Source organism: Cibotium barometz, chromosome 21 (genome assembly GCF_041138505.1).
Source record: "Cibotium barometz isolate CiBa-2024 chromosome 21, ASM4113850v1, whole genome shotgun sequence".
Classification (NCBI taxonomy): Eukaryota; Viridiplantae; Streptophyta; class Polypodiopsida; order Cyatheales; family Cibotiaceae; genus Cibotium; species Cibotium barometz.
Window position 1 is genome coordinate 21,859,738 of NC_141066.1, and position 72,089 is coordinate 21,931,826.

Genomic DNA, 72,089 nt, shown 5'->3' on the forward strand with positions numbered 1-72,089 from the left:
CAATACGACCTCGCCGGCCTTCTCGTTGGCTACTTTCACCATGTCCTCTATCATTCTCCTCAGCCTGATGGGCGTGCAATCTCTGAGCGCCCTCTGAGACTATAACGTTGAATTTTTCCTGCGCTTGTAGGAGCGGATCTACCAACGTACGCCTTTCGCCATGTCATCGGATGTCTCTCTCCCTTCCTCAGTCATGCCTTCTCCTTCACGCCCTCAACCATGTCGTTGGACTTCTCCTTCACGCCCTCAACCATGTTGTTGGACTTCTCCTTCATGCCCTCCACCATGTCGTTGGACTTCTCTCTCCTTTCCTTAGTCATGCCTGAGGAGCTCTCCCGCACACCTTCCGTTCGTTCTTCTTTGACAATGTGCGCCTTCGCAAATGGTCTGTGCCCCCTCTCGAGCCTCCTCCGCTGCCTCCTTTGTGGCTTCTTTGGCATGGGCCATGTGAACTTGAAGTTTCAACGCCCCTCTCCAACATACACGTGCGCGAGGCAAGTCGTGGTCAACTTACTAAAAAAAATCAGTTCAATCCGCCGTAAATGGATTTGAATTTTTTTTTTCTGAAAATAAAATAGGCCTTTTAAACCTTTCATTTTCCCGAGGTTAAACAAAACAAGGTTTTAGAACACCAGAATTATTTATTTCAAAAAAACATTTTGGGTGCATATTAGTACAACTAGGTTTAGTCAACGGTTGGGTTGAAAACTTAACCTTAGAAATGTGATTAAATAAATCACAGCCGCCCACAAATTGGACCATCTTGGGCGCCCGCCTTGGCTGCAAACCACAGCAGCAGTGTGGAGCTTTGGAGGGTTTTCGTGTGAACACCAGGGTCGAAAGCGATTTTTGCCGCCTCCCAGCCATGCAGTCCAAGCTATTCCGTGTACATTTTAGGCACAGAAAGCCCTCGTGTTCATCTGTTGTTTGAAGGGCTGCAAGGGAAACCCTGTTGTTTGTACCTCGCCTTCTCTGCTCTCTTCAGCACACTTTGGAAAAAGAAAAGGTCTTATCACAGGTTAGTGATCCTTTCACCATGATTTAGCTTCTTCCATAATCCAGCTTAATGGTCAGTTTAAGATAATGTGCATAAAGTTTTGAGTTACTACTCTGATTAGCTTGCCATCTCAGGTGAAATGACCTTTCACGATGATTCTGCTTAATATTTGCATCATTATATTCATCGTTTAAGCTTAATTTGATTCATCATGCACAGCTTGAGGTCATGGATGACGTAAAGATTACGTTAAATGATCTGTTAAACTCAGGTTAATGGAAGTCATAGATAATGTAAACTGCTCAGATTAATTGATTCTTAATACTCTATTGGCTCACTTTAACAGTTAAGATCAAGTTAATGATTCTTTAAGCTGGCTCGCACATATATTAGGATAAATAATCTGGTAACTTAAGTCAATTACCTGTGTTGTCCTCAATACTCCATCAGAAAATGTAATATTCACTGTCAAGTTACCATTCACGACCAAGTTAACTGATCCTTTAACCTTAATCACTTAGAGATTAGGTTAAATGATCTGGTAACTTAATCTGTAAACCTAGGTCATTTGATCATGCAAAATCAATAGTTATGCTCGGGTTGATTGATCCATCAGTAAATTTCTTATTTACGTTTGAGTAAATTGATTATATAAAGCTTTCAGTCATGGATATCACACAAAGATCTTTTCAAATGGTCATATAGACCTTGATTAGTTGATCACTAAACCTAGGCTTATTGATTATGCATTTCAGTTTAAATTAATTGATCCTTAATATTGTGATCAAGTCAATTGATCAAAAAAGTTCGGTTAAGTGGTCATAGATGACATTATAATAATTTGGCTTGTTGATGATGAAAACCAAGGTTATTTGCTCATGTAAATTATTTGATTATGTGAAGTGATCATATAAACCAAGGTTAATTGATCCTCAACCTAAATTTATCATTTAAGCTCAACTTCAATTATTACACAAAGTTTAAAGTAATAGATCACATGAACATTAGGCTTGGATCATGTGATGCTTGGGTTGTTCCAATTCAACCTCAAGTTATACATATACATATGTGTATATATAATATGCATATAGATATACATGTCAGAATATGCAATGGAGATGATGACCAAATCTGAGAACACAAGAGCAAGCACAGTGCAGAAAATAGGCAGCAATGGAGAAGGAGAGAGAGAGAGGTGTGTAACTCTGCTCTATATACACAAGAAAATCCCGAATAAAATGATACAACGGCATGGGGCAATGGGGCCATTTTATATGGCCCCAAGCATGTAGTCGGCCTGTAGAAAAGGCAGCCGACTGACCAGCCAAATCCACCAGTTGGCCAGCTGTACACAGTCGGCCAGCATACATGAGAGGTTAGGGACCAGAGGGAGCAGTTGGCCTGCATCCAGGACACCCTGAAGATGAACACATGCAGTCGGCCAGCTACTGGGTCCTCCTGCCATCGCAGGGCAACCACCCAAGCCATGGAAAAATAGGGAAAAATGGAGAAAAAATATGGAGAGTGGGGAAAAACGAGAAAACACCTAATAAGGGTGGGCACACCCACAACAGAGGCCCTGGTGTATATGTATAGACAGGAGATGACTTCTAACACCCCCTCTCAGATCCTGGCTGTGAAACCAACCCTAGGGAGCTGGAGTGCCGCCGGAGCAAAGCCTGAGATAGCGACTTCGTGAAGAGGTCCACCACACTGACCTCCGTTGAACAGAACTCTAGCAAGATGTCATCAGCAACGATCTTTTCATGAACAAAGTGCCTCTGGATGACCGTGGGTTCCACTAGTGGAAACCCAATCCTGCCAAGTAACCTCTGCAACCTCACCACCTCACAAGCAGCACCACAAGCAGCCCGGTACGCTGCCTCTTACCGCTCCATAATACTGCTCCTGAGCCTGAAGTAGATCTCCTCGTGTCTGGATCTCCTCCCCAATCTGAGTCACTCCAACCGTGGAGTCAGACTCCATCCATCAATCCCCCTCCTGTGTAAAAGAGTCCAAGATCCTTCACATGCTGCAGAAACCACAAGATACGCAATCCTGCCTCCCAAAGAGTCCTCTGCAAACATGAGCTCAATAGCCTCATCAAGAAGCTGCCGTCCAATCTGGTATCCTTCAACCAAATCAATGAACCATTCTGCTTCCGAGCAAAAGAGGCATCATATTGCTCACAAGGATCAACACTTGTTACGGTGGGATGCCAAGTCCTGGAAACCTGCTGAAGACCACTCAAGGCCTTCTGAAACCTGTAAACCACCCCCTCTGAATCCGGAACCACAAAGCCTTGAGAACGTGCAACATCCACCTCCTTCTTCAAGTAATTAACTACCACCTGCCTGGCTTTCCAAGAGGTCCCCGTGGAAAGAACTTCCTCAACGATAGGAATTTCTTTGTCCCGAATGCTATGAGACATCAGAGCATAGGTTACCTGTAAAGTTTCCTCTGACTGACGAACACAACAACGATGAAATCAGCAAGGTCATATGACTCCAGAACAGATTCCATCATAACCTTCCATATGCCGTAGTTGTTCCCGTCCAACTGACAGTCCACCGGGAACGTGGGGAGTGTAGGGATCTTCACATGCTTCTCAGCCATCTCTAGTAAATCTGCCATTGCGGGGATGTAACTGAAAAGGGTGGGTTGGTGGGAAAAAGAAGAACTTACACCTGCAAGTGGCTGTCCAGCAAATCAGCCCGCCTTCCTCTTGCTTCTCCTCTTCCCCGAACAGTCCAGAACAGTCCACCAATCAGCAACACAACAATCCCCCTCTTTCTCACACAATTCCCAAGATCTATCAAGAGCCTAGAGCTCTGATACCATGTCAGAATATGCAACGGAGATGATGACCAAATTTGAGAACACAAGAGCAAGCAGAGTGCAGAAAATAGACAGCAATGGAGAAGGAGAGAGAGAGGCGTGTAACTCTGCTCTATATACACAAGAAGATCCCGAATAAAATGATACAATGGCATGGGGCAATAGGGCCATTTTATATGGCCCCAAGCATGCAGTCGGCCTGTAGAAAAGGCAGCCGACTGGACCTGAATCTCCACGACCACCCAAATCCACCAGTCGACTAGCATACATGAGAGGTCAGGGACCAGAGGGAGCAGTCGGCCTGCATCCCAGGACACTGTGAAGATGAACACATGTAGTCAGCTAGCTACTGGGTCCTCCTGCCATCACAGGAGGGCAACCACCCAAGCCATGGAAAAATAGTGAAAAATGGAGAGTGGGGAAAAATGAGAAAACACCTAATAAGGCGGGCACATCACAACAGAGGCCCTGGTGTATATGTATAGACAGGAGATGACTTCTAACAACACACACACACACACACACACACACACACACACACACACATATGTACATATGTATACATGTGTATATATGTATACATACATACATACATACATATGTATGTATGTATGTACATACACACATATGCATACATACATACACATACACACACATACATACATACACATCATACCTACACACACACACACACACACACACACACACACACACACATATATATGCATATGCATATACATATATATGTATATATGTATATATATACGGTTATAAATTTCCCTTTGGCCATCTGTCTGTGGGTGAAATGCACTAGAAAAGTTTAATTTAGTACCAAAATTTTGGCCTGGCCGTCTGTCTGTGGGTCACTCCAATGTGCACTTGGCATTGTCTGAATCTAGCACAATGCTTGATGGTTGGTACGAACCTCAAATTCTCGGCCATAAAGGAAATGCTTCCAATGTTTCAGGGCTTGAATCACTGCAAGGAGTTCCCAATCATAGATCGAGTAATTCTTTTCTGTGGGTAGTAACTTACTAGTTACTGGATGGCCATTCTGTTGTAAAACATCTCCAATCGCGATGTTACCCACATCGGTGATTAGTTGGAACGACTCATCCCACAAGGCTAGCGCTACACAAGGAGCCTTTGAAAAAGCCAGCTTGAGGTCCTTGAATGCCTCCAAAGCTCATGGAGTCATTCCGATCCGCTGCCTTCTAGTCTTGACACCCTTAAGAAGATTTGTAAGATTCGCCGAGAGGTCCTAGAACTTGTCAATGTGGGTGGAATATGCCTGGCATATGCCCACAAATGACCAAATATCATAAGCTATCTGCGGTATCTCCCAATTGACTAGCTTAGCCACTTTGGCCGGGTCAAGTCAAATGCCCTTGGCACTAATTATGTATCCAGGGAGTGAACCTTGAATAGATAAAACTCCAACTTTTTCTCATTGACATAGAGCTCGTTGCTTTCGTGCAACTTCAAAACCTTCTCTACATCAATGTCATGTTGCTCTTCCATAGTTGAAAATACAAGTATGTCATCCAAAAATATGAACATACACTTGCCAATTAAGTCTCGGAATGTCCGCATCATCATGCGGTTGAATGTGGCTGGGGCATTTGTCAAGCCAAAAGGCATGACCACAAATTCATAGTGGGCACGTTCCGTACGAAAGGCTATCTTGGGGATGTTCCCCTCAACAATCCGCATCGGGTGGCACACCCACTCTTCAAATCTAGTCTCGAGAACACCTTGGTCCCATTTAGCCTCTCTAAACTGTAATCTATCCGAGGCATCGGGAACTTACTTTTTATGGTGGTCAGCTTATTGAGTGCACGACAATCAACATACAATCTGGAAGAACCATCCTTTTTTCTGACAAATACAATTGGTGCTTCAAAAGGCGACACACTAGCGCATATGAAGCTAGCCTACAGTAGCTCTTGGAGTTGGCGGTCCAACTCCGATTTCATTGCCTTGGACAGGCAGTATGGAAACTTGCTTGGGGGATCCGATCCTGGGAGGTCTATCTCGTGGTTCTCCAGTCTAGACGGAGGGAGCTGGGGAGAGAGATTGTATTGAAGAAAAATCTTCTAGAACTTGTCATGGAGAGCCTGGTACTTCTCGCAAGCATTGGGCACCGTCTGGTGAGCCTGGATATAAATCACTGCACATCGTGTGCCTTTCCGTATTTCTCGTTTAGCTTGCATGTGGCTTATGAGAGGAAAGTTCGGGATCCCTAGCTCACATTTAATGATTATTGGGACTTTGGACACATTCTGGGTAATCCGAAAAGTGTGCCTATCCCAATCAATGTATGGCTGGAACTTGTGAAACCATTGAATTTCCAAAATAATGTCTGCTCCTACAAGAGGGACAACCATAAAATCTTGCACAAACACTATGCCCTGAATCACTAGTTTAGCACCTTGAGCTTTAAAGTTGATGCTCGTCGTCATGCCTGTTCTAAATCCCTCTACCTTCTTGTTTACCGAAGTCGACAAAAACCGGGCTTGCCGAGCGGGGTGTTTCGTGACAACCACATCCTTCGTGTTGCTGCTGTCAAACAAGACGACGACTCTGTGGTGGCCACCTATGTAGCCAAACATCTTGAGTAGTTCATTGCACTCATACTCTTGGTCTTGGTCACCCTTTTGCTTATCTTCGAGCTCTCGGCCGATGATTACACCAATCAGAGAGCTGTGGTCTGAAGGACTAGAGGCGACCGCTGGGGTCTGTGAGAGCGGGGCTCACCATGGAAGCCGTGGAGATCGGGGTGGGAGTCTGGGGAGTGGTAGTCTTCTTTGGACAATCCTTAGAAGTGTATTCTTTTGTATGACAAAAGAAACACCTACCCTCCTCCTTGTACTGAGTTGTTTCTTCTGGGCTTAGCCATCCATTGGTCTTGTTTGCTTGAGCTTTTTGGTTTTGGAGTAAGCTTGGGCACATTAGTCGAGTTCTTGGAGCTAGAGGCTCCCGTGCTCTATCCTGGAGAGGCCCCGTCTAGTTTTGGCCTTTTTTCCCTGAGGCGGGTGCCTTGGGAGTGGAAGGTTGGAAAGTCTTGGGCTTTCCTCTATTGTACTTCATCTCAGCACTCTACGCAAGCGAGAGTGCATCCTTGAAGGTGGCTGGTTGAAACATACGCTTTTTCCACTGGATTTGTGTGTCAAGGCCACAGATGAACTTTCCTTTCTTGTCCTTATTAGAAATGCCTAATTGCAAACATAAGTTTGAAATTTTGTTGGTAAACTACAAGACTGGTTACGTGTTTTGATGCGAACCCCTGAACTTGTCTTCGAGTCGCTCAAGGTAATGGGGCGGTAGAAACAGCCGCTTAAGATCTAAGATGAATTCGTCCCAGATATAATCTGTCACACCAAAGTTGGTGTGGGCATGAGTCCACTGAGTCCACCATGGAATGGCCTCACCCTCTAAATACCAACTAGCCAAGATCACTCTGTTAGTATCATTTTTTTTAAGAGCAGCAAAATAAGCTTCAAATTGATGCAACCAGGATTAAAGGGTTGTGGGGTCGAGTTTACCATTATACTTACTGAACTTCATCCTCTCAGGAGGATGACTCAAGGAAGAAGCTAGTGTTGCTCGTGTCTAAAGGCGCAAGAAATGTTTCATGCTTCACTCGTCGCCTGGCGTCTTCTTGGGTGGTAGCACGAGATGCTGCCACACCGTGCACGGTCTTCCATCAATCGAATCTCCAATGCTCGCATCTGCAACTCTTGTAGTGAACTCGGCTACGGTAGTAACCCTTCAAGAGGGTTACCCGGATGAGGATCTGCTATCAAATTTTGGGAAACAGAGGGAGAAAGAGAAGGAGACGGAGAAAAAGGGACTGGAGTATGGGTTCTTTCTTCTAGGGCCAAGATTTGCACCTTCTGCTCTTCCAACTTGGTGTTCTGGTTTGTGAGTGCTCGCATCATCGTCTGGAACATCTCATACTCATGTCTACCATCCTCGAAGGATTGCCTGGTGCTTCTTGTTCCAGAGTTCTTTGTTCTTTCTCGTCGTCGAATTTCGCCATAGTGGGAATATGCACTTCCTTTTTGGAATGCAACAAAACCATCCACTATGCGTGTGGGAGACTTTCCGGAGTCTAAAAACCAACTGTCCTTCAAGGGACAGGAGTCACACTGAAAGGGGAGGTCCTCTAGAGTCTGTCACGTGCGTCCCACACTTGGATGCCACGTAGACATATCTGAACAAGAAGGTGCGATACTTGGAGTGTAAACTGGTCCCATGTGAACCCAGTCTGGGACGAGTCAACGAGGGTTCCACTCTATGCGTCCGAGGTCAGGTGTGCATTGTCTTGCACATGAAGCAGTGCCAGTCCGTAACGTGAGTCTCCCTTTGGAATGATGTCAGATGATTTGTGTACTTGGTTTGCAATTGGGTGCCGGACATCTGCAAATCCATGTAGGTTTGCATGCAGAATAGGGGCCAGCCCATAGGGCTACCCCAGAGCTGAGCCTAAGGCTCATGTAGTGGGCATGGGGAGGTTTAGAACTACCCCATGGGGCCAGGAGGGCCCCATGCTGTGCCCACCAGCCCTAGCTTGGGCTGGGCAGGCTGTCGGCCAGCCCTAGGGGCCCTGGCCTGGCAGCCAACAGGGCCATGAGCCCTGCCCAGCCAGTCGGCTGCATGTGGGGCAGCCCCACACTTCATGTGCGTGGCTGCCCAGCAGCCCAGACAAATGCGCATAATGGCCAGCCTTTCATAGGTGTGAAAATGATGGTTTTTTTAGCATTAAATGCTATTTGCTGCTGGTCGTGAGCTTTTTCAGCAAACCGACTCCAGTAGAACTGGCCGATCAGCAACCTGAGGGGTATATAAAGCCCAGCCATAATTCAGGTCAAGCATCTCATTATTCACGAAGGGTTGACGTGTTCCAAGGGCCAGGACAGCCAAGGAGAGTGCTCCAACCAAGTTGAACATTGCAAGTCAAAATTCAGTCTTTATTTTCTGATTTACATCATTCTAATAAAGCAAATACACCATTCATGGTGGGGGCCCTACAGAGGGTATTTGGGACCCAATACTGTGTCCTCTTCTCCCTCTCTCTCTCTCTCTCTCTATCTATCTATCTATATATATATATATATATATATATTCTGCACATCTACTTCAGCATTGTGCATTATTTTCGTCGTGAATGATTGCCGAATTCTGATCATTGAAGTTACCAATTCGACCACGAAGCTTTCGCATGTTACAGTCTAGAAACCAACCAAACAAGTGAAAAAAAATTGCTTTTTTTTTTTTTCTGGTTCTGGCTGAATCTTCACACTTGAAGAAGGCTCTGATACCAATGTAGCACGCGGAAGCTTGATGAATAGAATTCAGCAATCTTTTGAAGATAATGCACAAGATAGAGAGAAATGTGTAGAAATATAAAGAGAGAGAGAGAGAGAGAAAGAAAGAAAGAAAGTTGTATTAACGTCTTCAAAAGGCCAAAATGACCTATGAGACCAAAAGGCTACATCATATCCATGAGGTACATCATCTTGGGTACAAAATAGTAATAAAGAAAAATAACAAAAATCTAGAACTATAAAATTTGATCTAGGTACATAAGGAGAGACCTCTCATATCACCCTAATACATCCCTCATGGGCCACTGTGACATGGTGCTCAAGGTGGTAAAACTGAGCTGGCGTGAGGTCTTGCGATGATGGGAGATGATGGCTTGGATCCTCTTGTGGTGGCGTGGGTGCAGGCGAGGGCCATGGGGTCTGGGGCATCCAGCTCTGCATAACTCAGTGGCTCTATCGAGTGTCACATCTCTCGGCCGAGCTCTTGCACTAGCCTGTGGTTTGGGTATGATGGGTGGATCGGCCCTCGGAGTGCTGGTATGGAAGAAGTCGGTGAGAGCTCTCTGTGTTGGTCCTCGAGCAAGTACAACTGACGTGGATCTCACTAAGGACTCCCTGTGTCTACGCAGCTCTAGAAGAAAAAGTCCCAGGCATCTCTGATCTGGGAAGTCCATAATCTTTGAAAGTGGTCCGAACCCAGCTCGGAAGAGGCAGTGGAACCTGACCCGAATCTCATAGTATACAGGACATCGACATATGTAATGATCTTCTTTCTCGGGCTCTATGTGATAGAGTTGGCATATCCTGTCCTCTGGTGCGGCCGCCCTGGGCCCATATCTGGCAGTCTCCACTCTCAGCTGGTGGGATGAGGTACGGATCTGGCCAATCGCACATCTCACCCCAAAGGATAGGTGTGTGTCCATGTAGCGTGGGGCGGATGATGAAACCATCCTCTATCAAGCATAGGAGGTGATCTTTGTAGAAGGCCATCTTCGTCCCTAGTGGACGACTAGGTGAACTCCATGTCCTCTGATTATCCAATCTGACAATGTCCTTCCTAATAACCCTGTTCTACTCTGTGTGGCTAAGAGCAAATGACGGGGCCTCTATGCTGTACTGGAACAGGGGGAGTGCCTCCATCTGCATACCGTGCATGCCAAACCAAGTGCCTACTTGTGCATACCAGCACTCTGTATGTCAACTGTCTCGAGGACTCTAGGGCTAGCTGGGGGTATCTATCTAGTGGAAGCTCCAATAGCCTGTGCCAGTATGTCATTGTTTGGAATAGAGCCTCTTGTCACTATTGGCGCACATTCTCATGTGGCACTGATCATGCGTGAGATCATCACCACTAGGGACCTCTCCATCGGCTTCCACCCATCATATACCTCCTCTGTATCTGTCGGCTGGCTCTCTCCTTTGTCTCCTCTTGTGGTATAAGTTGGGACCCCAGATGGGGGTACCATACAGTAGTGCAGGTGTAACTAGAGTATCAAATAGCCAAAGCTTTGTCCTCGGCTCTTGAAACTGTATTTGTGAGCATTGCCTCTCTAGGGAGCCAAGGGCTGCATATCCCCTCATCAAACAAGCTCTCCACTGTATGTGAACTGTATTGCATATCTACTTATCCACTGTGAGGAGGTGTTAAAGATCATGACCTTGGTCTTTCCAAGGTTCACAGTGAGGTCTCGGTCCTCGCAAAAGGCCCGTAATGCATCCAAATGCCTATGCAGCCCCTGTGGTGAATCAGAAATAAGAACAATATCATCTGCATACAAGAGGATCGGTATCAAGACTCCTGCTAAATGTGCTCCTGGGACGGTATCAAAAGCTTTGCGGAAATCTACAAAGCAGCAATATATCCGATGCCCGTGAGCTTTCCCCTCCTCTATGATCCCCCGTAGTGTAAAGATATGATCTAGTGTGGAGTGCCCTCTCTTGAAGCCTGCCTGCCGCGGTGCTCTGAGTCTCTGCTCCTCGGACCATCTACTAAGCTCATGCTCCAAAATCGAACGATAAATCTTGGCCAAGGTGCGACCAATCATGAAGCCCTCACATAGAGCCTTGTTAAACATGTGAACCAGTAAAGGGGCTAGCATGTCCCTAGCATGAGAGAAATGCTCGGTGAGGAGTCCATCATGATCCTGTACTCTCCCAGTCTGCATCCTGTCAATAGCCTCTCTCACCATGCTGAGGTGAAAGACGGAAGAGTGTGGGGGACGAGGTTCGGGTGGATGGGGGAGAGGTGGCTGCTCGGGGGCATGGTAGAGAGAGGTGGCACAGGTGTGCCAGGTGCCGGGTGAAGTAATAGGAGTTGGCAGGCAATGATCCTGGAAGACCCTCTAGGCCTCCTTACAGTCCCTCCCAAGAAATAGCTGGTACAGCTCCTGCTCAAGCCTGGCTAGGTAGGCTCTCTTCTTTCTCTGTGTGAGACGAGATCACTCGGGCCTGCTGGTGAGTGGTGGATCCTAGCGCCACCTCCCGTTGTAGATGGCATTGGGTATCACGACATTCCTCGTCGTACCAGCTATTCTGTGGGATAGTCCCTCTTGGTGATTTAGGGGTGGCCCTAGAGTGCGGGAAGGCTATTGCAGTGGATGTATGGAGGGTGGCTGAGAGGTGTGTGATAAACTCATCAAGTGGGATGTTGGGGTTGAGGTCGGAGAGGATGCGGTAGACGTGATCAGAATAGATGGAAGAGGTCTCTCTAGTGAAGTGGTATCTCGGGCGGTGATGGGACAAAGCAGGTGGTTGGGTGGTGTGTCGGCATGTGAGGGAGAAGGCCAGGTATGCATGGTCGGCTGCAACACCGATGGGGCGAGGCGAGATGGTAAACTCCGGAATGAGTGGGATCATAGAGAGGGATCCCATTAGATAGTCCACTGTACTGGCTCCATGTCTGAAGGGGTAGGAGGTGAAGGAGTTGGATCCAGGCCATCTGGCTAGGCCATTATAAATGGCTAGCCTATGAGCCCTGCCGAGGGCTAAGAGATACTCTCCATAGTTTGTGCGGGCTGTTGTATCCTGTGATGTCCGCTCCAGATCCATACCCACTGTGTTAATCTCCTGGTACATAGGATCATCTGTCTCAAAGAAGGGTACCTGTGTACATGCGGTGCGGGCATTGAAGTCTCCAGCTAGGAGGATGTCTCATAGACTGGAAAACTTCATAATGTCATCATAAAGGGGCAGGTACGATAAAGGGGCAGGTACGAGGACTCTCCCTGGGTGGCATATTTAGAAGTGGAGGGTGCAAAGTAGCACACTGCAAGGTAGATGTCTCGGGCCCTCTCTGTCTGGATCCTCACTCACAAAAACTGTGCAGCCTCATCCCGCTTGACCACCTGTATCACATGCTGAAGCTCCTCCCTGTATAGTAAAGCCACCCCTCCCAACCTGTGGGCGGTGAACAGACTCCCATCTGTACCCTCTCACCTCTGGAAGCCGACTCCCCTGACATTGATGTGTCTCTGTGTATAAGACCAAGTCTCTCCCTCTAAATGTCTCCTCGAACAGACCTGCATCTGTCCTCAAGGCGCCATTGCAGTTCCAAACCGTAATCTCTAGCTTGGTCTCATAGGTCTCGCACCATCATTGGGCACGCCGCTCGGTGATGATCACCCTCCCATCTCTGTACACTGCCCATTTCCCTGCTTTCCGTGCATCCAAGATGCGTGGCATGGACTCCCTCCGGTGTACCACCTGTGCTAGTGTGAGATTGTCTTCTAGGTAAGTCTTTTCTCCTTTTAGTGCCCGCCTTTTGGTAAGGAATGCTTGCCTTGCCTCCAACCCCGCAAACTTGAGGATGAGTGCGCGTTCCTTGGTGGTGTCTTTGCCCACCCTACATGCCTCGACGAAGGGGGTATCAAGCATTTCCAGCTTTCTGCATAGTGCTATGGCATCCTCTTTCGGCGAGGCTCCTTCCTTCCATCCCACCACTCTCACATTCAATGCCCTAATCTTCCTTCTTTTCTAATCTGATGGCCTGGCTGTCCTACTCCGTCTCATAGCCCATAGCAGGCCCTAACGAAGTCGACCAAGCAGCGGCACCCCACGTATACATACCCTCTGGAGAGAGGGGGGCCAGAATGCGCAGCATCTGCAGCCAAATCTGCTGCGCTTGAGGACAGTCCCATAGGCAATGTCTCTGTGTCTCCATAGGGTGGCCGCATCGGACGCAGGCCGCCGGAAGACCGCTATAGACAAGCGAGGTGCCAACTGCAGAGCCCCTGTGGGCGACAAGCCACTGGAAAGTCGAGATCCTGCGTGCCTGTCGACTAGCCCAGAGCCTGGTCCAAAAATCCTCCAGGAACTCCTGTGAGAGTCCCTGTAGCTGCCAATGCTCCGATGCAGCTGGAGAGACCATCCTCCTCGCTGTCAAAATATGTCGCCCCAACCGAACAGTATACTGGAAGGGGATGCATAAGGATCATGCCACTCGTACTCGCCAGGGTCCCCACTGGAGCCGGGCCAAGGGGCACGCTGCATATGCCCATATGCGCCAATCAGAGTCCATATCTGCAGGGTCTGGGTCAATATGCCACTTTCGAGAAGCGGCGGCCACTACGCGTATCCTCTGAAAAATGCACTCTGCAACCAAAGGCGACTCCACCTCCACTCTCTGAAGTCTGCCCTCATCCTGGATCTAATAGTAGAGGCATCTACCATCCTCAGTGCAAGCTCTGACAGCAATCAGGATCTCCAACTGTGTAAAGGCTCCCATCCACCGTGGGGCCACTGGCTCGAGAGGCATGAACCACTCCTCTGTGAGTGCCTCTTGAATGTCATCCCTCATAATCAGCCCCCCTCTGAAGTTACTCAGCCTCTCCACCTGGATCTCCTCTGGGAGGCTGCAGAAGGCCTGCCAGTCTCCAAAACTACGTGCTGGGCCTGCCGCCAATGGTCCCCAGGCTAGACTAGGCCGAGAACCCAGCATATGACCCTGCTCTGTGCGAACCGCTGGGCTCCAAATGAGCGGCTGTCTGGCCCGCTCCTCATCACAAGAAGGACGTCTCTGAGAGAGTCCCGGTCTCAGCAACTCCCAAGCTCGCAGGATGCTCAAGGCAAATCTGTCCTCCCATCCTCTACTGAGGCTTGTCCTCCTCATCTCTATGAAGATCCATCGTATCTCTGGTGCCCAAGTTGTTGGGGGAGCCCGAGCCTGCAGCCGTTGCAAAAGAAGCTCTTTCCAAGGCTCAACGCCCGGAAGCAGCCCCCGAACAATAAGCTTCCCCAATAAGGCTCTACTCTGATCAACTGGATCTATAATGCCCAAGCCCCCCTGGGCCAGCGGAAGTGTAATAACTGCCCAAGCGACCTTAGCCCGACTGGTTGACCATCCCGCCCAGACCAAAGAAAGTTCCTAATCAGCCTCTGTACCTGGCTGATGCAAGAGCTCGAGAAGATCCAGCAAGACGTGATGTACCACATGGTCGCTAAAAGCACCTGATTTGCCACCACCACCCTCCCAGCCAAGGATAGCCGAGCTGCACTCCAATACAAAAGCTTCTTCCGAATGCTCAGAAGAGCCATGCAGCCAAGGTCTGAAGAATGCCCGAGCGCCCCTGATGTCAAGGGGACTCATGGCTAGGACCTTGGCCACACTCTGGGCTGTCTCGAACTCGATCTGGTAGTGTCCACGGCCCAGTAGCTGAACGTCCAGGATCTTGCCCACATCTGCAAGAAGGCGGGCCTGGAGAAGATCCCGGATCTCCCCTCTGCTAGGGCGAGTGCCGACTATACGGCAGATGGTGGAATGTGCCTGGAGGCGTTCCACACCTCTGCGGCGAGGCTCGCTTCCTCTTCTGGCGAAAGAGAAAGCTTGATGGGGGTATCCTCAGCAGGGGCGGGCAAGGGGGCTGCGAGAGAGTCCCTCTCTGAGGTGGGGCGGGAGGAGCCTCCATCAGAGTCTGAAGCTGGAGCGAATGCGGAGAGTCCTGCAAGAACCGAGCTGCACACAAAGGGCGGAGGGGGAAGGCGGAAGGCAAAAAAAAACCCAGGGGGACGGAAAAAACAGAAAGAAGGGGAGGGGGGGATAAGGCGGCGAAGACAAAAAAAAAAAGACCCCGCGGGGGGGGGGGGGGGGGGGGATAAGGCGGCGAAGACAAAAAAAAAAAGACCCCGCGGGGGGGGGGGGGGGGGGGGGGGGGGGGGGGCGGAAGCAACGTGAAAAAGGGGGGGGGGAGGGGGGGAAAGAGAGGGCGACGGCTGGCGGAGGGGGGGCGGGGCGCTGAAGAAGGGAGGGGGGGCGCGAAGGAGAGGAGAGGGGGGGGGGGCGGCGGGCGCTACAGCGCTGGGGCGTGCAAGCAAACCAGGCGGGGGAGGGGGAACATACGCGAGGGCAGCGGGGGGGGGGGGGGGGGGGGGGGGGGGGGAGCAGACGCGTGGGCGGGAAGGGGGGGAGGGCGTGCAGGCAGCAGCGCGAGCAGGAGGGGGGAGCGTGAGCTTCAGCGAGCCTGTGCTCTTGTGCGAGAAGTTTAACAGAATGCTTTTTTTTTTGGATTGTGGATCTCTGGCTTTGAGGATGGGGGTGATGGTATTGGTGGACCAAGAGGGTGGAAATCCTTCACAAAGGGCTCTATTGAACATGTAGGCTAGTAGGGGCGCTAGGGTATCATTGGCATGCGAGATGTACTCGGCAGTGAGTCCCTCATGACCCTGGGCTCGCCCATTGCGTAGTCTACGAATGGCCTTGAGGACCATGCCCTTTGTGAAGAAGGTGGAGGTGGTGGGACGGGGATCTGGTGGTGGAGGTAGGGGTGGCTGATGGGGGATATGATAGAGGGAGCGTGCATAGGAGTGCCATGTGTCCGGGCAGGTGTTAGGTGTGGGAGGGCGATGTTCTCGGAGTTTCCTCCAGGCCTCTTTGCAGTTCGGCCCTAAGAAAGTCGGTATAATTCATCCTCTTTCCGAGCATAGAACTCCCATTTCTTGTGTTGGGTGAGCCATTGAGAGAGAGAGAGAGAGAGAGAGAGAGAGAGAGAGAGAGAGATAGAGATTTCTTGTGTGTGTGTGTGGGTTGGGGGGTGGGTGGGTGTGTGGAGTCCTTTGATAAATTTTAGAAGCCAAACGTAGTTTTGATAAAGTTTTTTTGATTCAGAGATGATGTGGTGATACAGTTTGACAGCCAAAACTTTGCCCAGTTGAGGTTGAAGCATGAATCAGTCACAGATGCAGGAACTTGGGAATTTGAGTGATTACTTAATATGTATAACAGCATGCTTAGTTGGGCAGCTGGTTGAAGTTCAGGTGAAAAATGGGTCTGTCTACTCAGGCATCTTCCACACAGCAAGCGCTGCAAAAGACTACGGTTGGTTTTTAACCCCATGGGCTACATAGTGAAGCATGTGTCACTCAGTGAAATATTGCATGTCATGAGTGTGCAGAGTCTAAATTGCGAGCTTCATTTCTGTTTACTTGAACTTTTGATGAGCACTTCAGATTTTTCTGCATTATTAGCACTTTGATTCACTTGTCATCTGCTGTTACATGTGATGCTTGCTTTGTTTGAACCTAATGGAGTAATTGTAGTGGTGGCTTTTGAAATAGGAGTTGTACTAAAAATGGCCCAGGATACTACTCATAGCTATTCAACTAGTGAAGTAATCCGACATGTAAGAAGACAACCTGTAAAAGCACTTATGATTCATGCCAAAGATCTTGTGCAGATTATTGCCAAGGTAGGTAGACATTCTAATGGCTGCTATCAAGGTTCTGCTCTTTTTTGTACCGTAAATGCGTGCATATTTATATCTTTTGAAGGTTAAATATCTCTCTTGCCTCTGCAGGATGTTCCTCTGAACAGAGATGTGCTGCAAAAGGACTCTGCTAGTAAAAGCCATTCAGAGCTTGTTACAGACTCATACTTATCACAGGGCCAGCATGGAGAGCTGGATCATGAACTCAAATCTTGGTCTTCAAACAAGGATAATCTAACAGCAGTGGACTTGGAAGCTGGCACCTCTAACAGGCGAGTGCTTCTACATTGGAGGGCAAGTGGAAAAAATGCATGATACTCGCAGTTAACTCGCAGTCAAATCAAGAAACACAAGTTTGCATAGGTCTTTTGGGAAAGATACATGACAGCCTCTCATTGCCATCATAGATTTAAGGACTTTGCAAGGTCTCAGTGAACCATGCAAATGAGGCATCACACGTGGGCATTGTCTTTATTCTTCAATGTGATGCAGTAAGGACTGTATTTTACAGTTTTATGATATGTCTCAGGAATTGGGACGAATTTGATGTAACCGATGAGAAAATCTATACCACAAAATTGGATACGGGCCCTGAAATGACAGAATGTGAGAGGGAAGCTTTGAGGATTGCTCACAAAATTGAACACCAGGAAGTAAAGCATTTTTATTGGGCTGAGAGTCCAATTTTTCTTTAAACTCATGAAGGACACACAGTTCTCTTTTCCCCTAAGGAATTTTAAGAGTTGGATAATCTAGTGTTATGAACTTGGGAGACGAAAAATGAGTGCAGTGCACTTCCAGGTGCTGTAAGCATCTTTAAAGGAAGGGGATTTTTTTTTCTCCCAAATTTTCAGGAAACTGGTGATGATTTGCACGAACCTTTGGAATTAATGGATAAAGAGAGCAGATCCTCTTCGGTACTGGTGCAGAGAGTGGATACTGACAAACACAGTGATGAAACTTCTGAAGAAATGTACTATGGGTTTCAACACTCAAATGAGGACACAAATATGGATGAACACAGTGAAGCAAGTCATGAAGAATCTTTGAATGATGTTGATGCCAATCTGGTGGATGAAACTCATATTGATTTGAATGAGGTAGTGTATCTTTTTTTTTTTCCGTGAAATGGTGTTTTATATTATATGTAAAAATGTACATCAGCCACATGGCTCACACAGAACCTATGGCCCCAAAAAAACCCCCACAAAAGATCCTCTAAAGGATCATGACCATGCAAACCTGTACACTAATAAGAAAGCCTCCTAGCCAAATAAGCATCCCAGATAAAAGCATCAAAGATGAGCCAGCCGAGCCGCCGTAGACCATAACGAAATAACATCTGCATCCAAATGTGAGATGAGCGAATACGAACAGGATGAGCCGTATTCACAATGTCCCACCATGAAGCCTGCACACGTGTCCGTCCATGTGACAATCCCTCCAACTCAATCAAGTCACGAGCCATGAATACCCAAGGCTGCTCCTGCAAACACATATCCTGAAAAAGCGCCCACCTACGCGCCACCATATGCAAGCGGACATCCAGTAAAGCAGCCCCACCCATTCTTTTGGGCGTCGTAATGTGATTCCAAGCTATCCATGTTTGACCCATAATATTTCCTTGCCTCTTCCACAGCATAAACCGAATGGGAGCAACCAAACAGAGAAGAAATTTGTGCGTCCAAGGTAGCAAAGGCAAAAAATAGGAAATCATGCTAAGCATAATAACCTGAGCTACCTTAACCCTCACGTGCATAGGCCACCCTTGAGCTTTCCAATACACAAATTTATCCGAGATCCGAGCAAAAATCCAAGCAAGAAGCGCTTGGGGGTCCGCATCCACACCCACCGGATACCCAAGATGACGAACAATGTCTCCTGTATGCACCACACGGCCTTGCCACCCTAATGCCTCAAGATCAAATTCCGTGCATACAATGAGGGCTGATTTTGTTGAATTTATTTTCAGCCCAGAAGCCAATGCAAAATTATTCCAAGCTTCCATTGCTCGATCTATATTGGCTTTTTCGGCCCTGAGAAACATAAAAGTGTCATCCGCAAGGGCTTGAGCAACCAATTGCTTGCCATGAGGGAGATGCAAACCAACCACTTCACCATGCGATGCCATAGCATCTAGGCGAGATAACATAGGATGAGTGGCAATGGCAAAGAAAAGAGGGCTAAGAGGATAGCCCTGCCGGAGAGAACGGGTGAGAGAAATACCATCCGAAAGTCCTCCATTGAGCATAATCCGCGTGATAGAGCCAGAGCCAAGTAAATGCACCAAATTAGCCAATTTGGGAACCAAAGCCCATGGCTGTCATTAACTGAGAAAGGAAAGACCAGCTGACATGATCAAAAGCTTTTTCAAGATCTAGTTGCACCATCACAATCTCTTGCTTCTTTGCCTTGGCATAATCCACTCCAATTTGAACATTAAGAATATTATGCAAAATATTCCTGCCATGCACAAATCCATATTGATATGGATGAATAAGAGTAGGAAGCACCTTCTGCAAGCGATTGGCAAAAATCTTTGTAAAGATTTTATACATAATACCCATAAGTGAGATCGGGCGCCATTGAGCCAAAGAAGTAGGCGAAGGGACTTTGGGCAACAAACGAAGTATGCCTAACTTCCAATCGGCAGGCATATATCCCTCATCCCAAATCCTTTGACAAATAAGCGTCAAAGGCTCTGCAAGCTGATCAACAAATTTTCGAAAAAACTCATTTGTCAAACCATCCCAACCAGGGCTCTTTCCCATGGGAAGTTTGGAGAGAACAGCTTCCACTTTCCCTTGAGTAATAGGAGCATCAAGCTGAACCGCCACATCAGGGTCAACTTGATATCGTACTTCAGCAAACAATGACTCCCTTTTGCAGCCAGGACAGCCGGCGAGACATCCTCTCGAGGGGCAAGCAAATCTTCATAAAACCTGATGCAATGTTGAATAACCTCAGAAGGTTGAGTAACAAGGTTGCCTTGGGCATCCATCAGCCTAACAATATTCTCACGCATATGTTTTTGATGCAACTTATCATAGAAGCGATGAGATTGACAGTTAGCATCCCGCAAAGCATCAAGACGTGCAAGTAGTTTAAAGCGAACATATTGTGCTTCCTGCACCCTAGATAGCTCCTTTTTCAGCCATTCTATGGCATCCATAACTTCAGCATCCATAGAGTCAGTAAACATGAACGCCTGCAAGCCCTTTAAAAGCGACTCAAGAAGAGCCACATGCTGTTTTTGTATAGAGGCATTAGCAAGACCATAATGCCGCGCTAATTTCCGAGTGTTGGTAAGGAACACTGGCCAAGCACGATAATCAGCCATGGACACTCTTGTGGAGAAATGTCGTATCAACTGACGCATATAAACATCAAAAACTTCATGCTCCAAAAAAGTGTGATTTAAGCGCAAAGGCAAGTGTCCCAACAAGCCTTTATATGCATCCACAGGATGATAGACCATTTCAAACACAAGTGGCCGATGATCCGACAAAACCTGTTGCTGATCAACCATCATAGTAAGAACCTCTGGCAAAAAGAGATCTTGATGTAAAATATACATCCTATCCAATCTAGCATAAGTGCCCCGAAACTGTTGTGAGGCATAAGTGTAACCCCTTTCATTTGGATGCAACCAAGACCACATGTCTTGTTTTAGCGACCTTGCTGCAAAAGCTTCCCATGCCATTCTCTCCGGGACATCCATTACAGAATGAGGCGACGTGGCTTGCTCCCTGGAGACACATATTAAAGTCTCCCATCACAAAGCCAGGATGAGAGATTGAAAGAGCACACAAGTCATTCCACAGCAAACGACGTGCACGAGCATTATTTGGAGCATACACCCCTAACAACCATAAAGGCGTATCATCCCAAACCATCGTATCACTAGAAATCTTCCATGAACATCTTGAATCACAAGAGAAGGCTGAAACTGCGAACGAACAGCAAACATAACACATGATTGCGAAGCAGGATGTCCGCTGTAGAAAACATGAAACCCCTTATATACATAGGCTTTGCTAGCCAACTTAGACTTAATCTCCTCCTGCATAGCATGCTCCCACTTGTTTCGGAGTTCACAAGACTTAGCCTCTTTGAAAGTAAGAGGCTCACCCTCATCTGTAAGCAAAACATGTTGCAAAGAGGGATCAAAACGCTGAGGTTCCCTCCGAAAGCGAGTAGACCTCCGTACCCAATGATCATTGGCTGGTTGGGGGTCAATATCGGGAGGAATCATAATTTCAGCATCAAAAGGCTGTGGGTTTTCACGAACAGTCTGATTTTCAGCATATAGGGGTTGCTGCCCTACACCTCCAGGAGCATGAAGCGGCTGTCCAACCTCTTCTGGCTCAAATATCACGGACTCATTATCTTCAGCCCTTTGTGAAGCATCCTGGGGCTCATTTTCAGCATCAATGGGTGGCTGCCCTTGCTGAAATTTGACCTTTTTCTGATCACCATGAGAGGCACAAACATTACGGAGCAGCTTTGCCTCATAAAATACAACATCCCGGCTGCGAACCACTTTGTTGGTTGATGGCAACCACACACGGTAGCCCATCTCACCTTCATCACCGTAGCCAACGAAGGTGCCCTTCTCGGACTTAGCATCAAGCTTGTTCCGGTCTTCCTTGCGGATATGCACATATGCATCACAACCAAAGATGCGTAAGTGGGCATATGAGGACGGTTTGCCAGACCAAACCTCCTCAGGGATTCCACCTTTCAAAGCTGTGTGTGGAGATCGATTGCAAACATGAACTGCAGTTTTCAAGGCTTCTCCCCAAAAATCCTGAGAGAGATTAGCTGTGGACAGCATGCATCGAATTCTTTCACACAGTGTACGATTATACCTTTCAGCCACACCATTTGAAGAGGGACTATAGGGGGGTGTAAGTTCCCTCTTAATGCCATTATCATCACAAAACTTCTGAAATTTAGTACTAACAAACTCACCCCCATTGTCAGTGCGTAAGCATTTAATCTTCACTCCTGTTTGAGTATGAACAAATGCATAAAACTTTTGAAATGCAGCAAAAGCATCATCCTTAGATTTCAACAAAGTGATCCATACTTTTCGTGAGTGATCATCCACAAAAGACACAAAGTACTTTGAACCACCTTTAGATTTAATGGGCATGCTGCATATGTCAGAGTGGACCAAGTCCAACTTTTCAGCCTTGCGAGAGGCACGAGAGGAGTAAGAACTCCTATTCTGTTTCCCATACAAGCAATCATTACAAAAATCAAGCTTGCTTCCTTTTGCATCAAATTTGTTCAAAGAGGACAAAATGGAGAGACCCTTTTGGCTCATGTGGCCAAGTCTCTTATGCCAAAGCTCCATGTGGGAGCGTACCTCTGCAAAAGCAATAAACTTACCAGACAAAGCCTGACCATGAAGGCTATATAATGTTCCTTTCTTGCATCCTTTTGAAATCAGCCTTGTGCCTTTGGTCAATTTCCATGTGCCATTTCCAAATATGGCCGTGTATCCCAAGGCATCAAGCTGGCCCACAGACAAGAGACTGGTTTTCAAACCAGGAACATACCTCACATTTGGCAGCACAAACTCACTACCATCCTGCAAAGTCAAATTCACGGTGCCCATACCTTCAATATTGCAAGCATGATCATTCCCCAAGAACACCTTTCCTCGGGAGCCTGCAGTGAAAGTTGCAAAACACTCCTTGATAGGAGTTACATGAAAAGAGGCACCCGTGTCAATAATCCAAGTCTGTGAAAGCACATCAGATTCATACATCAAGGCATGAATAACATCTGGTTCTGTGACATGCAAGTTATGAACATCAAGTGCATTAGCAGAAAAAACACATAGCACATCATCTGAGTCAGACAGTTCCTCTATGACAACACCAGAGGCCACATTGGCCTTGCTCTTGTCCTTTTCAAACTCTTCTGCTTTGCTGGAATTACTCTCTTTTTCCTTCTTTTTGTCATTTGAATGACTGGATTTCTTCTTCCGGTCTTGCTCCATCTTGTAAAATTTGCAATCTGGCTTCTTGTGGCCTTTACGACCACACTGGTAGCATGTAACATCAGACTGCTGGCCCTTGCTCTTGCTTCTACCCTTTGAATTGGTAGTAGTATTTCCCCGCTTGGTCGTCCTTCCTCGTGAGACATTTGCTGAACCGCTAGTCTCTGAGGTCTTCCTCCGGATATCTTCATTGAGAATAGCACCCCTGACTCCATCAAAAGTTAGGTTGGGATTTGTCCCAAGTGACACCACAAGTGTTTCCCAAGAGTCAGGCAAAGTAGTGAGCAAAAAGATAGCTTTCAACTTATCATCAAAAGCAGGCAATCCAGAATCCTGCATCTGATTAAGCACCCCTGTGAAAGTAGTAATATGCTCTACTGCATTCTTAGAATCATCAAGTTGCATATTCATGAGTTTCCTGATGAGATGTACCTGGTTCACTGGCGTGGTGATCTCATAGGTGCTTCTCAGCTTCTCCCAAACGGCATAGGCTGTTGTCAGCCCTTTGAGGTCTACAAGAACCTCATCAGCAACAGCCATCTGGAGATAGGCAACGGCCTTTCTGTTCAGGATTCCCCATTCATCATCTGTCATAGCAGCGGGTTTGAACTGCTCAAGTGCAGTATCACATTCCCGCAGATAGAGGATATTCTGAATCCTCACCTTCCAAAGATCAAACCCAGTGCCTGCAAACTTCTTAATCTCTAGTAGACCCTTAAGATCACTTGTAGACGCCATGACTTATCAAACTGACACTTCAGAAAGTAAGTAATAGCAAGATGTTATGTACCAGATATGGGTTGACTTGTAGGATGCTCGTAGATTGATGAAACAACTTCAAGTGAAGGTGACGTCGGAAGAGAATCACCAGATGTCGATGTAAACTCGCCGAGGGGCAGAAAGTTGCTGTCTTTGGTGTTGCTCGAAGATCCCGTCTGCTGGAGGGCCGTGAGGCAAAGACGGCTGCTGCTAGTGGCCGTGGGACTGCTGGCTGCAGCCCGGACTGCTGCTGGTGGTCGTGGGGCTGCTGGCTGCAGCCCTAGCTGCTGCTGGTAGTCGTGGGGCTGCTGGCAGCAGCGTTGGCTGCTGCTGGTAGTCGTGGGGCTGCTGGCTGCAGCCCTAGCTGCTGCTGATGGCAGCCGTACAGCAGGCAGAGAACAAGACCACAGAAAACGCTGCTGTTTACAGCAGCGCAGCACCAAAAAACGCAGCACAGAAACGCAGCAATGGAGTGTAAAAAAAAAACGCAGCACAAGGGGCAGCAAGGGATAGAAGAAACGCAGCACAAGGGGGCAGCAGAGGGAGAGAAAAAACGCAGCACAAGGGGGCAGCAGAGGGAGAGAAAAAACGCAGCACAAGGGGGCAGCAGAGGGAGAGAATAAAAAACGCACCATCTTGATGATAAAAAGGGAGGTGTTTGACGATCCCGTAGTCAAGTGGTGGAAGACACCTCTAACTCCATAGCTTCTGCATACAGCTTCCCTCCATAGCTCTGATACCAGTTGTTGGAGGAGAATGACTCAAACACAAGAGCCTTAGCCAAGGAAGTGCAGAGGAGATAGAGAAGAGTGAGAGTGAGAGAGAGAGAGAGAACTCACACAATGCTCAAGAATATCTTGAATGTCTTATTGAGGCTCAAGGGAGACCTCGTATTTATAGTAATACAAGGGTATGGGCGGGCGCCCAACTTATGGGGCGCCCGGCGGACCAAATACAAAGAATGCCTTTACAAGGCCCAAATGAGGGCCAAATGTACAAGTAAATATATGGCCGCGAAGCTCTCGACAAGAGCTACGCGATGATCAAGGTCTGGAGGCGAAACTGGGACTTTATACCCAACAATGAAACCCCTTATATACATAGGCTTTGCTAGCCAACTTATGCTGCTTATGTTCAACTACACACAAAACATCCCAACCATGACAAAAAGTTGTATGCCAAAGCCTGAACTGCTTTTGGCGCGAAGAAATACCCTTTACATTCCATTGTACAATTTTCATAAGCCTTCCCAGAAAAGGAATCAACAAGGCCGTGTACTAGGCCCAAGACAATCTGCCAAATCACGAACCTTTTGAAGCATTGCATTTTTAGACATGGTATTTGTGATCTCAGACTGCCCTTGGAGTTCCCGAGCACGTGCCGAAGGGTAATGACCATCCCATGGCGAGATGACCTCACCCTTCGAACCAAACACAAGAGGGCTTCCGAAGTGCGAAAAAGTATTTCATAAAAGCCTCTCAGACCATCATAAATCTCCTCAAGTGCCTCAGGCGACACCAAGCGGCCCAACCATGCTCTAAGACGAGGCAACAACGGAATACGTCCAGTAAAGAAGAAGATAGCAGCACGATCATGAAAATCTGCTAGCTGTTGTAGCAACAAAGGAGTCTCCATGCATACATCAGCCACACCACCATTATCTACTGCAGCCATTTGCACGCTATTTGCCTTCACATATTCTTGCAGTAGCTCACCAGTGATCTGCAGCAAACGTGCAAACTCCGGAGAAGGTACTTGAGAACTTTCCTCTGCATTCTCTCCAACATTCACCGGAGTGTAGCTTGCATCAACATCAAGCCTTTGACGTTTTTGTTGCTCCGAGGCATCTGAAGCATAACCCACATCCTTCTCGATCATCTCCTCAATAAGATCCATGTTAAGGCTATTGGCAGCCATGCCACCAACAGCAGCAGCCGGGTCATCCAAATCCATGTACAAAAGCAAAGAAAACCCGTTCTCTCAAACCCTAATTCAGCACTTGAAAACCCTAATTCAGCACCTGCAAACCCTTGAATAGTTGCTTGAACCCTTGCTGCACCCTTGAGAAAACCTGCAAACCTGAATTTTTTTTAAAAAATCTTTAATCTTCTTCCACTGCTGCCTGAAACCCTAGAGCCGGAAACCCTCCCAAAGCGTGTCAATTAGAGAGCTTATGATTAGAAAAGCACGAGAATCCGCTGCAGTAGGGATCGCCTTCAAGCCGAGGAATGGCTGTACAAGAAATTTGGCGCCGAGATGAGCTGGCTCTCTCTCTCTCTCTCTCTCTCTCTCTCTCTCTCTCTCTCTCTCTCTCGATGACCTGTGCGCTCGCCTGTTGAGAATCGAGATGACCTGTGCGCCGGCTTAATCACGCTCTCTCTCTCTCTCTCTCTCGGTAGTGTATCTTTGTTTGGCTTGTAAAATTTCTCTCATTTATGCCAATATCAATTTTACATTCATCTTTTGAATGCTGTACTTGGTATGTAACTATTTTTGTTTTTCCAGATTTTGGTCATGTAGAATACAGCTTAGGATTTGAAGCAAAGAAGCAAAGAAATATGAGAGAGAGAGAGAGAGAGAGAGAGAGAGAGAGAGATTTTATTATCATCTACTAAAGATCCAATTGGTCTATGAGGCCAAAAGTGTTACATATGTTGCGTGTGTAAACTGATCATACATATACACACACACACACACACACACACACATATTATATATATATATATATATACAAGAGATTGTTTTTAAAACGGAATCTGACGTACAAAATGATATGAAAGCGTTGGTCGACCTACTATGAACCCTATTAAAAGGGGTTTTAGTTCTCATTCAAGCATCTCTTAGGTGTTGGCAAGAACCCCCACATAGAGGCAGCTCTAGGCAAGAACGCAAGCATGTGGAGAGCATGACCAAGCTGTGGATTCAGCAAGACATCTTTTGTATGCACAGTAGGTTAGCATGCATGAACTGGATCTAAATCTAAATCCAAGAACCATTGTAATATGAGCGTGTTTTGGCAATAAACAGTAGATTAGGGTTTACTCTCTTGTCTTATGTATTTTTTCTAGAAGAATATGATTAGCGCTCATTTAATTTGCTTAGATTGGTTCATGTGTTGATGTAGAAGAAACTGGAGATGTAGCCCACCAGTGTCGATGAAGTGCTTCACCAACCGAGAATGCTGTATGATAATAGTCAGCTACCTAGGTGTTGTTATTATGAGAGTTGGCTTTTGTTGGCGAGGGTGTAGTTGTCAAGTGCAATGCATGTGTATGGGAAAAAACAATAAAAGTGTTCCTAATGGAACAAAATGCTGTGAAAGAAAAGCATATAACAAGGTTATCCAGGTGATTCGTACCTTGGGTCATACCTTGGGCCAACGTTGCCACCGCCAAAGGCGGTTAATCAAGGTCACGCTTCCACAACGCATGTAACATTAGGCGCATGGCGCATGATGGTTTGTAGGCGTGTTAAGGGCTAGCAAGGATGAGGTCTAGATTGGCCTAGAGTCAATAAATATCTAACGAGAGGCTAATTATGGCTAAGGGCTTAATAATAAAAGTAGTGGGACAAATATGTGCTAACCCAATGTTAGAGTTAGGACTTAGTTGGGCGTAGGGGTTGATAGGACCCACCCACGGCTAAGGGCTAGCAAGAGTGAGGTCTAGATTGGCCTAGAGTCAATAAAAAGCTAACTAGAGTCAATAAAAAGCTAACTAGAGGCTAATTATGGCTAAGGGCTTAGTAATAAAAGTAGTGGGCCAAATATAGCACTTACGATTATTATGACGTATCTATGTAGAGAGGGAGGTCTCCAGAGTAGCTATAGGTACATGCAGGCGTATGGGATTCTAGGGTGCGCTGTTGGGCCTTTACTAACTCATGGCAATGTGACCTCAGGCTAGGAGGAGTGTAGAACACTTGCGCCTATGTGCTAGGGTTTTCCAGAGATAGGAAGAAGCGTGTAGTCACTAGTGAAATCACACATACAACACACAAAAGTCCTAAACTACTGCTTTGTATTATGTACAAGAAGAGGTAATACAACTGAAATTCAAGTACAAGATGTGGTTGAGAATGAAGACGCCAATTCACAGTGCCGTAACCTACTATTCACTCTTGGCTAGCACTTTGTCTATAGAGAAACACTCTGTGAAGTACGGCACAGGAAAGCAGATGAATATGATGATTTGGTGACCCACGTATATATATGCACCAATGCTCCTAGTCGGCTAGTAGTAGCTGTTGGAGTCGGCCAGTTGTACCCGACTACCACATCATCATTGCCACATGGCAATGCCACGTGTCACTTCCGTGGTCCGGCCCTTTATGTCGACTGCCATCTAATGTCTAGCTCTGCCTTGCATACTCGTAGGTGTCGCATTCTGCCCTACTTGCATTGTAGTTGTCCTCGGTTGCACGGTGTCCAAAGTGCCCTTCCATAAAATTCCTGAACACCTCCGTCGACCGTCTGCTCTGCTACTGCTGACACCAGTCTGATTGTTTCGATTGAACTAGACCCAGCTTACAGAAACAGACTAAAACTAACTCGAAAATCCTCCTTAGACCGCTGACACCTTCTAACCCCTAAACACTTCAAATCTCTCCAAGATTTAGCTCCTTACACTCATAGTTGACAGTAGCTGATCGTCTTGTGACTCTGGAATTCCTTTTCCCTCAACTCTACTACTTGACTGTTGATAATTGACTGTCAGACCTAAACCCAGAAGTTTCCCCTTCAACACAAGAGACCAAAACCACTTGTGAACCCCCATGTCTGACTCCTTTTGGGCCTCAGCTAATCCAGGCTGACTCCCTTCTGACCTGACATAGTCCTTAGCTAACACCTCGACCACTAAAAAGATCCAAGCAAAGCTCATCCAAGAGACCTAAGATCTCGAACTCTACGAGACCACTTTACGTCCACTATGAAGGCTCACATTCCGTCCTCGCCGCGTTAGCATGAAGACCTACATAGAAACCTGTAGATGACCAACTTCCACCTGACCAAGCACTCTGCGTTTGTGTCTGTCCAACCGTCCATGAAAAAACGTTGCAAACCTCTGAGTATCCTCCGGCAGCCCACGAGAGGAACACTCTAGAGAATGGTCGAGCACTAATGCATCGGCTTAGATGGAGCACAAGAACTGCTTGCACCATCTCCAATGCACCCTGAAGAAGGAAGAAAGCAGAACTAAGAACCTCAAAAATGTTGCACTAAATCCTATCCATCAGTATTTCTCGGCACTTTTATGTCTAAACCACCCATGTCCTATAGAACATACTCCAAGTAATACGTCCATTGATACACCGAATTCAAAACCCCGGTTTGTTGATACAATCTCTAAGAAATTTGTGTACTGTGGAGATACACCAACTGACCTATCCTCCCATGATGTAGACAAATCTGATGACATGTCCTCCTGTGGTGCCTCCATGACATCAAACATTGAAGATACTCAGTCCTTCTAAATGACCCCAAAAACTGAAGCGATCTCACCATTGAAGCCAAAGATTCTCCACTGAGTGCAAACGGCAATTGTGAAGACTTCTAAGAGATTTGGCTGAAAACTTTCTCTGTTCGTACCTATGGCCTGATGCAATGAAGCACCTTGGGTGTGTGCTCAACCCGAGAAATGAAAAAAACTGAGACACACACATGCATCTCCTTCACGGAATACTAGGTGCTCCATCTCTTGTCTTTTAAGGTGCAACAAACTGCCAAAATTCAAGTGACCAAAGCGGGCATGCCATAGCTTCGCGTCCCCCGGTAGTAATGAACAAGAATTATGTGCCAATCTCTCATACTTGTCCCCGACATGCAAAGCCTCATTCATGAATCAGGCCACTCATGCCTCGTTACGCAATTGGTAGGCGCAACAAGTGCATCCAAAGCATGCTTTGCAGTTTTACATGAGAGAATATGAGGAATGATGCTCCTTTTCACTAAAAGTGCCACTAATGCATGTGCACATGCATCCCTGCCATCCCGCCTGGCTTGTTCTGTTGTGGAAGGTGCGAAGGTGGCGGATGCCACAGTTACATCATAACTCATATCACCATCCAAAGTATTTGTACTATGTTGTTGTGTTGGCAAGACAAGGCGTGCCTCAACGCCAATAACAACATTCCAAAGCCCTTTGGCAACCAATACATGGCGCATTATATAGGACCACAATGGGTAGTTGGTCCCGTCAAGCTTATCCTCAGCAAAAAGCATCCCAAATACATCACTGCCTGCTATTTCAACTTGCAAATAACTAGTCTTTGACACAGAATGTAAATGTCCCAACTACATGTAGGTACTGTCAATGTCCATTGAATGCAACTGAGATGGCTGCTAGTAGATCATTGATGACGAAGGAAACTTGCAAACTCTGAAAAATTACAGTGTAGAGTGTGGAAATGATACTTAGCAGGAATGTAGAAAACAATAATAATGTTGACGATGCTATTGAAGATGAGCCCGAAGATGTGATGTCAAAGATAACGATGGCCCTGTCTGCACACCAAATACTGTTGGTGCTATGTAGAAAACCCAAAATCGAAGAAAAGCGGTTTGAATTGACACTCGTGTCTGCGATCACCTTACAACGTGTGAAAGTGCCCCGAAATGCTCTGAAATGCACCAAATTTTTGTAAACATAGTTAATACTACACTATATATGGTATACCTTCTCCACTTAATAGGATCTCAATTTGAGACAAAAGAGCAACTCCAGGAGAAGATGACAAGGGGGTGAGGGCCAAGAGAACTTGCTTTGATACCAATCATTGGAGTGGAGATCAAAGTAGCAACACACACATAGATGTAGCAAGCAAGGAGAGAGAGATAGAAGCACAACACTCAAAGTAGATTGATGAGAATGACTGAAGTTAAGTGAAGCACCATGATAAGGTCACACACACTCATAAGAGTGCGTACATACACTTGGGGGAAAGAAACCTCGTAAAGAAATGAAATGAAATGAAATGTTATATTAACGTCTTCAAAAGGCCAAAGTGACCTATGAGACCAAAGGTACAACCATGTGACATCTGATACACTGTCTGGAAAAGAAAAGAAAGAACTGAAGGTAAGTATCTAGTCCTACAATACATCAGTAGTAGGGAGCATCCGGAAGCAGCAACTGGCTACACTCCTTAGGGGGAAAGCTATAGGTTGCCAACCAACGGCCAAAAAGCACAGGATTAACCGCAAAAGCAGCAAAATAGGATGGAAAAGGGCACATGGAAGCAACAAAAACGCCAGAAAAAGAGGACATGCCCGAGAAAGAAAAAGGGGGAGGTGGGGGCGCTTTTGTAGTGGGAACTCCAGGCATGGGCAGGAAAACTGCATGTAAATTTCAAATTTAACTTTTCACAGTCAAGAGTGTTGTGAAAGGACGGAATATCACCACCACCCAACTTGAGCTCATGAGAGATTTTTCCTTAGGTTAAAAATAGAGAGCTGTCGCCACCTCCTACTTGATATCTACCTTGTTAAATCACTTTTAGGGTCATTTGTGATTTAGGTTTGGTGCTGCTGGGCTCTGGGCTCTGGGCTGACTGCTAGATAACGGTGCCTCATTCAGGGTTTTCAGATTAGGGGATAGCCTGTTAGGTAACATTGCCTCAATCAGGGTTCTTCTGGCCATAGATTTAAGTAAAGGTTTATGTCTGCAGGTCACCTTGCCCTTTGGTAGAAACTCTTTCCAGTTCCTGCATTGTTCACAACACAGGTCCTTTTCAACATTTTTTATCATACCGCTGATGGGTCAGAAGCTGTGATAGGTGCCACCTCTGGCTCAGTGCAGCATCTGCAGATAGGATTGTAGCAACAGTCGGTTTGTACGCATGCAGAGAGCTTGTGGCCTGTTTTAGCTGGTGAGCAAAGCAAACATGTTATCAAGGTAGCTAAGCTTTATAGAACAATTGCTGCCAAAGCACTTGCTTTTTCTGTGATCTTGCCATTGCCATCAAGTAGTTCTTCCCCATTCTGTTTCTAATACTTCATTAATTAGGGCTCAATAGGCTGGTGGCCTAACATCAACTTCAGTCAGAGATCTGACAGGAAGGTCTTGTAGCCTTGTAGAGTTGTTTTGTTTGCAGTAAATTTGTTTGTTATGCCTCAAAATATACGTTGGGTAACTGATTTTTATTTGCAGGGGGTGGATCCATTGACTGAACACACCGAAACTCCCATCCCTCTCTCAAATTCCACTGAATTAACGCGCCCATTGTCTAACGTTGAGGGTTCTTTCGATTCAACTGGCTTGGTAGGAAATTATCTTGCTTTTCTGGTATACTTCAACAGGCTGTATCCTTTATTTATCCGATGCTAGGTGTCTATTTTTAAAGACTCTGCTGTTGGACTGTTTCAGGAACTTACATTATATCCAAATCCAATACCTTATCCTCAGAGCTCTGTGCAGCTACCTGCTGCACCCAGATACACAGAATATAACTTTATGAACATGGTAGCTGGCCCACTTGCATCTCCATTCTTGCAATCACCAGGAGCACATGTGCCCGGACCTGTGATGCCACTTGCATGGGTGGGGCAAATACCACGTCAGATGCAACTGCCAGTAAGCTTTATGGACTTAACTACTCTCTTGACATCGGGATTTATGTCTAGTAGCATATCACAGCGATATGATATCTTGAATCAGATGTGGTTTCCGCTTTGACAGGCAGGGTATCCTGACCGTTCACAAGAAGCAATGTTTTACCGTGTGCAACCGACTTACAACAACTATTCCAGTGGCCAGTGGGTATGTGTGGTTATTGCTGTACACTTCCAGTTCAGCTTTGAAAAGGGTGCCCCTCCTTGATAGGAGATGTGTATTTTGCTTTGACAGGCAGGGTATACTGACAGTTCACAAGAAGCAATGTTTTCAACTGTGCAGCCAGCACCAACATACTATAATTTCAGTGGACAGGGGGTATGAGTGGTTATTGCTGTACTCTTCCAGTTCAGCTTTGAAAAGGGTGCGCCTCCTTGATAGGAGAGGTGTATTTTGCTTTGACAGGCAGGGTATCCCTATGTGCAGCCAGCACCAACTAACAACTATTATTCCAGTGATTATTCCAGTGGCCAGTGGGTATGAGTGGTTATTGCTGTACACTTCCAGTTCAGCTTTGAAAAGGGTTCCCTTCCTTGATAGAAGATGTGTATTTTGCTTTGACAGGCAGGGTATCCCGACGATTTACAAGAAGCAATGTTGTCAGATGTGCAGCCAGCACCAGCATACTATAATTCCAGTGGCCAGTGGGTATGAGTGGTTATTGCTGTACTTCTTCCAGTCCAGCTTTGAAAAGGGTGCCCCCTTGATAGGGGATTCTTCATTACCCCGTGATGGTTTCAGTTGTGCTTGTATACGTCTAGATAGGCAGGTAGACACTTACATATGCTGCATATGCAGTAGAGCTTGTTATGTGTACTGAGTGAAACGTGCTTTCTTGTACTGGCAGTATCCTGATCAAACGATGTATGCTCAGCTTGGTCCCTACATGCATGGCATTCTGCCTTATGAGCAGGTGAGTAATTTCTGTTAATATACTGGCATTAGACAAAAAATAATTGTTGTGTGTACTGAGCGAAACGTGCTTTCTTGTACTGGCAGTATCCTGAGCAAACAATGTATGCTCAGCTTGGTCCCTATATGCATGGCAGTCCGCCTTATGAGCAGGTGAGTAATTTCTGTTAATATATTGGCACCAGACAAAAAATACTGAGCCCACACTGGAGAGTATCAGTTTCACTGGCAATGAGATGCTTGTTAGGGTCTGTACATATTTTTTATATTGCGAACTGTTCAGGTGCTTCAATTGCCACTACCACAGCCTGCCGAGGCAGCGTCTCAGCTACAGCAGCCAGGACATCACGGTGTGCCTTTATTGTGCCTTTATAGTGAAATGTGTATGCTTTGATTGAGAATTTGGCTATGGAATATGTTTATGTTTAAGAATTTTCCCTTTTTTTTTTGGTTAGTGTAAGCATGTAAGCACAGTACACATGCTTTACCTACCAGCAGTATTAATCTGAGGCCATTCAAGACTCCTGATTATATGTCGAGATTTACCCCTGGTTTATGGTGCAGGTGTCAGGGTCCAGGGTGGTTTAATATCTCCTTTTATTGAAGGGCAGCAGGAATTCCATCCACAAGAACAGGCACCTTACACTTTTCAGCCAATAGAAAATGTGCATCAACCTCCTCAAGGAACCTTTCCAGCAGCGCAGGGTAGTGGGACTGGGCGTGGACAGCTGCCTGATGCTTTTCAGCCAACAGAAAATGTGCATCGACATGCAAGCACTTCAGGGCATCAACCTCCTCAAGAAACCTTTCCAACAGCGCAGAGTAGTGGGACAGGGCGTGGACAGCTGCCTTATGCTTTTCAGCCAACAGAAAATGTGCATCCACATCCACATGCAAGCACTTCAGGGCATCAACCTCTTCAAGAAACCTTTCCAATAGCGCAGAGTAGTGGGACAGGGCGTGGACAGCTGCCTTATGCTTTTCAGCCAACAGAAAATGTGCATCCACATGCAAACACTTCAGGGCATCAACCTCCTCAAGAAACCTTTCCAACAGCGCAGAGTAGTGGGACAGGGCGTGGACAGCTGCCTTATGCTTCTCAGCCAACAGAAAATGTGCATCCACCTGCAAGCACTTCAGGGCATCAACCTCCTCAAGAAACAGCGCAGAGTAGTGGGACAAGATGGCATGGAAGATGGCGTGGAAGATGGCGTGGTAGATGGCGTGGTAGATGGCATAGAAGAAACACCAGTTGAAGGAGTTGACAAGCACTAAATGTGAAAATCATGCTAGTAGGATGAGCTGGGAGTTGTATCTGTATATTGCAAATAATTTTTGTCAAGTAGGGGAAGGCTTACAAAATGTTGTCTGTGCTTGTGCACTCTTAAACACTACATTGATACTCTTTGGTATTTTTTTGGTGGCAATGTTGTTTTATTACTGTTGTGTTTTCCTGTAATGTCATGAGAAACACGTTGAATATTGTACCGGAGTTTGGTGTATTGAATGACTTTGTTAAACCAAGGCAGTGGCCTCCGCTCCCAAATCCACTACTGTAACATCCGGTACAGGAGTTTGGTGTATTGAATGACTTTGATAAACCAAGGCAGTGGCCTCCTTTCCCAAACCCACCACTGTAACATCCTCGTGATGTATTCATGAGAGCAACATGCATCGGGAGCACTCACACATGCATACACAGCTCACACAAGGAAATCAGTATGCGGCCCTCATCTCCTAATGGTAGGCTTGCTACTCCGAACTGGGTGTCATTTTATCCATACACATTGGATGATTATGAAACTTATGTGACACTCGGCCCAAAAAGCATCAACCCAAGCCCGTGTCCATGCCAATAATGTAACATACGTAAATCTTCATTCTTGCCATCGATGGATAGATTGCTGGGGATTTATCTGGGAAGCCCATCAGTCGAGAAATCCTAAAACACAACATTCCATGATTGGTTGCATAAACATCCCTTGCTTGTGTTTACCTCAGTCAATCTGTTCCCAATATAAGATTGAGCTTTGAACTTGTCTTGATTAAATTTCTTGTTTACATTCTCATCGACTCCTTTGCGAGCTTCTTTTCGCCGTACACTGCCGAGCTGCTCCTCTCCCAACCATCGGCACCTTCTCGACGCTCCGAATCTCATGGTGTGTGCCATGGCCAGTCGGCACTAGCAGTCAAAAGTCGTGTAGGCAAGCTAGATAAGAGCTACGTCAAGGCAACACTATATAGGCATTTTCTTTAATCAATTTGTGCCACTTTACCCAAGTGGACCCATGTTCATGTCGACTATTTAGTTCTTGCCTAAGCAACAAGGATAGTTTTCTCGAAAGGATCATTAGTTTCAAGGATCCATTTCTCACTAGAGAATTCTACAGCTGGCTTTTCCATAATGATTCTCAGCTGCCTCCAAAACCCTATGGTTCCATTCACTTCACATAAGGTTATTCATCAATGTCACATGGTATAGAACTTCATCGGAGTAAATATCATTCCTAAATCAATTTCTCAAGAACCATGTCCATCATGGTTTCCAAACATGTTGTTACCTCAAAACTTAATCTTAGAAATCTCCTTTATTTGATCGGTTTTTTGATTAGCTAATGAGGACAATAAGGTCAGTAAATTATCCTAGTTTCTTTGATGACTTTTTTAAGTATCACCAAAAGTTAATATTGTTGGCTTCCCCCACTAGATTTCTTCCCTTGTGGAGAGTATGTATGGTTATAAATGCTATAACTAGTCTCAAGCTTTGATTACCAATGGAAGGTAACTTTTTTATGTAGCAAGGAAACCCGTGCATTAACCCATGAGTAACACTAAATTCGCATATATTGAGATATCGAGTTCAACTAGTGTTGTGGACATTGATGATCCACCTAGGTGATAGCCTCTGCACTTACACCATTGGATGGGTTGGTGAAACTATAGATGATATAGTGCCAATGGTTTACACAGCCACTTTGGTATACTAGAGTCACGGCATAGTTATAGCTCTAGCTCATATAGTCAGGTTCGCACTATGGACCGATCTTTATAGATAGTATGAGAGTACTTTTTCCTTATAGTATGTACCCTCATCTCTTTATATTATGGTTGTGAAGAAGAGAAGAGAATAGAATAAAGTTCAGCCATCCATCTCTCTTGTATGCTTATCTACTCGTGTGTGTGTGTTTGTTTGCAAGGAGCTTAAGCTCATCCTCTTCCCTGCATTCTTCTCATGATATCAAAGCTCTAGTTCGTGTGAAGAGCTTAAGAGGCAAGCAAGGGAAGTGGTACATGGTAAAGGGTAATTTGATCTCTTTCCCTCTTTGAATTTGGAGCAATATCTTTGGATAGCTGTGAGATCTAAAAGCAAACATGGAAGTTACTATCTTAGATTAAGGCATCCTCCTAGGTTGTGAAGGAAGAAGACCCACTTGTGTTTAGTTAACTTTGTTAATAGTTAGCTTTGTTAACTATAATTTTACGTGCTTTGAGATGTTTCGGGTGCATTTCAGGTCTCACATTTGGACACTGCAAGGTTTCTACAAGCACTGTAAGAAAGTGTTGTTTCGGGACTATTTGCAGTGTGATAGACTCTATGATTTTGCAAATACAAGATGCACATGCTTAAAAAGAATATGTCCGATTGTTTTTGAACTGAAGCAGTAGCAACTACTGTTTACATTATGAGCATGACCCCCATTACACTGCTCATGGTATGATGCCTAGATAGAAGTTTACAAGCATAAAACTAGATGTGTCTCACTTGAAAGTGTTTGGATGCATTGTATATGTGCATGTTTCTGATGAAGTGAGAACTAAGTTGGATCCAAAGGTAGAGAAATGATTCTTCATTGATTATTCTTTGGAGAAAAAAGGTTATAGATACTACAACCCTACCACTCATGAGATGCGTGTAAGTAGAGATGCTGTCTAAGGAGATAAATAGCTGGAATACACTAGTGAGGAAAATTGAAGATATAGATGCGTGTAAGCAGAGATGTCTTTAAGGACATGAGTAGTTGGTATGGACTAGTGAAGGTAATTAAAGATATGGATGTAAGATTTAATGATGTTGTTCCATATACAGAGTAGCAATACAAGTGCTTAGTAGACCTGGAGAGTACTCTAAGAGTGGATCCAATATTAGTCCATGGTAAGGCAGGTTGAGGACAGATGCAAGGAGGAATGTACATACATCATCACCTCATGGCACTACAGGTACTAATGTACATATATCATGCAAAGGAAAGGAAAATGTAGATCAATCTTTTGTGCTTGATTTGTCAGCAGGTCACTCTTATGTGGATGGTGACTCTAATGGCTCCAAGAAGAGGCTTGATGTGAGGAGCTTGGCATTCCGTCAATGCTCCTGGTGCACGGAGAGCCATGAAAATTTTGAAGATACCTAACAAATGATCTAGGTGTATGTAGGTCCACACAGGTTAGATACCCTGTTGATAGGTTGAAAAATGATGGATATACATTAGGCCCTTCGAAATCAGAAATGGGAAGATGGCACGGATAAGGAGATGGTAGCATTAGATACAAATGCAACATCATGGAAATTAGTACCTTTACCCAAGGATAAGAAGGAAATTGGACGTAAGTGGGTGTACAAGCATAACTTAGATGGATTTGTGAACATGTATAAGGTAAAAGACTAGATTCCAAAGGTTACTCACAAATATATAGCATTGACTATGGCATTCAACTCGGTTGCAGGAATCCCAAACTGTTCAAGTTGGTCTTTACATCATATGGATGTAAAGAATGCATCCTTGCATGATGATTTGTAAGAAGAAATTTACATAATACAACCACTAGGTTATGAGAGTGATGCACATCCAGACTTTGTGTGTAGGTTACACTGCAAATTCTTGTATGGCTTGAATTAGGCACCCATAGCATAGTCAAACAAGATCAGAAGGGATCTTGTTTTTCCATTAGACTGTAGATATCCAATGCAGATTTTTCACTATATGTGAAAAAGAACGATAGTAGAGGGATCATGATGTTAGTCATTTATATGGATGAAATGATTATCACTGAGATGATAATGATGCTCACATACATGATGTCAAGATGCTTTTAAAGAAGAAGTTTGGGATGAAAGATTTGAGTGAGCTACGGTATTTTCTCGTCGATATATAGATGGTAAGATCACTTGATGGTATTTTATTGTTATAGAGACAGTATGAGTTGGACTCTCCAAGTACGGTAGAAGAAGCTATAAGACTATTTCAGTGCCATTGGAGTAGAACACTAAGCTTTTGTAGATACCTGTGAGCTTTTGGAGGACCTTGCTATGTACAGGCGCATAGTGGGTAGCTTGATCTACATAACCATTACTAGGCTATACTACTGACGCTATGATGTTGGACTCGTGAGTCATCTTATGTAGGCTCCCAGGAATCCACACTTAGATGTGGCTAGAAAGATTCTCAGATACATAAAGCTCACCTGTTGATTATGGAATTTTCTATGATGCTGCCAGAGCGATACAACTACATGGGTATACAAATGCGGATTGAGCTGGTAGTGTCTAAGCCACGAGATCTACTAGTGGCTTTATGTTTTCTTTTAGGAGTGTTGCTTTGAGTTGGAGCAGTAAGAAATAGCTGACATTTACCTTAGAGGTAGAGTACAGCGGTGTTGCTATGGCAGCTTATGAGATGCTTTGTTTCAAAAGCTACTTAGGGATATGGGTGAGCATGTGTGGATATAGGGGTGTCACCATTTATTGTGATAATATGAGTAGCATACAATTGGCCAGTAATCTAATCTATCATGCTAGGATGAAGCGTATTGAGGTGCATTATCATTTTGTGAGGGAGAAGGTTCTAGGAGGTGAAGGGGATTTTTGTTAGCACACAGAGGATCATGTCGGCTGACATCTTCATGAAGACATTGGTGGGTATAGAGAAGCTCTACTAGTTTAGAAGCTTATTAAGAGTGCAGTGTGTGTAGTTGAGCCTGAGGGGGAGTTTTGAGATGTTGAGCTCAACTAGTGTTGGAGACATTAATGACCCGCCTGGGTGGTAGCTTCCGCACTTAAGTCGTTGGATGGGTTAGTGAGATTATAGGACTGTGTGATAGCCACTTTGGTGTACTAGAGTTATGGTATATGCCAGCTCATGTAGTTGGGTTCACACTATGGATAGACCTTTCAAGGTAATAGTAGGAGAGTACTTTCCCTTATAGTAGATACTCTTAACTCTTTATGTTATGGTTGTAAAGAAGAGAAGACTAAGAATTCAATTCCTCTTGTATGCTTATTTACTCTTTTGTGTGTGTGTGTGTGTGTGTGTGTGTGCGCGCGCGCGCTATGTGTGCTTGCAAGAAGCTCAAGCTCATCCTCTCCCCGACATTCTTCTCAGCCTTTTTCACATAAAAAAACAGGGTGTTGTGTTGTTTTGCTTTTTAACAAAATCACAAAAACATAAGAAATATTGTTGTTTGAGTTGTGCTGAAGATTTCATTGCTGCCTTAGCTATGGTAAAGCAAAATCAAATTGCATCTTTTGAGCAAGTAAAAATAAGATTTTACCTCAAAATTAGATCAAAGATAAAAACTAGGTTTTCTTGCCTGAGAGTTTTCCATGGTTGTGCAAAACCATAGAAATTTTAACGCTAACAAAAAGTCCCAAAGCTATGTCATGAGTTGAAGAGCCACTAGAGAGAAAAGAATTTTCTCATGAGTCTGAAGTAAACCATGACTATTATGAGAAGCCACAAGATATTATGCTGCCCAGGTTTTATGTTATGCAAGGAGCTACATCAATGCCCATGTCTCAAACCTCTGTCCAATGGAAGGGGAGAGAAATGAATGCAACAACTTGGAGAACCCTGTTTATAATGTTATCATTGCCAACAAGGACCTCATCAAGTAAAAGGCCTGTACACTAACAGCTGTGCACAAACGGTAGCGCACGTGCACACCTATTGTAACCATATGTACTTCATTGTAACAGTTTGATAACAGAATGAGTCTTGTAATAATAAGGACAACGACTAGAGGGGACAAGAAGAAGGTCCTTCCAAGATAGCAAAGAAGGAAGCAGTTAGGAGATGGAGATAGATATATAGAGGATAGTAAGGACAGAGTCAGCCTGGAGCAGAATAGTATTGTACACATTTAATAGTAATACAGAGTCAGCCTGGAGATGGAGATAGAGATATAGAGGATAGTAAGGATAGAGTCAGCCTGGAGATGGAGATAGATATATAGAGGATAGTAAGGACAGAGTCAGCCTGGAGCAAAATAGTATTATACACGTTTAACAATAATACAGAGCACTTGAGCATTATTTATTGTGTACCATTTGAGTGAGTGAGTGAGTGAGTGAGTGAGATTTGTAGTTTTGTGTGCATTATCTGTTTAGGTTGATGGCTTGTGAGTTCTGAACCCATTGGGCTTAGGCATTGACAAAATTACTTCTAACCAGTGGTACTGTCTTGCATGATGTCGGATTGACCACCGACACTTTGGTGATCCTACTACTTTCAATCTCACCATTTCTCTCATGAAGGCAATATTATGGCACAACACTCCAAAAGGGGAGAGGAACTTCTTGCAGAAGCAATAACAAGGCAACTCATTACCCAGTTTGTGTGGAATCAACTACACCAACATCACGCCCTGCTCGGCTTGGAAAACGCTCCACATCTCCCCACAAGTCAGTAGCATAAAATGGCTCACCAAGGTGGAAATAACAAATACCCAACCTACAAGGGTAAGAAGGCTGAAGACCCTGACACCCAAGTCATGAAATTCGAGGCTATGTGGAAGGTAAATCACACTCATGCTAATGTTCCTGATGAAAGGAAGCGAGATGAGTTCCAGGACACATTCAGGGATATACCAACTGAATGGGTATCCCAGTATGATCCGGACCACTTCCACACCTTCCATGCACTAAAAGAAGGATTTCTCAATTGTCAAAATTAACTCTGAACTGTAGGACAAGCTACGCAGTCTGAAACAAAAGATGCTGCCCAATAGAAGATTATGTAGCCAAGTTTCTCACTCTACGTGCATGGCTTTCTCTAGCTGACAGACTATCTGAAGCAGTTCTTACGAACTGGTTTCCACATGGTCTCAACAAGAAACTAAAACCGATAGTGGTAGCCACCAACATCGACACAAAAGGGTTTGATAGGCTCGTGGAAGTCGCTAAATAAGTGGAATGCAAAATGGGATTGGAAAAGAAGCCAAAGAAAAAGAAGAGCAAGAAGTATGACTCTTCAAACAGTGACTCCAAAAGCGAGTCAAAATCAAAAGACTTAGAATCTGAGTCAGATGCTGAGAAGGAAACCAGATGCAACAAGAAGAGCAAACGCAAAGGCAAGAAGGATGAGGTGGATGTCCTGGCCAAGAAGGTTGTGGAGAAGCTCGCTGTGCACTTTGGTAAGACCTCTAATTCCTCTGGCTACAGAACATGTGTCTTCTGCTCGATCTGTAAAAATGAAGGACATCTAGAAGAGGAATGCAAGATGCAGCCCACCTATGCCATCTACCAAACATTCACACCTGGCATCTAATTGTTGATACAATGTCAAAAAGAGGGCAAACATAGTGTCAATGCAGTAACAACAACACCCATAGTAGCTGCTGCACTAGCACCTTATAGACCTTACTATGGCCAAGGGCAAGGTAGAGGAAGAGGTGGCGCTCGGAATTCAGGCGGATTCCAATGTTATTACTATTAGAAGAATGGACACCGGTGGAATGATTGTCAGCTGTTTCAGAAGCACCAACGAGAGCTACAAGAAAAGGTAGGAGGGGCGAATGCACCAGCAACGTCCATAAATATCATCTCGACATCAAAGAGCTAGAAGGTGTACAGCTAATTGCGGCCGTCTCATCACCAAATCCCAAAAGGGAAAAGAAAAGCTGGCTATGTCAGATGAACCATCCAATTAGAACAAAAGCAATGTGGAATGAGAAAAATAAAAATAGGTCAGAGACTTTACAACAAAGGAGGTGCAAGAAGCACATAAAGAAAATTGGAAGAAAACCCTTTAGATCGGACAATATCGAAGGGGAACAGAGGGAAGATAGGAGGAGGCAAAAGAACAAAAGATGTGAGAAGATAAGCCTCACAAGGAGTTAGACAAAGAAGTGTCATTGGAGAATAATCCCTGCATGATGGCCATGATGGTAGACGAAGGGAAGCTATACGAGAGGTAAGCCTCACACAAGGAACATGAACAAGTTGACAAACCAAAGGAAGAAGAGGAGCCTAGGTAGCCACCATGATCAATAGAAGACGATGTGCTCATGAAGCAGGTATAGCCTACCCAAGAGCAGAAGAATGGAGTGATAGTGAACAAGTCCACAGAAAGAGCTCAAGCAACAAGAAGATGAAACATTGAGGTGGAATCTTTAGGCATTGCGGAAAGGTGACATTGATGGAGAGTGTTGGGGTAAATAAGGATGCCAAATTGTATGGTTGGCTTGTTCAAAGGTTAAATTGGCTCAATCTAGGGACAAGAGAGAAACCACAGATAGTAAAAATTAGTGTAAAACTAGAAGCAATGCAAAACAATTTCCAAGAATTGCTGATGCAATATAAAGATGTGTTTTCCTAGAGCTACACAGATATGCCCGGCATCGACCCAAGCTTCTACCAACATAAAATAAACCTGAAGAAAGATGCAGTTCCGATCAGGCAAACAATGGTACAGGATAAATCCCAACTACCCCAAGCAAGTCAAGGAGGAAATCAATAAACTGTTGGTAGTAGGATACATCCAACCAATAGAAAAAGCAACCTGGCTAAGCCCCATTGTGATTGTGCCCAAAAGAATGGTAAGCTCAAGGCTGAAAGCAACGACCATACAGACCCATTTTCTTTGCCCTTCTTAAACTCTATGTTGGATGCTATAGCAGGCCACAAAATGTGTTCTTTCCTAGATGGATTCAGTGGATACAACTAGGTCAGAATGACACTTGAAGACATGGAGAAGACCGCATTCATCATGGAGTGGGGAGCACTTGCATCAAACGTCATGACCTTTGGACTCCGAAATGCACCCGCAACATTCCAATGCATGGTACAAGAAATTTTCTATGATTACTTAACTGAATTCATGCGTGTGTTTGTAGATGACTTCAGTGTCTTTGGGAGGTGTGTGGAGCATCTGCACCATCTACACCTATGCTTGGAAAGATGAAGGTGAACGAAGCTAAAGATGAACCCAATGAAGTGCGCGTTTGTTGCTGTTGTGAGGGGGCGGAGCTCTCCTTGGACACATAGTGTCCAAACATGGGATTATTGTTGATCTAGTCGAGGTCAAGATGATAAGCAAGTTGAATCCACCACAAAATCTGAAGGATCGCAACACATTCTTGGGACAAATCAAATAGCACAACCGATTCCTTACATACCTTGCTGATGTGGCACAAGGACTGTACAACCTCAAAGAGAAGGGGGTAGAATTCCTGTGGACAGAAGAGCACAAGGACACCTTTCAAAATTTGAAAAGAATGCTTGCTAGTGCACTGCCAGAATGGGACAAGACGTTCCATGTATTCATGGATGCATTAGATACAACGATTGGAAGTGTGCTGATGTGCAGCAAATAGAAGAAGGGTGGTACAGACCCATTTATTATGCTAGTCGGATGCTGTCAAATGCCAAGAAAAATTACAGCACCACTGAAAGGAAAGCCCTGGGACTGATTTACTCAATTTTGTCATTATCTACTGGGAAATCACTTTGTGTCCTATGTAGATCATCAAGCCCTACTATATCTGGTAAATAAGCCTGATCTGACCAGAAAGTTAGCAAGGTGGATGCTTCTACTAAAGAATTTTAGTTTACCATCATGCACACCCCCGGCAATCAAAATGCAGTAGCAAATTTCCTCAGTAGAGTAGACATAGGAGAGTAGCCTATAGTAGTGGCTGATCAGTTTTCAAATGCAAGCCTATTTGCTATTCAGTCTGGACCCATGTAAAGTAATTATTACTTTGACATGTTGCAGTTCATCTCATAGAAGGAACATTGCCCACCAGTGACATGAGGAGAGATCAATGAAAGAAGTTGGCTCTTCGAAGTAGGCATTACCTTGAGATTGCAGGAGTTCTGTACAAAAAAGGCATTGACCAGGTTGTCCGTAGATGTGTGCCAGACCATGAACAAACAATTGTGCGACAGAAGCACATCAAGGAGTGTCAGGCGGGCACTACTCTGGAGAAACAACGGGCATAAAAGTCTTGCAAGCAGGCTTATGGTGGCCCATTGTACTTAAAGATGCATGGGATCATGTCAGGCAATGTGATGTGTGTCATCCTCGAGCAGATCAGATAGCCATCATCTCTGTTGATTGGATGCCTCATCAGCCAGTCGCATCACTTGAACCCTTTCAGAAGTGGGGAATGGATTTTGTAGGACCATTCAAACCTTCAACAAAAAAATACATCCTTGCGTGGCAACTGACTACTGTACTAAATGGATAGAAGCAAAGGCCCTCAAGGACAATTCACGTGCAGTAGTAGCCAAGTTCTTGTATGAGAACATCATGACGAGGTTTGGATGTCTACTAGAGCTCGTGAGTGATCAAGGAGGACACTTCATCAATAAAGTGATTTAATAAAACTAATTCAATAGCACATGATCTTGTATAAAAAATCAACTGTTTACTATCCGCAGCAAATGGTCAAACACAATCTACAAATCAGGTGCTAAAGCGGATCCTCATAAAGACAATTAATCAAAATAGAACAGACTAGAATGAAAAGCTGCACTCTGCACTATGGGCGTTCTGCGCAACATACAAGGTAAGCACTGGATTCACCCCATTCTCTTTGGTCTATGGCTTAGAGGCAATAGTTCCAATGGAGTATGTTGTCCCAAGTCTCAAAATAGTCCTAAAACTGACAGGATTAGCCCAGAGGAATTAGTCAACCAGTGGATGCAGCACCTCATGAAGATGGAGGAAAGCAGGCTACAAAGTGCATGGGTTGCAGACATCACTTAGAAAAGAAGAAAGAAGTGGGTGGACAGAAAAAACAAGCACAAGATCTTTCAGGAGGACGACAAGATACTGCTGTTCAATTCAAAGCTCAAACAACACTAAGGTAAGCTCAAAATAAGTTGGATGGGTCCCTATCAAATAGCACAACAATTAGCAACCCTACCACGGCCAAACTCCACTACCCACACTATTCTTGAATCCTTTGCAAATCGCTCTCTTGCTCTTTCCCATTGTCTCGCCATCTCAACTCTTTCGCTATCACTCGCCTTTTCCCCTTCTTGCAAAACTCCGCAACCAGAACCTGCCATGGCTAGTAGCAAGCAAGTGGAGTTCGATCCCTACAATGCCATGTTGGACCCCATGTTTCAGCAAGAGTGGCTGCAAAAGGTTGGACTGTTTGGCTTCCTAATAAAGAACTGGATGAGCCTGCAAGAAAACATCGAGGCCAAAGTGCAGCTATAGCAGAGTTGTCAAATAACAATGCAATAAAGATGGAAGGGCGTAAGGCTATGCCGATCATGCCAGAAAACATAGCCAAAGTATTCAACCTTCCTGCTAAAGGCATCACCAACGATGACTCCTATAATGTGGACATCAAGGAGGAACTCTCAAAAGTCGGTAAGGAATAATCTGTCACCACATGTGATTGAGACATGCAAAATTAATTCATATTTTACCCAGATATGATTTGTCCACTTTTGCCAAGAATACCAACATAAGCAGAACCAACTACAGACTATTGGCAGTGTCAGAATATGGCCAGAAGAAGGTGAATTGGGTAGCAGTGGTGACCAAAAACATGCAACAGCAAGCTTAGAAGCTTCAGCTATTATAGGAGGTCACACAAAGATGGCAGGTCACTTAAAAGCCTTGGCACAACTTGGTAAGTTAGAGAAGGATGACTCCGGCAACAACAAGATACCATTGCAAGACTAGAGGAGGAAGCAACAACACTGCGGAGGTGAGGGAATGAGTTAGAGATGGTGTTGCCGAGCTCCGAACAACAAATTATGACATCCAAAGCAAGCTGTAGAGCAAGCGGATCAGCAAACGAAAAAAGCAGCCCACATTGTGGACCATCACTCAGATGATCCACAATGTGGAGCTAGCAGTAGGAAAAGATTGCAAGGAGCTACTCCTTATATGAAAGGGAAGCTACAAATACAGAAGGCCATGGTGGAGGCTGAAGAAGAACTCCCCATAGTCCAAATGCTTATGGAACGTTTATAGTGTTTCGTAACCTGTCTAGCACAAAAAATAGTGTACTTGTTTTAGGTTAGTCAAGTGTTACAAGCGTTGGCTGCCCTAGTTAAGAAAGCTCAACTATATAAAAATATAAAATTTTGGGGTATTACACAAGTTGTATCAACACGATCGCAACAGCTTAAAACATATATTAGGTAAACTTGTGTGTGCACTTTTCAAAAAAATTATATATATATATATATATTTATTGAGACCTTTTACTTTTTCCCTTTTTTCCTTTTTATCTTTTTTCCTTTTTCTTTTTATTTTATCTTTTTTACTTTTGCATTTTTTACTTTTTACGCTTTCAATTTATGGTTTATGTTTTGCGTTTCTCACCGAAAAAGAGTATTCCCAGAATCTTTGACTTGGGCCTGTACACATTAAATGCTTTCAGCCACTCAAAACTTAGCCAAACCTTTTGGACTTTTTGGGCTAGTGGCCTAAAAGCCTACACAAATTAAATGCGACCAACTGGTCAAGATGTCCTTTATTAGAGAGAGGATTAAGCTTAATTAACTCGTATTAATTACACTAATGTAAAAATGTAGAATGTATAGAAAACATAGAAATTTTTGTGTGTTGCAAATCCTCTCCTAATTTTTATTTTTATCTTGATTTCTCCACGTAAGGAGGCAAAAAATGGATAAATACTATGCTAGGAAACAGATTTTATGGTCCATTTAACTCGATTATTTCAATTTCATGTTTAATTGATTTTTTTTCTTTTCGAAATTGAAAATTACAAAAAAACAAAAAATGCAAAAAACAAAAAATTGAACTTGTAAATGATAAGTTAGAGTAGAGCTAACCTAAATGCACAAATTACAGAACTCACAAAAATATAAAAAATTACAGAAATTGAAATCCATGTAAAAATTAAAAAACATATAGAAATTACAAAACAAGTAGAAATTGAACATAAATTTCTTAAGATTTCAACAACAATGCAACAAAATGGACAGATTTTTAGAATTTGTTTCTACCATTCTTGAAAAAAATAGAAAACAAAAATATAACAGAAATCAACCATTCTTGTGGCTATGTAGTGGGGTTATTCCCTGACAACGATGCCACTTTTATGGAAAGCCCTTGGACCATAGAAAGAGTGCAATGCCATGAGGCTTTGCGCAACTATACTCGGGAGCATAAAATAGCTCAACCGAGAAACCAATATCCCCAACCTAGCTTACGATTGCATGGGTAAGGTGTCACTCACCTCGTGAATACTTGTGCTCGAGATTCTTGTAGGAGATGTTGCCACGCAGTAGCACTCCAAATCTCCACTCCACCGCCGCCACTGCCACCGCACTCCAAAGGAAGCTCAACCCTCCCTCACAGCTTACTCTCTCATACATTTCGGGGCCTATGGCCCAAAGGTGGTGATAATGATGTGGTGGTTGGCATCGATACTATAGAGGTCTTCGGAAAGGGTTAATAAGGTGCTAGGCTTAGTCTCTAGGATGCAAGTGAACCAGTTGATGCATCTCCTTATATGCAAGTTATTGGTGTCTCATTTATCTAAGCAATATGAGGCCAGACATTCAATTTGGGATCTCCAAATTGAGCACACTTATGCATAGTTTCAGAAATAAGAATTGGTAGAGGATAGTGAGTATTTCGATACTTAAATAAGACACTCAATCCCTTGGACTTGTCTATGCTAAGAGAGGTGATATTCAACTGCATGCTTTCCGTGACTCCGATTGGGCTGGATGTTATGCCACAAGAGTGTCCATTAAGGATTTTGCTTTCCTCTTGGTGATTTATGTATATCATGGCTCATCAAAAGAAGCAACTGCTGATGGTGGCCACTTTTCGAGTTACAAAGCTGAGTATAAGGTAGATGTATGGCTTCGATGCCTTTTGGCAGATATTGGTGTTAGATAGTAGTCCCCCACCTCCATCTTCACTGACAGAAAGAGTACATTAGAGCTGTTTGTGAGAAACCTAGTGTTTCATACTCACACAAAGCACATTGAGGTGCATTATCATTATGTCAGGGAGAGGCAGATTTGCAGGAGAGATTAGCCTGGCTTATGTGTTTATACACGATAATGTGGCATATATGTTCTGATCTAAGACTCTCTCACAAGAGGTTTGAAGTTTTTTGCAAAGCTTTGGGCTTATTGCCATTTGGAGATTGATCAACCACATGATCCCTACACATGTTCACATCATCACTACAAAGGGAGATTTGTAGCTATTTATATAGTAGTGATGCATGGTCGTAGGGTAATAATGCGCAAAGGTACCTTTTCTCTTCAAGAGTTTTTTTCCTCGAGCGTATGTACACACTCTTATGAGTGTGTAAGCGACCTTATCATGTCACTTCAATTGTATTTCTATTATAAAGAATAAATTTGTGAGATTTTATATTCTTATGTTTCTCATTATTTATGAATTCTTCTAGATGGATTTAGGTTAAGACGCCTTTCTAAATCTAGGCGATCATAGCTTACTTTACGCGCACATAGGTGATTCCATACATATGTTGCATTTTCTTGATTTTATAAGTTTTGCATGGTTAATTGTATTTTTAATCAAATAATTCATAATTGATATAAGTGCAGATCCTTGGGTTAGATAATAGAGGGGATATGGTGTGGTGGTGGGGTCAGGAAGTTTATGAGACAATCTACTTTGGGTGTCAGCGGAATTCTTTTTTATTTTGTGATAACATGCACCATTTATTCCATTTTGGGTGGTGTCTATATCCTAATGAAGTCGAGGCAAGGAAACATCCAAGGTGAACTTATTCATATAGTCGATATCACAAGGATCCAAACCAAGTTGAAGACAGTTACCAAGGAAACATCTAAGGTGGGCTTATTCATACAATCGCTATCATAAGGCTCTAAACCAAGTTGAGGATCAAGTCGAGAGTGGTTGCTAATAAGGAAACATCCAAGGCAATGAATAAGCAAAAAGCTCAAGCTTTAACCTCCAAGCTAGCAACTAAAGAGCTTGAGGTGTAAGTCCCAAAGGCTATAGTAGCCTGTGTGGAAAGGATAAAGGACCAGAACTAGAGGTCCAAAAGAATAAAACCTCAAAGAGCACGTGAAAATGCAACGCATGATCAATTGTCAAGGGTAGTGCTGTTTTGACCATTAAAAGTGGTTCAGATGATATCTCCAAAGCCGCCTCCCTTGTGGAGAATCTCTTGCTCAAACCAGTTCTTCTCCCAAAGAGAAGAAACCCACATCAATCCAGCTTACAAACCTTCCAAAGAAACTCAAAGAGTACCGCAGCCCCATGGTGGAGGAGTAGTGAATGAAATAAGCCCAAGTGCTTGTAAAGGAAGGTGTAGGATGAACTAGAATCAACATGTGAGTAGGTGGTCGAGTACAAACCACTGACCCGTGTGATAGTTTCCCTGACTCCATTCAAGAGTCAATAATAGAACTAGTAACAGAACCTTAGAGCATGCCAAAGTGTTGGAGTTGAGACCAAGGTAACAACACACACAGATGCCACAAGCAAGAAGAGATGGAGAAAAGAAAAACACTCAAAGTAGATTGACAAGAACGGGTAACGTTGGAGGACAACGACCCATAAAATAATTACAAAGTAATAATTAACATAGCATAGAATAAAATTTGCACATAACACAAGATTGGGTACAATTTGCCCCCACATAAGAGTGAAACTTGTCTCATGTCATGATCTTGCATGATCTAATGTACGTCTTCTACGTAGAGAGATGCAACTAAAACTTGTCTTATGTCATGATCCTGCATGATCTAATGTATGTCTTCTACGTAGAGAGATGCAACTAAAACTTTCGTAGAAGATGAAAATATATCGCAATAGACTGTCCGCCTCTATCACCACAATGGAGCTCAACTACAGACTCCACAAAGTTCTTTTACTATGCATAGAGACAAAATAGACAACAATACAATGCTTTATAACATCTTATTATGATATGTATATTCTACCAATGCATCAAAACTTAGAACAATGCAAGTCCTTTATTCCGAGATCCTAGTGAAGTATGCATCTTCCTCTTAGATCATTTTGTCCAAAAAATCTATGATCCAGTTGCATACTGCATGGTACCTTTCTTTGAATGTATCTCCATGTGTTCCCTCTTTCTTGTCTCAAGATTAGTGTTTTCCCATGAGCCTTGAGTGAGGCCTTAGGTATAAGGGGAGCCCCAAGTGTTTTATTCCACAAGGATACCTTGTATTTACTTATTTTGGGTCCATTGATTTCTCTATCATTTAAGTAGGAAGGTGTTAACTACTCCCTAGGTTAACATGGTTAACCTTGCCCAACTTATTGCAAGGCACTTTTCCATCTTATCCGCTTGAATGGGCACTTGTCTTTTGTAAGATGAAACTAGAACATATAAAGTAGCCTTACCTTGTGCTTAATATCAAATAGGGAAAGTCTAAGAACTTCGTGTACATACTTGCTTAGAGACTAGTAATAGAGGTCGAATTTAGGGCGAAAACTAGTCACTTATATATAAGTTAAATTTTACAATATGTAATGAAAAATCATTCTCTTGCACAATAGAATACTTATAATTTCTCCTCTTATCTCTTCTTGCTTGCACATATGCTATCGAATATTGCATGTTTAATGAATGCTTGCTAGATAGGATTGGCTATAGGTTTTCTGCTTGTAATAGCTTCCTCTTTATCCCCTTCCTTTTGTAAGGATGCGATGTCGGGAGAAGCTAGCGCACTCACCTAGGGAAGTTGTAGTTTTACAACTCTAAGGCGAGACCCAATAACACATGTTTTGGCAAGGCTAAGGTAAGCTCTTGACTAGAATATATTTGGTGCCGCTGCACCGAAACTAGCTTAGGGCTTAGCTTTATTTATTCATCTATTCCAAGCTATTGAGATCACCCAATATTTTCCGATGATTAGGAGGTCACGTCTTGAAAAACATACAGTTTTTGAGTCTTGGATGTGTTTAGTTTATTATTATTTATTTAATTTCAAATCTTATTGCAATAGAGAATATTTTTATATCTTAGATAGGAAAAACCTTGCTTTCTTGGTGTTTTGCATGATTTTAAAGTCCATGATCTTGTTGCATTTAGCCAAGAAATAGCTTAGCAATCGTGTTGAGTAAAATCTATACCAAAAATGTAAACATTAAGATCCATTAGGTATGGATTAGAGTGGGACAGCTAGTTTTTATTCATGCATTTCATAAATTGTTTGAATCCTAGCTTAGAAGCATGCAAAATCAACAAAAGACAATAAAAAACATAAACACCAGCATTAACTAGAATTAAGATCCCTAATCATCTCCATCAAGTCAAAAAACCTTTAAAAGCTTTAAAAACATAGCTAAATGAGCTCTTGGGTTGGGAAACATGAGTCCATAGTACTGTAAAAAAAGATGCGAGTCAAACATGTGAGTCAATACATGTGAGCCTAGAGACATAAGCCGTAAGCCGTAAGCCGTAAGCCTAGAGGTGTAAGTCCAGAGACGTGAGTTGTGAGTCTGAACACATGAGCCGTGAGTCAACCATACATGAGTCTAGGCATACCTACTCATGTCCTTTAAAGATTTTTCTGTTATACTATCTATATTAACTAAAATTTCCAGGGAAAATTCTTGTCCTTTGTAATTATTAAGACATTTAAATATAATTATTACCCAATAATTACACAACAACCATGTCATAGGCCTAGTGCATAAAATTATGTGCCCGAGGTAGACCTATTTCTCATAAAAATAAAGTATGTGAGTCTAATTCATATGACAAAGACGTGAGCCTACAAACGCGAGTCAACAATATAGACATGAGTCAACAAAGCGTGAGTCAACACTTATGAGACCACATGTGAGACCACATGTGAGCCTAGAGATGTGAGTTTAGAGATGTGAGTCGACCCACGTAAGTCAACATACGTGAACCTAGAGACGCGAGTCTAGAAAAAAACCCAAAAAATCTTAGAACTTTAAAAACATTGTGTGAAGAAAACTTTTTTTAAAAAGCTTGACTAGACCAAATGTATCTAAAATCAATTTTAGGCTTACTTGAGAAGAGACCATTTCACCAGAGTGAGATTCTTGTCGATCAAGACAATTGCTAGAAATGACAATATAGTTGACTATAGTGCATCAGACTACACTTCCTTAAATCCACTTAACCTTCGGTCCCAACAAACGACTAGCACTCAACATGTTAAGAAGCCAAAACTCCTTTAGCTAGCAAGGAGCTTTGGAAAAGAAATGAGCCAACAAAATGTAGATGTGAGCAAAGGAACAATGGAACACCTAGAAATAGAAGTCACTACGGTTCTTTGAGTCCCAAATTCACCACAATTGGCTCTGTAAACAACACCATAAACTTCATGAAAAGGATATTAAACTATCCTATTTTTGGGCGAAGCTCTAGTGAAAGAGCGGGAGCAAGACTAGGAGCCTCATGGTCAAGAAGTGGTTAAACCATGTTGGATGCCACAATGTTTCAAACATTTAGTGTCAATCCTAAGTTGGGTTTATCCCAACAATCGCATTTTAGAGCAATCGAGACACGTCTTCTTTATTGTGCCATTAGAGATGAATGTTTCTCAAAACACACAACAGCAAGCGTACGCATAGTGCAAGTAGGAGCCTGACTTGTCACAAGAGCTCATTATAGAAGCTTCTTCACCATGGAACCAAGTTGGAGTTCTTTGTTCATTTTACAAGAAATGTACATATTTATATGGTTTAAGGTTTATACCTATTTGAGTAGTTTGGCTTATACGTTAATAAAGCAAGTTATTTTTGTTGAAGTCAACATCTTTGTAAAAGTGGATATTATTTTAAGCCCCACAAGTTATTTCAAGCAATGTGATTAAAGGACACCAAGAGAAAGCATAGACTCAGTCTTATGTGAAGGCAAATTAAGCCCAATCTTATGTTGTGTAAATTTTATTATATTCTATGTTAATTATTACTTTGTAATTATTTCATGGATTGTTATCCTCCAACAATGTGGTATCAGAGCCAAGATTGATTGTAAAGCTTGAAGCTAGTGAAAGAACTAGAAGACAAAGAAGCTTTTAAAATTCGAGGAAAAGTAATACTTTAATTACAATTTGCAAGGAAAGTCTAAGGTTCAAAAGAAAGCTTGCTATTACTTATTGGTTCCCGTAATTCTTTTATCCACAGTGGAATTGTATCTTCCCACGTTTCTCATCATTTATACATTCTCCTAGATGAGTTTAGATTGGGACACCTTTTTAAATCCAAATGATGGTAGCTTACATTATGCATATATTAGATTGGAACTTGTTTTTTCTTCTTGTTGTGACTACTAAAGTGCAATATCATTAGTACAACAATACAGAGCCTCACAATCAGTGAACAAGGGAGGCACGGTGGGCAATATCACGAGTACCACCCTATTCATGGATGTTACTTTTAACATTTTAAAAAATAATAATCAAAAGACACTAGTTTGTTGCCATATCTCTTCTTGAAGCCTTACACAAGCTTTCAAAGCTACTAAGGAGGTCAAAACAACTCCTAATATTGTTGATTTGAGAATGAACAAAAGAATCTTGGACATATTCTCGTAAAAGATGCTCCATGGGTAAGGGTGCGACTGGGAAAAATGAAGATAAACTTCCATTTGGTATATTACCCTCCTGGCCCTGCTCCTCCTCCAACATTTTCTCAACCTACACCCACTCCAGCCATGGCAAGGCTGACCCAAAAAATGTAAAGATTAGCCATGGAAATAGGGAGGGGGGTGGCTACGGGCATCACGTCCCCAGCACTAGTGCAACCTGCACCAAGATTAGAGCGGAACAAACCCGCCAACACCAGATGGAGTCCAATCGAGCAATTACATAATGCCCGACAAAGGGATGGTGAAACCATCCAAGATTACATCAATAGAGTCAAATATCTCCATTCTCGTTGCATTGCCAGAGAGAAGTTCTTTGATGAAAGACTCATAGGGAGATTCCTGGAAAGTTTGGATGACGTACCCTTGCACAATTCATTATATGCCATGGCCCATATCTCCTTTGAGCAATGTTGTAAGAGTTCTATGGACTTTGAAGGCAATTTCAAGGGAGCACGTTCCCAAGAACTTCATGAAGGTACATCTGAAGCCCCTTTCAAGACCACCAGTATATGAAATCTAAAGGAAAGAGCAAGGAGCCCGCAAGCGGACATCAAGTTGAGCAGTTGGCCGCTGCATTAATGCAACAAATGACAACATTGGAGAATTGGCCAAGGTCGGGATCGGGTCGACCAACCCTATCTCTATCCAAAGAGAGCTTGTATGGTGCCCGATTTGTCGAGCTAAGCATACCAGCACAGAGTGTCCACATCTGAGACCCCGTCCCAACCTCTATTGCACATATTGCCAAAAATGCAGCAATCATGAGTAGCACCCCATTACACTAAATTCTGGCCAAGGTAATCCGTTTGTCACTGATCAACCTCCAACATCTTATCCATGGTACTCGCACAAGTTTCATCTAGGATATGAGCTCCTAGATAACATTTTTATGTTCTAGGAGGCAACGATAGGGCAGTTTTCCGAGGAGGGTTGATTGGGCTTTCGTGGAGGCCACTTTGTTGCAGATGGATTTTTCAACAACTTGAATTCGAACTTCCTCACAACCTAGTTCTCATTCAATCTTGCTCCGTGCAGCACAGGTGCCCCCTTATCCCCTTTCATTTTTCTTTTTGTAGCGGGGAGAAAAAGAGTTGCTTCATCCGCACACACGACACTGGATTATTGGGCATTAGCCTCCCGATTAGTACCCCAGAGCTTCTCCTAGATGTGGAGTTTGAAGATGATACAATGACCTATCTATCCAGTGCACAAAACAACATTTGCAGACGCCATTGAAGAGTTTTGCTTCGCTTCTTCTGATCTAAAATAAAGAATTACCTAAGGATCTTTATTAATATACATGTAGCTGACATGGTGGATAACCCTAATGAAATTGACTCAGTCCTGTAATCACTTTGCTTTCAATCCTGAAGCTTAAATGCTAGGCAGCAAAGAAAATGATTGGAATACAAGTCAAACAACACGAGGTGCATGTAGATGTCCCCATTCACCTCTAGTCTTGCTGGCTGCTCATAAATCTGCCAAAACACGCACAAATAGCATAGCATATGAAAAATACTGTACCTGCATTCCTACCTAGCCTTAACACAACAAGAGTTTCAATAGAATGAGTGCTTGTAAGGACTGAAATACTAAAATGTAACTTTTCAGCACACCATCACATTTACTATGGTGCAGCACTATCTAATAAGCCCCAGTTTGCCATTCAAACTTAGTAAAGAGAAAGAATTAATCTTGCTCTTTTGTTTTAAAACAACAGTACTTTCAATTGGCCCTTTTGAGCGTCCATGTATATCTCTTACAGCGAGTGTTTTGGTATTCCCCATAATGGGGCTATAAAGATTACAATCTTCCTATGTACATACAAGTTTTCTGTTGGCCCGGTTAAGTTAGGTCCATAATTGGTGCAGATTTAGAACATTGAGAAGGCCCTTTTCTTGCACCTCATCACTCGAAAACAACAGAAAAAGTTCGCATCTCCATTGGTTGCAGTTCAGTAAGATACCCATTTCCAAGAAACCCTTGACTGCGAATGGGTGCCTCATCTTGAGCTGCATCATTCTCAATTTGCCATTTCAACTGTCTCATTTCCGATTTCTTTTGATTACCAGTCAGTGAGAGCTCTTCCACTGCTTTGATCTGCAAATAAAGATTAAGGCAATTACAAGATTACGTACCAGTTAAAATTAATTAAAAAAGTAGGCTGCTTGAAGTGGTGCTTTTTCAACATCCTTTAGACCCTACACATTATACTATGGTATCAGTGAGTTGACATACTGTGCGCTCCGAAAATATTTTCTGCAGATCAACTACAGCAACACTTGACATTTCATCATCTTCATCAACCTGTTACAAGAAAATTAGGCAAGACATTTTGGTAGAGCCTCCCTTCTATTTAATTGACCAAATGAAATATTACATGTGACTGCCTGTATTGATACCTCATATAAGTGGGCCAGCCTCACAAGCACGCTCGTATCATGTAATTCCTGCATCAAACAACATGGAAGTGTTGAGGAGCCTAGTAAAATAATGCTGTGAAAGAACAATTTTGATTTTGAGTTATTGGTAAATCATCACTTGAAGACCCTAAGTTAATGCCAAACATAAAAGCTTTAGAAAAGACTGGTATCAAGGCTTAACTTGAGTTTGATAAGATGGGGACCCGTAATTAGAAATGCAATGCCAGAAAGAGAGCAAATAGCTTGTTAAGCATTGTGCGTGTGTGTGTGCACGGTCCATGTCCACGTGTGCATGTGCGTGTTTGCATGCCTGCGTGGGCATGACAGTCTGTGTACCGTGGGTGCATGCAGTCCCTGTGCATGTGCACAAGTGCACGCCCCTCTGTGTGTGTGTATGCATCCATTAGCTTTTACAAAAAAAAAAAAAGCGTGTGTACGCACCTGTTCACAAGGAGAGGCAGATTTTTGGTTAAACAGAGAAAGGAGGAGAAATGGTAACAAACCTGAAGAGTAATGATGGCAATGTTTGGTGGCAATTGATATCCAGCCACCATTGCTGAATATTGAGGAATATACAACTGATCTGTCTCCCCATCCTGATTGCAAAACAATACGACGCGTTACTGTACTGAGTGGAAGTACTGAGAGAGACTGTCTTGACATCCTCAGAATAACCTTGGGCTCTGGATTGGTTATATTGAATCCCACTAATGAAACAAAATACCTATCTATATTGAAGTACTGAGAGAGACTTCCTTGGCATATTCAGAATAACCTTAGGTTAATATACAGTGTGGATGACTTACATCCACTACAGAGAAAGCAAGTTGCAAAGGAGAGAGCAGCCTTTGTATGAGGTTCCGCCGCCATAGGGCTGATTTTTTGGAAGAACGAGCATCGACAAGAAAGGTGCCTTGAATCTGCAAAAGTGACAGAAGATGTTTTTATGAGATACAGAGCTGAATGAAAAGGTTTTTCAAGTACACAAAAGACAAAAGAAAATGTGCTAATTTACAGCATATAATAAAAGCTACATCAGGACAGTGTGCCTAGAAGACTCTCAGATTTGCAAAAGTTTGATTGTCCCTCTCTACCCCTCAACTTTTGTTACCCCATTTTGGGATTAACCTAGCATCTCTCCATTACACATGAGAGAAAGCATAATAAGTGTCCTGTAATGGCACTCTAAAGGTTGTAATTATGAGAATAGCTGATTATGCCGAAAAACCGTGTAACCATTGAGTCCATCGTTTATTAAGTTTTGGGTGCCCTAGTGTGAATAAGGGCCAGATGTATAAATAACACTATTCTCATTCTGAAAGACAATCTCCCTTTGTGCCAATTGAGTTTAATCTTCTCTCCTTGCTTTCTTGTTGTCTATGGTGTGTGAGAGCGAGAGTTGAGAGGAGGCTACATTCTTGGTATATATTCCTTTCAATATCCTTGTGTGAAGCATGGCAACCTCATGGTGACAGCTTGAGGAAGAGGCAAGAGAGTAGTGCTAGCTACCACTAGCAAAGCTTGGAGTCTACCGAGATACGAGCTTGGACACCGGCAAGTACCCCACAACAAGTTAAGGTGAGCATTGTCCTTTGCATTAAGAGATGGGTGGTGTAGCCTATAACATTTTTAGCGCCGTTGCTGAGAAACGCCGGTCTTTTCTCCTCTATTTGCAATCCCTGACATCTTTTGACAAGTCTCTTTTCCCTTACTATGGCTGTTTGAAGTTGTGTGATTGGTAGAGAAGAGAATAGGATGCGGATAAGGTTGTGAAGAAAGAGGAGAAATTTTGTATTGTTTAAGCATTGAAAGTTTTCATTTGCATTTTTTGTAGGTTAGGCAATCAACTAGACTAGCATTTGCATCAATACTTGCATGGTGAGAACTCCATAATCACAGCTGTGATTGTGCAGTTGCTCACTTTTCAAAATCTCAAAAAATAAAAAAAATAAAGAGCCATTGATTCCATTGCTTGTTGGAACATTCATGTTGCAAGGAATCAAACTGAAAAATCTAAATTGGAAAAATTAAGATTTATACCCTAAAACATTGATTTTTGGGTCGAAACCTGCAAAATCCCGCTCATGTGATTCTGCAGAATGCAAAATCACGATCGTGATTTCTATTCACGGCATGATTAAGTAGTAAGGAATCCATGGAAAATCTTCTTAACGAGGAGGTGGTAGAGGAGTAGGGCACTTCTTCTCTGACCCTGTTTGGAGGGTTCATTGGTTTAGTCCAAGGAATCCTTGGATATGGACATAGCTTGAAAGGGAAGCTGTACAGGTTGCCGAGTGATAACCATTAAGCTCAGACCAAGACGTAAGTACTGAAAGACCTAGAACCATAGGACAATAACTAAGAGAGGAACCATTACCATGGATGAGCAGCTCTCAACCCACGGTAAAATATACTCCAAGAATACGAAGGAATCCTGTGAGTACCCAAAGAACAGGGGCAATGTGTTTTCCCGCTTCTAGAGAGCTGGAGATTGAGGAAAAACTGAGAGAAGCACAAGCCCAACTTAGAAGGCTTGAACAAGAAAAGACCAGCTTAGACCTCCGTAGGGAGATGGCTGAGAGGCGTGCTTATGATACGACAATATGTGTAGAGGATTCCGCTAATCTGAAGGGATTGAGGCATGAAGAGAATTTGGTGAAATGAGTTAGTTCTAGAGAGGTTGAACTAGCAAGTGAAGAAGGGTATGCCACCACTAGAGCCTATTCCGAAAGAGCCACGGGATGACCTAGCCGCTCTTGCAGCACCTCTCTCTAGAAACAAGGAATTGTCACAAGGTGATGTGGGGAAAACTTACACTAAGGCTGAGGCAGATGCAATGCTGTGAACCCCAAAATTCGAGAAGTACATGAAAGGCTTGTTGTTACAAGATGGGACCCTGGGAGGGGCGATCTTGATGGCGTAAACAGAAACACAGAAAATGTCACAATACCACCTAAACCAAGAGTACATATGAATCGACATGCTAGAGCCACAAGAGGTCAAGGTAGGAAGGGAACAGACAGGATGGGCGTATGAGCCCCCGCCAAGGTAGCCAATGAGAGTAGCCCCACAGATCCATTAAGGATGGCCAAAGAAATAGGAAGGGGGATTGGTAGGGAGTTAGGTACCACGCTGGCACCACAAAGAGCGACACCAAGCGGATTGGCCTGTAGATATTTTCCCCACGACTTGTTTTATGCACCATAAAATATGTGCCTTTCACATGTGGACCATTCAAGCAAAATCATGTGGCAAGATTAATGTCAAAGTTTTTAGGTGATGGCAATGCCATAGAACACGTGGAGATACTCGAATCGGTGTGCAAAACTTGTCGACTGATCAGTGACCAGACAAAAATACTTGCGTTTTTCCTTACACTAGAAGGAAAAGCACATCAATGGTATCAATCGCTAAAGTTGGAAGACTTAAGAGTGTATTTGTACCTAGTTTTGCACGAAGCGGAGACAAGTGGAGCCCTATTGCTCAATTTTATACCATTAAGCAAGAGGAGCATGAGTCGATGCGAGATTACATCTCTCGTTTGAAGAACCTAAACTCCAGGTGTTAACCTAGGGAAATGTTGATAGATGAGTAATTGCTACCATGCTTCCGTAGGAGAGTAAGGGATACTAAAATGCACGACTACTTGATGGCCAAACCAACATCACTTGATGATTGTTGTAAGCTAGCCATCGACTTTGAGGATAGCATGCTCAAGTTGCCACAACCTCATGATACCAAATCTGTTACTATGGTAGCTCCGTCGCATGCGCCAGGCCGAACAAGCGCGACAACCTCAGAGAGACGTATAAAGGATACGACTCTAGATGAGCTAAGCATTGCACTCCTGGATAAGATAAAGCTAAAAGAGGTAAAGGATACACCTGCGAGCCAACATTTATACCCTTGACAAGAGTTGGTGTGGTGTTCAATATGTAGGCAAAATCATACGAGCACTGAGTGTCCTCAATTGAGGCCTCACACATTGATGTATTGTGCGCACTGTATGCGACTTGAGAACCATGATACGACCATGTGTAGGTACCCACGTTTAACGCAGCAAATGCAAGTACCTCAAGTGCCTCAATTGCCTTCCACACAGCAACAGTTAGTTTTACCTGCACCACCTGGGCAAGGGCCTGCGCACCAGGGACAAATCTTTCAAACATGCAAAACTAGACAAGGGAAATGTATAGAGTACCCGAAGTACCTATACCACTGCCCGTTCTACCACCACAACCACCAGCACCTCGCATAACGTCAGTCAATCAAATGATTATTGAGGAGGCGCCGGAGGAAGGAGAATATACACGGGAGCCTCGACCAACTTTGAAGGATTTGGATGACAACTCAGAGGTAACCCCGGAGTATTTCCTAATGCAAGCAACGGAATACACCAGTGCCAGTATTCCAAGCTGCAGCACAATGGAAAGGCCGGGAGATTAATACCACTGTCAAGGACAGCACTGATGGCTGAGTGTCCTCATAAGATTAACGCAACAAACCCGCAAATTACTCAAGTCAACACACACCTTGGGTTGAGTTACATAAAGTGCGGAATTGACCATCTGATTAAGAACTGTCCTTACAAGGGTACTGGAGAGTCTTCAACAACCACCAACACAACCATAGGACTTCGAATGATTGGGGTGCGATCTAGGGCGGTGACAACACCACTCAATGTCATGACTTGTGCACAAGCATTAAAGACCCTAGAAGTCAAGGAAGAATTATTAGCCAAGCCTTCTACGCAAACAACAGGAAGAAGAAGACGGGCAAAGAAGGTGGAAAGAGGAGACTCTACGTTGGTAATTCAGGATGGTTCGGATGAAGAAACGATTGAAACCGCATCCACTGAGCAAACAAGGAACATGAGTTGATAAGAAAAGATGGGGAAGTACATAGAAGGAAACCAAATTGGTTGAAGAGCCACAAACACCAAGGGGAGTGGGTGATTACCCAAATGCCCAGAAAGAAATCGAAAAGCTAGAGGCAACACAAGTCTTAGTCTGGGAAAGTCAGAATATGATTGATGAACGGCTACAAGCTAGTCGGGCAGTTGAAACAATCTATCCTAGACAAAATCTCACGAGGGAAGCCAAATGGCTAAATGTGCCAGAGGCTGTTTCAGAACACAACGAGGGTGAAACTGACTTAGAAGAGGAAGGAAGAAACGACCTATACTCACGGATGTTTGATGAAGGAAGGATTATCCTCTTTATGATTCAGTAAATCATATTTTAGGCTTATACATTGATGAGGCTGGACAGGATCAAGCACCCAAGGATGTGGCCGGACAATCTACCTTTCTCTCTCCTAAAAATCAAGATGCCAATTGGAGTGGCTAAGAGGAAACTCTAGACTATGGACTGATCTGAAAGACTGAATGGAAGGCCGAATGCAAGCCGATCCTCCCATTAACGAAGAAATACCACTACCTCCGTGAAAGAATGAAAATATGGAGGAAGGAAGAGGTAACCTACCCGAACTTATCTAGATTCTGATAAACCAAATGGGAAAGTATTATGAGAGTGATGACACAAATGCAACACTTCTAGTGGTGCACAAGGGTTATCAAGCTCTTGCAATCCTAGATGGGGGAGCCGAAGTGAGTATCGCCACAAAACAATGTTGGGAAAAATGGAGAAAGCCAGTCTTAGAGCAGACGAACCTCATTAGTAAGATGGTTGACGGTACCATGTCACGACCCATGGGAATTCTGCAGAATTTGATGAATTTTTCAGGACATGTGGATTTATATGATGTGATTCTCGAAAGGCCTTTTATGAGAAGTGCCAAATTGATACATGATTGGGCCACAGATCACATCTATCTACAAAAGGATTCACAAATCCTGAAAGTAGAGGTGCGAGCCTGAAAGACGCATCCCATGGACCCCCTGTTTGGGAATGATTCAAAAACTATAGACAGAACTACCTTGTTGCAACTATGTACAACCCATGAACCACTAGAACCATCGCAAGAAGAGAATATCTTGTATGTTACTCTTCTGAATGATGATTTTTGCAAAAATTCGATGTATATATTGGCTACGACAGATGTCATGGGGAAGACTCGGACGAAGTTTGTAGAACCTGATGAGATGCCACTTACAACAGTACAAATGCTGGGACTCTCAATGATGAACCAGTCTGAGGAGAGCTCTTCAGATGAGCAGGGAACTGAATATGGTGAAGAGAAGAAGCCTCAATTTCAGCCGCAAAGTTGAAATTTCAGAAATGGCTGAAGAAGAAATGTTACCGAGCAAATCGCAACAAGATTCTAAGAAGAAGACCCACGGATTCACAATGGCTAAGATACGTCGAAGCTATTGAAGTTCATGAGAAATTTTCTAAGAATTGGGGCAATGAGTTAAGCAAGGTAATGTTATTGACTCCGCAAAAGCCGGAAGTAAGCCAAGATCCCACTAAGCTCTCAAGGTCAACAAGAAGAAAGCAAAACAAAGCTTTGGCTGAGGTGGAACGAGCAGCAAAAAGAGCTTTGGCAAGGAGGGAGGAGAATGACGAGGAGTCCGATCTACAGAAGGTTCCTATCCTTCGATGTTGATTAAAGGAAGGTAATTCACCTACTTACCTTCACCCAAAGGCACAACGTTTGAAGGGTGATCAAACAGAATCCTCATATGATGGACTTGCAGAGGTGAAAGAGGTGAATATTGCAGAGATTGGCGAGGACCCCAAACCTGTTTTCATTGCCACGGACCTCACTCTGCAAGAAGAAGTGGCATTGATAACTCTGTTAAAAGAGTTTAAGGACTGCTTTGCTTGGAGATATAAGGACATGAAGGGAATGCCGCTAGAAGTGGTGCAGCACACCATCCCTATCATGGAAGGTTCAAGGTCGGTCAAGTAGCGTCCATACCAAATGAATCCAAAATATTCAGCAATTGCAAAAGAGGAAATTGATAAACCCATTACTGCGAATTTCATTTATGAAATTGAACACACAAATTGGGCATCACCAATTGTGATCGTACCCAAGAAAAACGGGAAGCTTCACGTGTGTGTCGACTTAAAGAAGGTAAATGCGGCGACCTGTAGGGATCATTACCCATTGCCATTCACAGCACATTTTGGAACGAGTGGTAGGAGCTCAAGTCTACAGTTTCTTGGATGGGTTCTCAGGATACAACCAAGTATCTATTGCACCTGAGGACCATCATAAAACTGCCTTCACCACAACTTGGGAAACTTTTGCAAATAAGGTCGTGCCTTTGGATTGACCAACGCTCCCGCAACTTTCCAGAGATCCATGAATACAGCCTTTAGGGATTATCTGCAAAAATGGCTAGAGGTATTTATTGATGATCTCTATGTACATTCGCAATGGTTGGACCATCTGGTTTGCCTAAGAAAGGTGTTTGAGAGGTGTCGATTGTATTGCATATCCTTGAACCCTTTAAATTGACAATTTTGGGTAAAGCATGTAGTAACACTGATGAGAATAAGGCTAAACTCATCCTACAGCTACCACCACCCACGAATTACAACGGGGTACAACCCTTCATGCGACATGTAGGCTATTACCAGAGGTTTATCATATTTTATGCTGATATCACTAGGCCATTGTATAAGCTTTTGATTGTATTTGAATGGACCGAAGAGTGTCAGCAAGCGTTTGATGAATTAAAGAGGGCATTAGCTAGTACACCCATCTTGAGACCACCAAATTGGGAACTTGTGTTTCATGTGCATATCGATGCATCAAACTTTGCAATTTTGTGCGTTTTAGCATAGCCACGGGAGTATAAATTATATTACCCGATCTGCTTCGCAAGTCGACAGCTCAATGATGCTAATTGATTTATACCGCGATTGAAAGGAAAGGGCTAGCCATGGTGTATGCAATGAAAAAGTATAGACACTACTTGTTGGCTAGTAAGTTCTTCTTTGTGGATCATCAAGCATTATTGTATCTAGTCAACAAGCCTTCCACGACGGGCCAATTACGTGCTGGTTGTTACTATTGATGAGGTTCGATTTTACAATCACAGTAAGAAAAGGATCACAACATGTACTGGCAGATCACACCTAACGGCGAAGCTGCCACTGGTGTTGATGATGAATTACTAGATGTTGCTCTATTCAAATGATCTGGTATCAGAATAGAGCGAAAAAATCTCCGAGTATCTTGCCTACGGATTTCCATAGGACAAGCCATTAAATAAGGATAAGATGTGACGATTATTAAGTTAGCCATAAGTTAGGCAAAGATCACCCGTTGAGATGATGTATCAGGGAGGATGAATTTTGACCATCCTGGAAGAAGCCCATAGCGGAATCGCTAGAGGAAATTTTGCGAGTGAAGTAATAGCAAGGAAAATCTTGCAAGCCGGGTTATGGTGGCCAACGATGTTTGGTGATGCCATGGAATTCGTCAAACACTGTGACGAATGTCAACGCTTCCACATTTCCTATGGACAAGACAAAATGCCATTAATGATGAGGAGCTTCTTTTTTTAAAATTAAAGGTTATATTAACCTTAGTATATTAAGGTTATTTTAATAAACCTTTTTTCTTTTTCTGTTTTTCTTTGTCTGCAGGTCGACGTGGCATGCCAACAACGACTTCTCTTTTCTCCGCTGCTCTGTTCGCCACCTTGCTCATGACCACAATCTTCGTTGCATGTTGGATTGTTGCTAGCGATGGCCTCTTTCTTTCTCTCACCACCCGTCACCTCTCGATTATCTCTCTCTATTTCTCTTTCATACGACTCTCTCTCTTTCAGATAGGCTATGGATTCTCTCTCTCTCTCAAACAGACGATTGATTCTCTCTCTCTACCCAGGATCAATAAGGTGATTACCCATTAAGCTCTGATACCAATAATAAGCCCCATACATAATTGTGGCTACGGACTATTTCACGAAATGGGGCAAAGGCAAAAGCGACATGAAAAGCAGACGCTCGTACAACTGCTAATTTTTTATATGAGCACATCATATCTAGATTTGTATGTCTCCTCGAGCTGGTTAGTGATAAGGGCTCCCATTATTGAGCACTTGTTGATGGGATTTATGGTGAAATACAGTAAGTATTCACCCTACTACCCACAAGCTAACGGGCAAGCAAAAAGTACGAATGAATCCCTTTGTGGTATTCTCGCCAAAACTGTGGAAGCTAGCCGAAATGATAAGCTAACAGTTGTAATGTGGGGCTATAGGACCTCCTATATGGTAGCCACAAGACAAACCCCCTTTCGGCTTGCCTACGGAATTGAGGCAGTGATTCCTATGGAATATTTAGTGTCCAACTTAAGGATAGCTATTAAAGAACACCTAAGGGAGAATGCTCTAGCGGAAAGATTGGATGAATTAGAAAAGCTCGATGAGACGAGAGTAATCGCGCTACATGGCATGATCGTCGAAAAGGTTCGACGTAAACGGTGTTTTGACCACAACGTGAAATCTAAGGAGCTACAAGAAGGCGACCTAGTACTTATGTAGTACTTATGTAGGGGGTTGGTTCTTCCAAGCGGAAAAAACTGCAATACCCAAGGCAGGGTTAGGGCCATTCAGAGTTGCAAAACTCACCCCCCAAGGTGCAGCTCACATTGAGATGCAAGACTACATAAACAGTAGCAAACTCAAGAAATACTTTGGGTCCTTAACCCAAGACATGTTGGAACAGGCACGCAAGAAGAAAGAGGAAAAATGGAGACAAGAAAGGTTCCAAAAAGAAGCACACAACAAGGCTAAGGCCAGAGCAACCCAAGCTAAGGCCAAATGACGTGGACACACACTCCACATAAACATGGCTACTCTAACCCTGATCGAGGAAGAGGACGTTGAGACAGAACCTTTGCAGCTCAAAGTAGGACTTTCCGTGGAAGAGACCACAACTAATCTCCTTGCAATGATTGACTCAGGCGCAAGTCACAACTTGCTCTCGTATGAGAACTGGGTGAAGTTAAACAAACCCAAGTTGAAACCCACATTAGCTAGAGTTAAAAGTGTGCATGCAAGAACCATAGGAGCTTTGGGTTGTTTGAAAGTTAATATTTCCACCAAAAATAATTCTTGGCCGTATAAGGCTTTTGTCATGCTTGCAGGTGCATTAGAAGAAGAGATGTTGCTCGGGCAAAGCTGGATCTCTGTTGTGAATTGTGAAGTCAATTGGGAGTAAAGGATTGCCCACTTAACAGCAGGGGACTACAAATACACATTGCCACTATAGAGTACCATAGCAACCGCCTGCAATTTCAAAATTGAGCCACCACACTCATGCACAATGCTACTATGTCTTCCGGCACCTGAGGCACCAAAAGTGTTCAAGAAAGAGACAATAACTGGGACAGATAAAGGCTACAATTCCACTCCATAGCGAAAGTTTCAGAACCGGCAGCCTCATGTCCAATGCTATTGGGTTCCCAAAAGGCTAATGAAAGCACAAGGGTACTATGAAAGAAGCACGCAAATGTGGCTACCCAAGTCACGAAATCTTGTGGCAAAGCCTTCTATGCACAAACCTCGTCCACAACCACCAATCATCCCAATCACCACGACCAACCTAGCCATGAAAAGGGGTAACAGAAAAGGAAGGCCAAAATGGGTACCACCCAAGAATACCACTCTACCATATCAAGTGACAAAACAGGTATGGGTACCCAAGCTAAGATCCAATTTAAAGCCCAACCCCACTAAATCAATTAGCAAGACCAAGCCTCGATGGGAATGGGGACGAACGTTAACTTTGGTATCCAGCCCGCTTGGAGAATGCCATTCCTCGCCATAAAGAATATGCAGACATCTACATGGCATCTCCACGGCATCTACGTATGGACCCCCTGCATATGCCCATCAAAAGAAGATTCACACCCAAGGAGTCCCACGAAAGGTGTACTCATGACTCGCATTTTGTTTACAACTTTCCCTACTTCGAGCGTAGCACTTTTGAGTCTCTTAATCAGCAATGCCAGTATATGCTCACCATGGTCCATGCGTGGTAGGTTATTTCCGATCCACCAATTATAGCCACAGTCAGTCTTTTTAGTCTCATAATCCTTCTCATGGACATTCAAGACGATTACGTCTATAGCTATAACAGAGAAGGTATGCGCTTTGATCTCAACAAGGGGCCCCCCAATAGTGGCATAATGTATTATTATCATTCGCCTCTGCTACCTTCTCTCTTATATACACAACATTTGAAGACATGATCGACACAAACTTCTGGCCATCTTTGTACTTCTTGTTCCCTACGCTACGTGTTCTCTTGACACAAAAGAGCCACTACAAGGAATACTTGGGACAGCAAGCCCTGCGCCAATAGATTTCAAGGACAGACTTTGGATCAGGTGGGGATGGAGGTAATGTTGCCCCATTTTGGGATTAACCTAGCATCTCTCCATTACACATGAGAAAGAGCATAATAAGTGTCACGTAACGGCACTCTAAAGGTTGTAATTATGAGAATAGCTGGCTATGCCGCAAAGCCATGTAATTTTTAACCATTGAGTCCATCTTTTATTAAGTTTTGGGCGCCCAAGTTTGAATAAGGGCCAGATGTATAAATAACACTAGTCTCTAATGAAAGACAATCCCCCTTTGTGCCAATTGAGTTTAATCTTACCTCCTTGCTTTCTTGCTTGTTGTCTATGGTGTGTGTGTGTGTGTGAGAGAGAGAGAGAGAGAGAGAGAGAGAGTTGAGAGGAGAGCGCTACATTCTTGATACATGTTACTTTCATGCTTGTGTTCTTGAGTGTGAGAGTTGAGAGGAGTGAATGTCCTTGTCTGAAGCATGGCATCCTCATGGTGACAGCTTGAGGAGGAGGCAAAAGAGTGGTGCTAGCTACCACTAGCAAAGCTTGGAGATACGAGCTTGGACACCGGCAAGTACCCCACGACAAGTGAAGGTGAGCATTGTCCTTTGCATTAGGGGAGGGGTGGTGTAGCCTATAACAACTTTGAAAGCTTTTCATGTAGCAATGGCAGCTGGACTTCCGAGATACATGTATCCACCACTAGCGCCAATGGAGGAGGTTGGACTTCTGAGGCACCACATATATCCACTAGCCCCTCGGGGACATGCCATCTCATCACACATGGAGTAGTTTCACAAGATGGGCTGCATGTCTGTCTCAAACCACCCCTCAACCTGCACCGTGATAGAGTGGTAGGGGCCAGAAAACTGGATGAAGGCATACTAGAACTGCCTGAGTAATAATCCATCTCAAGTGGGGTCACCCTTTTGTTGACTTGAAAGTTGAATTAGGCCAGTGATTCAAGAACTATGTACTTACTGCAAAGTTACTATTCCTCTCTAAAATCCAGTTGCATCTCTTTTTTGATGCATCTTTTATTTAAGAAAACCTTCTCCTTTCAGAGGGTGCAATACAAAAATCTGCCGATAGGTGCAATACAAACCTGCCCATCACAAAACTGAAAAAATGAAGGGGGGGCTTCTTCCATGGTTGGCCACACTTGGAAGGAGGCTACATCTGAAGGATGGGGGGGGGGGCAGGGGGAGGGGGAGGGGGGCACAAACAGGTGGCATATAATGCAAGATGACTGTGCCCTCCTTCTTGATGAAGAAGAGTCCGGTGCTCCAGGTGTGGTAGAAGGCTGCCCGCTGTCTTCGCATGCGCAATGAGTCCTTTGCCCTGCGCTCCAGGTACCCCCATAGGGAGTGAATGAGATCAACCCTGATAGCTTGAATGGTCTCCACTGAGGGAGTTGACTGGCCTGCAATAGTCTCACTGTAGCACGCTCACCAAATGTGTGAGGTGGCTAGGCTGCAGATGAGCTCCCAATGCTGGCATGTGCTAGTCTTCAGGGTCCATCCCCATTCCCTCGCTACAGCCTGCACCCCCCCTCCTCTCGCCATCCCTACCCTGCTGCCGCATAACCCTCGCCATCTGCCTCCATCAGAACCCACTGCAGTTCTTTCCGCACCCCCCCCCTTTTTCCTGCGCTTCCATCAGCCCTCCCCTCCGTCGTCGTTGGCTCCTCCCCCCTCGTTTCTTACTTCTGTCGCCGCCTCCTTCCCTTGGCCACCCCCTTCTTTCCACCGCCTCTTCCTCCCTTTTCCATCATGGCTCCACACTGCCTTCCTTTTGTTCGACGTCTTCCTCACAATTCGAAGCTCCCGCACCATCTCCTACCCCCTGGTTTGCGCACCTCACGTGAAGGCAAGGGCTTGGTTTTTCCTTTTGTGGTACGGTGTTGCCACCTTTGCTGTTTTCCATCAGGAGGACTCCATGGCACATGCTCCGACAACCCTTACCGCGCCCCTCCCTGCCCGTCTTTTTCTGAAGTGGACCTCCAGCTCCTCACAACGATAGCTGCATCCCTTGAGGCCTCCACATTGGTATGCAAGCTAGTTGGCAGCCGCCGGGCGCATGGACAGCTCAGGGATCTTTTGCACGCTAGCCTCATCGGTGAGCCTGGAAGGATCATTGATATTCATCCTCTAGGCATGTATAGTATATACTACAATCAATCTCCACCACCTATGGGGCTGCCTCTCTAAATTACTGAAGCAAGTCTCAGATTTGGAGTTGGTGAGGAGAGTGTGACCTCTCCCTACAGGAGGCTTACAAATCGGAAGACAATATACTCATATTTAGAACAATTAATTTAATTGATATTAAACAATGGAAACAACATCAGTAACATAAATATTGGAAATACTGAAAATACAAATGACACTAGCACTGGAGCCGGAAAGGGCTGCCTCCCCCCCCCTCAATACTTTTTGTATTTCTTGGAGTATTTATATTTGAAGTGTCACAGGCCTGATAGGCCAGATTTCTCCACCAGGGAGTGAAAACAACCAAACAAATTGGTTCAAGTCGATGAAGGTGTGTTGGTCGGAGTAGTCTCAAGTCACATGCTCATTCCCACCTTCACTGGGTGCACACCTGCCTTTCACTAGTCTTCCAGGACCGTGCACAAACAGGCACGCCCGTACTAACGCAAGCACAGTTGTATACCGCGGAGGGAACGTTTCCCGGTTCTCCCATTTAAGCTTTGTACCCGGTTTTTCCCCTAGGTTTTTGGCTAACCTTCACTAGCCCTCTGATCCTGAGGGCGCGGTTAGCACACACACACAGGGGAATAACAAACCAACAAGAGAACTTCCAAGGAATGGAAATGAAAAAAGAAATTCCCTGTTCCTGCACTACACAAACTTGTAGAACTTGAAATTAAATTAAAAAAATTAAATTTTACATAAATTTAAACATAGCACCTAGAGTTTATTGTTGCAGATAAAACAATGGAAGAGTCCTTCCTCTATTTTGGAGCCTCATACTTTGGTTTCATTAGCAACAGTTTGAACAACTAGAAGGCTGTAGATAAGTCCATTTGCATCACCATAGGCAAGTAGATCAACATCACCAGGTGTACACAAGCCAGGAGCAGCAGGACTAAAACTGAATTTGTATGGGCAGCAGGTACAGTTGACATTAGGCTGCAGGTACTGCACAGTCAGCAAGTACAATGGGTACTGCTGGTACAGCCAGTACAGATGTAGGTACAGCTGGTACATGTCTATGTGCAGCCCTGCAGGCAGGTACAGATGCAGGTACAACAAGCGGGTGCTGCCTTGCAGACAAGTACAACTACAGGTACAATAGAGGCAGCAGGTTCAGTTGGCAGGTACAACAGGGCAGCCAATTCAGTTTGCAGGTACAAGAGGGCAGCCGGTACAGTTTGCAAGTGCTGTAGCTACCATAGGGGCAGCCGGCGTGTACCAAGGAGGAGGAAGAGAACCAGGCGATGAAGGCAAGAGCATGGAGACACGCAAATAAGTCATGCAAAAACAAATTTATGCATGCAGGCATAAATGCATGTGCACATATAATGGACGAAATCTCCCTTTCATGAAACTTGTACAAGAAGTTCCGGTCGGGCACAAAACTAGCGCGACATAAATATAAAAATATGTCCTGGTCTTCCTATGGAGTGATAGTCCCATATAGGTAAGATGCCATCCTGGTCATACACGAGTGGCACCAACAGGCTCCCGTCCATTCAGCAGGAAGCAAGTCACACACAGGTGGCACGAAATTGGTTCCCGTCCATGTGACGCAGCACTGATCACACATGGGTGGCACTTATTTGGCTCCCGTCCTTGTGACACCAAAAGACTGGCCCTTTCACATGGGACACTGGCCTGGCCCCATGTGAACATGGCACAAATCTGGCCGTTCTATGGAGTGACAGTCCCATAGAAGTGACTCCAGAAATGGAGATGGACCAAATGGTGATAGAGAGGGTCTGTGTAGCCAGTAGTGACAACATCTAGCTCTCTGGAAAGACTGTGCTCTCTCTTGGAGGACTTCCCAGGTACGTGATGCGAGTTTGTCAAGTTTGAGGGGTGCTTGCTCCATGGGGACGTCTGGCTCAAAGCGTGGGACATATTCGGCCTCTCAATGAAACCATTCCCAGTGACCCTCAACAAATGCTTTCTATAGTGATAAAGCTTAAGAGAAAGCTCAATCGGGGATATCCATGCTTACTTTGTATGAAGTCTAGTTGGATGCAGGCCTTAGAGAGATCAACAGTTTGTTGCAGGAGGCCACACAGAGCAGACTGGCTGACTTCAGAGAGGAGGAGAGGAACATCCGTCGGAGCCTTTGTCTCCCTGCAGCAACGGCTTCGGGAGAGTACCTCGGATAGCTCGTGGATTGAGGCCCAGATGGCTGCAGCCCATGTAGAGCTTACCTC

General features: G+C 44.1%; 2 protein-coding genes across 7 annotated transcripts in view; one reads left to right on the forward strand and one right to left on the reverse strand.

Moving 5' to 3' along the window:
• Window positions 1-770: 770 nt before the first annotated feature.
• On the forward strand, window positions 771-34,679 carry LOC147626957 (uncharacterized). Of its 6 annotated transcripts, XM_086815512.1 has the most exons (17): window positions 771-1,018; window positions 16,284-16,474; window positions 16,714-16,844; window positions 16,953-17,134; window positions 17,392-17,515; window positions 17,717-17,962; window positions 31,782-31,892; window positions 31,998-32,204; window positions 32,310-32,390; window positions 32,478-32,561; window positions 32,649-32,716; window positions 32,808-33,012; window positions 33,091-33,156; window positions 33,243-33,308; window positions 33,439-33,505; window positions 33,720-33,991; window positions 34,046-34,679. In XM_086815512.1, the coding sequence occupies exons 2-17, from the start codon at window positions 16,321-16,323 to the stop codon at window positions 34,409-34,411; spliced, it is 2,430 nt and encodes an 809-aa protein (XP_086671638.1). In that variant the 5' UTR covers window positions 771-1,018; window positions 16,284-16,320; the 3' UTR covers window positions 34,412-34,679. The 6 variants fall into 6 exon arrangements, with proteins under 6 accessions (XP_086671638.1, XP_086671639.1, XP_086671637.1 ...); XM_086815513.1 differs by having other exon boundaries at window positions 32,649-32,720; window positions 32,808-32,891; window positions 33,720-34,679; XM_086815511.1 differs by having other exon boundaries at window positions 33,720-34,679.
• A 20,853-nt stretch (window positions 34,680-55,532) lies between these two features.
• Window positions 55,533-72,089, reverse strand: part of LOC147626958 (alpha-mannosidase-like) — an 18,515-nt gene continuing 1,958 nt past the window's right edge. The window contains exons 3-7 of the mRNA XM_086815521.1: window positions 57,205-57,318; window positions 56,902-56,994; window positions 56,378-56,425; window positions 56,214-56,282; window positions 55,533-56,075 (exon numbers count right to left, since the gene is read on the reverse strand). Coding sequence (XP_086671647.1) covers window positions 55,884-56,075; window positions 56,214-56,282; window positions 56,378-56,425; window positions 56,902-56,994; window positions 57,205-57,318 — 516 coding nt within the window. The 3' untranslated portion in view covers window positions 55,533-55,883. The remainder of the gene's footprint in view (window positions 56,076-56,213; window positions 56,283-56,377; window positions 56,426-56,901; window positions 56,995-57,204; window positions 57,319-72,089) is intronic.

What these genes read in the sequence shown, in the direction of transcription:
- LOC147626957 (XM_086815511.1), top strand. Translation starts at nt 16,321, where the DNA reads ATGAATCAGTCACAGATGCAGGAACTTGGGAATTTGAGTGATTACTTA. An exon ending in CTTTCGATTCAACTGGCTTG is followed by an intron (nt 31,893 to 31,997) that starts GTAGGAAATTAT and finishes GGACTGTTTCAG; the next exon opens with GAACTTACATTATATCCAAA. An exon ending in ACTATTCCAGTGGCCAGTGG is followed by an intron (nt 32,391 to 32,477) that starts GTATGTGTGGTT and finishes TTGCTTTGACAG; the next exon opens with GCAGGGTATACTGACAGTTC.